Source organism: Prionailurus bengalensis, chromosome B3 (genome assembly GCF_016509475.1).
Source record: "Prionailurus bengalensis isolate Pbe53 chromosome B3, Fcat_Pben_1.1_paternal_pri, whole genome shotgun sequence".
Classification (NCBI taxonomy): Eukaryota; Metazoa; Chordata; class Mammalia; order Carnivora; family Felidae; genus Prionailurus; species Prionailurus bengalensis.
In genome coordinates, this window is record NC_057355.1 from 73,193,383 (window position 1) to 73,254,330 (window position 60,948).

At 41.1% G+C, this 60,948-nt stretch overlaps 1 long non-coding RNA gene and 4 gene segments (V, D, J or C); all 5 read left to right on the forward strand.

Annotated features, from left to right (window-relative positions):
• Positions 1 to 9,477: 9,477 nt before the first annotated feature.
• On the forward strand, positions 9,478 to 10,299 carry LOC122468857. The segment is given in 2 exon segments: positions 9,478 to 9,677; positions 9,793 to 10,299. Coding segments are annotated over 2 exon segments (402 nt in total).
• A 12,455-nt stretch (positions 10,300 to 22,754) lies between these two features.
• Positions 22,755 to 23,849, forward strand: LOC122468845. The segment is given in 2 exon segments: positions 22,755 to 23,010; positions 23,156 to 23,849. Coding segments are annotated over 2 exon segments (645 nt in total).
• Positions 23,850 to 37,047: 13,198 nt separating this feature from the next.
• Positions 37,048 to 38,747, forward strand: LOC122468846. The segment is given in 2 exon segments: positions 37,048 to 37,223; positions 37,384 to 38,747. Coding segments are annotated over 2 exon segments (642 nt in total).
• A 7,795-nt stretch (positions 38,748 to 46,542) lies between these two features.
• Positions 46,543 to 47,968, forward strand: LOC122468854. The segment is given in 2 exon segments: positions 46,543 to 46,854; positions 46,986 to 47,968. Coding segments are annotated over 2 exon segments (435 nt in total).
• Positions 47,969 to 56,131: 8,163 nt separating this feature from the next.
• Positions 56,132 to 57,842, forward strand: LOC122468868. Its single transcript, XR_006293334.1, has 2 exons — positions 56,132 to 56,498; positions 56,672 to 57,842. It is a non-coding gene; the product is annotated as an uncharacterized LOC122468868 (long non-coding RNA).
• The last annotated feature ends 3,106 nt before the right edge of the window (positions 57,843 to 60,948 follow it).

The following is a 60,948-nucleotide window of genomic DNA, read 5'->3' on the forward strand; positions in this document are numbered from 1 at the left end:
CCTTGCTGCTTTCAGAATTTTCTCTTTATCCTTGTGTTTTGCCAGTTTCACTAAGATATGTCGTGCAGAAGATCGATTCAAGTTACGTCTGAAGGGAGTTCTCTGTGCCTCTTGGATTTCAATGCCTTTTTCCTTCCCCAGTTCAGGAACGTTCTCAGCTATTATTTCTTCAAGTACACCTTCAGCACCTTTCCCTCTCTCTTTCTCCTCTGGGATACCAATTATGCATATTATATTTCTTTTTAGTGTATCACTTAGTTCTCTAATTTTCCCCTCATACTCCTGGATTTTTTTTATCCCTTTTTTCTCAGCTTCCTCTTTTTCCATAACTTTATCTTCTAGTTCACCTATTCTCTCCTCTGCCTCTTCAATCCAAGCTGTGGTGGTTTCCATTTTGTTATGCATTTCATTTAAAGCGTTTTTCAGCTCCTCGTGACTGTTCCTTAGTCCCTTGATCTCTGTAGCAAGAGATTCTCTGCTGTCCTGTATACTGTTTTCAAGCCCAGCGATTAATTTTATGACTATTATTCTAAATTCACTTTCTGTTATATTATTTAAGTCCTTTTTGATCAGCTCATTAGTTGTTGTTATTTCCTGGAGATTCTTCTGAGGGGAATTCTTCCACTTGGTCATTTTGGATAGTCCCTGGCGTGGTGAGGACCTGCAGGGCACTTCCCCTGTGCTGTGGTGTATAACTGGAGTTGGTGGGCGGGGCCGCAGTCAGGCCTGATATCTGCCCCCAGCCCACCGCTGGAGCCACAGTCAGACTGGTGTGTGCCTTCTCTTCCCCTCTCCTAGGGGCGGGATTCACTGTGGGGTGGCGTGGCCCGTCTGGGCTACTTGCACCCTGCCAGGCTTGTGATGCTGGGGATCTGGCGTATTAGCTGGGGTGGGTAGGCAAGGTGCACGGGGGCAGGAGGGGCAGGCTTAGATCGCTTCTCCTTAGGTGATCCACTTCAGGAGGGGCCCTGTGGCAGCGGGAGGGAGTCAGATCCGCTGCCGGAGGTTTGGCTCCGCAGAAGCGCAGAGTTGGGTGTTTGCGCGGAGTGAGCAGTTCCCTGGCAGGAACTGGTTCTCTTTGGGATTTCGGCTGGGGGATGGGCGGGGGAGATGGCGCTCGCGAGCGCCTTTGTTCCCCACCAAACTGAGCTCTGTCGTCCGGGGGCTCAGCAGCTCTCCCTCCCTTTGTCTTCCAGCCTTCCCGCTTTCCGAGCAGAGCTGTTAACTTATGACCTCCCAGACGCTAAGGCGCGCTTGCTGTCGGAACACAGTCCGTCAGGCCCCTCCGCTTTTGCAAGCCAGACTCGGGGACTCTGCTTGGCCGGCGAGCCACCCCTCCGCCCCGGCTCCCTCCCCCCAGTCTGTGGAGCGCGCACCGCCTCGCCGCCCTTCCTACCCTCTTCCGTGGGCCTCTCGTCTGCGTTTGGCTCCGGCGACTCTGTTCTGCTAATCCTCTGGCGGTTTTCTGGGTTATTCAGGCAGGTGTAGGTGGAATCTAAGTGATCAGCAGGACGCGCAGTGAGCCCAGCGTCCTCCTACGCCGCCATCTTCCTAGTCCTCTATCCTTTTACTTTCAATATGCCTATGTAATTTAAAATGAGTTAAAAAAATAAAATAAAATAAAATAAAATAAAATAAAATTAAATTAAATTAAATTAAATTAAATTAAAATTAAATAAAATAAAATGAGTTGCCTATAGACAGTTATAGTTGGGTCATGTTTTTTAATCCACTTCCTATTTTAACTGTCTTTTCATGGATAGAACAATCTGTGTATCATAACTGATGTATTTATACAATTTGCATTTAATGTCATTGATGTTTTGTGGCTTAATCTTCCAGTCTATTTATTTATTCTTTTGTTCTCACTGTTTTTTGTTTTCCTGTGTTTTTTCCTTTTAATCTCTTTGAGTCATTTGGCATTTTTCTAGAATTCAATTTTAATTTATCTATGGTGTTTCTGATGTATCTCCCTGTATAGCTTTTTAAAAGGATTGTCCTGGGTATTACACTGTCATATACATAACACAGTCTACTAGTGATGTCATGTCACCAACTTGAATGAAGTATAAAAACAGCACCTCCTTTTTACATCCACTTATCTTCCCATATTCATAATATAATTTTCTTTAATATTTCCCCTATATATGCTTAGAATATCATTAAACAGTGTTATAATTTTTCCCTGACCCATTAAACTTAATTTAGGAAACTCAAGAGAAAAAGGAAAGCTTTATGTATTTATCCTTCTTTTTTTTTTTTTTTTTTTAATTTTTTTTTCAACGTTTATTTATTTTTGGGACAGAGAGAGACAGAGCATGAACGGGGGAGGGGCAGAGAGAGAGGGAGACACAGTATCGGAAACAGGTTCCAGGCTCTGAGCCATCAGCCCAGAGCCCGACGCGGGGCTCGAACTCACGGACCGCGAGATCGTGACCTGGCTGAAGTCGGACGCTTAACCGACTGCGCCACCCAGGCGCCCCTATTTATCCTTCTTTTTGATTACTGTGTTCTTTCTTCCCTCCTGATGTTTTAAGATTCCCTCTTTCACCATTTTTGTAAATCTGTTCTGGATTTGACAGCTCTTCTCTTCTCTTGCAGCCATTCAGCCTTCTTGATACTTCTTGATACAGTGCCCCTCATTATTGCTAGGTGGGAGTTGCAGCTCCCATGGTCTCCACGGACGCTAGGCGGGGGTGGCCTTGTAACTACTGGGCAATAGTGAACTAGGCCTGAACTAAGTCGCTACTAGACCACTCCGGTGGGGAAGAGGAAAGGCTCTCCATTGTTCCCAGTGGTGGTGGAAGTCCAGGCTCCCCACAGAGCCGCCCTCACACTCAGGGAACATAGTAAAGCTCATTACCAGAAGGCAGGAGTTACAGTTCCCATTCTCTACTTGGCCTTCTCTGACACTACATCAGGAGAGATGCTAAAGGTGCCTCTGTGTTTGCAGGGCAGTAGTCTAGGCTCCCCACCTGGCGTTTGATTGTGTTAGTGTGCATGGGGCTGCAGTTTTTTTCTGGGATGTGTGTCGGGAATACAATGATTATTGCCTAACCATGCTCTGTCTAAACAAGACCGTTTTCTGATCCTTTGAGTAGAGAGAGCAGCAGGGTTTTTTGGAGGGTCTTTTCAAAGTAGTGTTCTCTATAATATTTAGACCTTTTCACCTGGAAGAGCCATGAAGTTCCCTTTAGGGTGTTGAAAATTTGGCAAGGTTTGCAACAGAATGATCGGCAGTGTGAAGATAAGGTGTGTGGCCCATATAGAAGATTTCTGTTTTGCCAACTAGGATTCATCCCTGCTTTTCTTTTTAGTAACTATACCTCATATTTGTTTTGAGGCACAGCTCCTCTTCCCTTCTTAGTACACATGATTTAGGTGAGGTTCTAATTTTGGGTCTAGTGATGGAGTCCAGGCTGATCAGTGGACTGAATCCCTCTTGACCCGGATTCTCAACCTGAGAGCCCATTGGAACAGCTTTGGGGCTTAAAAGAGCACTGATACCTGGGTCCATCTCAGGAAATTAAATCAGACCTCCTCGGGCCTGAAACACTGAAACATTGGGTTTCTTTCTTTCTTTCTTTCTTTCTTTCTTTCTTTCTTTCTTTCTTTCTTTCTTTCTTTCTTTCTTTCTTTCTTCCTTCCTTCCTTCCTTCCTTTTTCTCTCTTTTTCTTTCTTTCTTTCTTCTTTCTTTCTTCTTCTTTCTTTCTTTCTTTCTTTCTTTCTTTCTTTCTTTCTTTCTTTCTTTCTTTTCCATTGTCCCAGATTCTAATGTGCAACAATGTTGACAGCTAGATTCAGATACAGTTATTGGTGCAGGTGAAGGCTGTGGCTCAAGACTTGATAATTAGCATAATTCCATATATCTAACGGCCTGTGTGTGTGTGTGTGTGTGTGTAACACAAGCTGGAAAACTTTTTTTTAAAGCTTTTTTTTTTTTCATGTTTATTTAGGAAGAGAGAGAGAGCAGAGAAGGGACAGCAAGGAGGACAGAGGATCTAAAGCAGGCTCCATGCTGATAGCCGGGAGCTGATAAGGGGCTCGAACTCATGAACTGTGAGATCATAACCTGAGCCAGAAGTTGGACACTCAACAGACTGAGCCACCCAGGTGCCCCAAGCTGGGAAGCTTTTTAAAGTGAGAAGCATAATCTCAAGATAGGAGAGCCAAGTGAGCCCGAGCCGGAGAGACCGTGTTTCCTTGTTGTCAGCTTCCTCAACTCCAAATCCGGAAGGAGACAAAAAGAAAACCCAGTAAACTCACCGTGTTGTTCTTTCTCAGTTCTCAAAGTCCCTAGCTGTTCTGACTTTTCTCCACCTTTTGGTTTTGTTTTGTTTTATACGTAATGTCCATGGATTTTAATTGTATAGTACTTAGAGAAAAGTATAACTCTTCCATGTTCCCAATAGTGAAAGCGCATGCCTTTAATTTTTGGAACAAGTTTGTAACATTGTGTAATTGTCTGAGCTTGCTTTTCATGCAGGTCATATTTCTAAACCTATCGCATTATATATTTCTGCATTCAAACATAGATTTGAAACAAACAATAATAGTACAATGGTTGTGGAGAGAAACATAATATTGAGTTATTCTATTTTGTTATTTTATGAGACCATTGATAGTTTCTATTTGTGTTTAAAATATAAAACAGAGTGAACACTATAAGGGATAATATATTTTTTTAATGTTTATTTTTGAGAGACAGAGCGAGAGAGCACAAGCAGGGATGGGACAGAGAGAGAGGGAAAAGAGAACCCCAAGCAGGTTCTGCTCTGCCAGTACAGAGCCCAAGGAGGGGTTCGATCCCAGGAACCATGAGATCATGACCTGAACCAAAATCAAGAGTCGGATGCTTAACTGACTGAGCCACTGAGGTGCCCCAGAAGGGGTAATATTTTTAAGTGCCAATTTAAGTCATAAATAAATGATTTATTGAATTTGAATAATATTCTAAACACTGAAATATCTTCTTTATTAAGTTGTTCATTATTTACATTAAAAACTAAAGAATGCACCAAAAAAATGTCTTTTCCTAAATATACCATGATAATTATGAAACATTTTTGTGTATAGTGAAAAAGAGTCTTAAACTTTATTTGATCCAGATGTCAAATAAGCTAGCCATGCCACTAGTCATTAACCAGAACTTTTCCATCTCTGAAGCCCTACCTTCTCAGATGACAATCATCTGTTTTGATTGTCCTCATGAAGTTACTCTCACCAAATCTGTTCTTTAATAACATCTGTTCCTCCAGTTCCTTCATAGTCTTCTGTCTCATCTGCTATTTTCTCTTCCTTCTCATCTATTCTCCAGGACATATTTCTTCAACTGCTTTGTGCTGGTATTCTCATCTCACTCTGTCCACCTGTTATTCTATGACACTTGTATTAGTCATGGTTCTTCAGAGAAATGAAATTAATAGGAGATAGATAGATAGATAGATAGACTCATTATAGGAATTGGCTCACCCATTCGAGAGGCCAAGAAGTCCCAAAGTCTGCCATCTGCAAGCTGGAAGACCAAGAAAGCCGGTGGTATAATTTCCTCCATGTCCAAAGGCCCGAGAACCAAGATCTCCATGGTCTGACAGCAGAAAAAGATGGATGTTCCAGCTCATGAAGACAGAAAAGGGTAAGAGGGAGACAATTTGTTCTTTCTCCATCTTTCTGTTCCATTCAGACCCGCAGTGGACTAGACAATACCTGCCCACACTAGTGAGAGGAGATCTCTTTGGTCATTCCACTCAGTCAAATAATCTCACTCTATAATCTTATTTTTTTCTGCCACTGATTCCTTTTCATCATTTCAAATATTTAAGCTTTCTCATCTTAAAAAATAATTTAGGGGCGCCTGGGTGGCGCAGTCGGTTAAGCGTCCGACTTCAGCCAGGTCACGATCTCGCGGTCCGTGAGTTCGAGCCCCGCGTCAGGCTCTGGGCTGATGGCTCGGAGCCTGGAGCCTGTTTCCAATTCTGTGTCTCCCTCTCTCTCTGCCCCTCCCCCGTTCATGCTCTGTCTCTCTCTGTCCCAAAAATAAATAAAAACGTTGAAAAAAAATTAAAAAAAAATAATTTAACACTCTCCAAACCCATACGTGCCTCTCCTGCCTCCAATCCACGAATGTCTCCTGGAAATTCTCACAGACATGCAGAAAGAATGTTTTACCAGCTATCTGGGCATCCCTCAGGCCAGTTAAGTTGACACAAAATTAACCATCACAACACATCTGGTAAATTCCACTTCTGGACCAATCTTCCCTCTTAGTCATATTGCTTGACTGATGAGCATAACTGTTAAAAATCACATAGCTATACTGAAGATTGTCTCCATATAGTCACAGCTTTTAACATCAATTGTACATGAAACAGTGCATGAAAATATTTTGTGTCTATAATCTGTTATCATTCCATACTCTACAATATCTCCCTTGAAGCTCTACTCTGCCAAAACAGCATATCCACCACCTTTTGATTATCCATGGTAGGTGACCATAAAGATAATTGGTATAATTAAATGATATCATTGATATCATCTTCAACTTTCTGCATTCCAACTAAAACTTTGCTTTTATACATATAATTTACCTTACTTCCTGTAATGATGTAAAAGGTATCCCTCTTACTTTTAAACAGACAGTATCCTGTGCCCAAACTCTTCTCCCATATCATTCTGTCTCACTTCTCTGGCACCTAAGCCCACTGATTACCCAAACTCCATAATCTTATTTATTTTTTTTTTGCCACCGATTCCTTTCCATCAATTAAAATATTTAAGCTTTCTCATCTTAAAAAATAATTTAACACTCCCCCCCAAGCCCATACACGTCTCTCCTGCCACCAATTAACTTCTTGGCTCCCTGTTCCTTTACTGTAGCCTCAATCATAACTGCTTTCACTTTGTCTCCTCTCTTTCACTCCACACCTCCATGCATCTTGGCTTTTGTCCCAACCCTTTTTAAAATCTGTTTTCTCAGAAGTCATCAATGACCTCTTCATCTTTAAATCCAAAAGATATGTTTAAGTTGCATTAAAACACTAGGCCAATATTTCTCAAATTTTAATGTGCACATGAATCATTAAAATGAAGATTCTGGCTTAGGAAGTTTGGGTAGTGTCTGAGATCACGCAATCCAGAATAGCCCCCGGTGATGCCAATGCTGCTTAACCTACAGACCACGTTTAGAGCAGCCACTTTCTGCAGTCTTACCTACTCATTCACTCATTCCTTTTTTGAAATCTTTCTCTCTCTGACCCTCTGCACTCCCATTTAAAATTTGAAGATCTGGGGGCACCTGTGGCTCAGTTGGTTAAGTGTCTGACTTCATTCAGCTCATGTCATGATCTCACAGTTTGTGAGTTCGAGCCCTGCATCGGGCTCTGTGCTGGCAGCCTGGAGCCTGGAGCCTGCTTGGGATTCTGTGTCTCCCTCTCTCTCTCTGCCCCTCCCCCGCTTGCACTCTGTCTCTCTCTCTCTCTCTCTCTCTCTCTCTCAAAAGTAATAAACATTAAATAAACAAATAATAAATAACAGTAAAAAATAAATTCAAGATCTGGGAGATCTTTTGCAGTATCCTTTTATACTATTCTTTGATTATTCCACATCGTGAGCATTCCTCCTGCTGTAGGCCCTCTTTTCTTCTCAATATGTGCCCTCTCCTTTGGAAATTCCATCTGCCCCTATGGCCTCAATTCTCATTTCAGCAGCCTGACTACTCAGGCTAGACATAAGACTCTGCTAATGGTCCATTAACAAGTCTTTACTTCCTTAAAGACCTGATGGTCTACTGTTGGCAACTTTCTGGAGTTTAAAACTATATTGCACCTTCCTGGCTGGTTCCAATCCATTTTTATGGTTTTACTGACTACTGTTACCATATCTGTGCCCTCCATTCTATATAAACTTGATTCCTTACCTTTGTGGTGGATGCCTTTGCTTATGCTTTCCTTTGGTGCGAAATGGCTTTACCCAGTTGTATCTATTAAGGTTTTTCTTAACTTCTTGCTGATTGGTCCCAAATTTTTTACATTTATGGGGATAATGTATAACTGATAATACACCAGTAAAATGAAGACATTAACAACTGTGGTAGGCAAATTCTAAGATGGTACCTAAGATTTCTGACCTCTGGTGTACATACCCTATATAATCTCCTCCCCTTGAATGTGGGCAGGACCTACAATATGACGGATGTCACTTGTACGACCAAGTTATGTTAACGGCAAAGGTAAAGAGACTTTGCAGATGTAATTAAAGCCCTTAATCAGTTTGATTTTGAGTTCATCAAAAGACAGAATATCCTTTGGTGGGCTTGTTACAATCAGGTGTGCTTGACACAAGAGGGCTTAGGTTTTCCTGAGATCAGAGAGCTTCTCCTGCTAGGCTTGAAGAAGCAAGCTGCTATGAGTTCTACAACTACAAGAAAATGAATTCTGCCAACAACTACTTGAGCTTGGAAGAGGGCTCCCACACCTCAGACAAGACAGCAATCTTGGTTGACTTCTTGATTGTAGACTTGTGAGATCTTGCTTAACTGTACCCAGACTTCTGACCCACAGAATATGTGAGATAAAAAATGGGTGTTGTTCTAAGTCACAGAGCTCATGGTAGTTTGGTACATAGCAATAGAAAAGTAACACAGACTTAATAAACTGGTTAATAAGTATCATCAGTTCATAGTATTTAGGGTTTGTTACAGCATAAGAAAACTTGAAATGTAATGAAATCTTACAGTACACAGTGACTTAATAGATGTTTTACAAAATTTGACTATAGTCCTAAAAATTTATGTAGCATTATCATAATGCACTGTGAATTAAAATTTGTGTGTGTGTGTGATCAACCATGCTGAGAGTAAAGACTGAATTATCTTTATTTTTACTATATAGGAAATATTGCAAATTTATTGTCAAATGAAGAAACAACTAAAAAGTATGGAGTCAAAAGAAAAAGAAACAAAAAGTATTAAATAAATGTATGAGGGAAATACGCATTTTTCTAGATTTTGTGATATTTGTGGCCTTTGTTTAATAAAATTTGTAATTTGTTGTGATTTTCTTTCTCATTCTAAAAAATTATTTTGTGCCCCATTTTTTATTCAAAATTTTCTGTTCTTTTATAAAAACTCCCCATTTTATAAGTTTCAGGGCCTGCAAAACATAAATCCTCTGGACACAACCATAATGCTTTGAAATTCACCTATAGACAGACGGTCAGGAACAAGTCAGAAAGGTTCACAAAAAAATGTGAATGTCTCCTTAGCTCTGTTTCGCCCCTAGAGGGCACTGTTGCCTAAATTCAAAATGGCTTTTCTGTAAAAGATCAGAATAAGCTCCCAAAACCTTCTGTCCTTACACTTTAAAGAGGTGTTCTGTCGGCATTTTTTAGACAGTGACATATAAAGAATCTCAGACAACAGGGGCAGACAGTTTTGCCCGGACATCTCTTAGCATCTCTTAGCCTGGACTGTTAGTATCTCTTCCTAACAGTCCCGAAGAAAAAGGAATCTAAATCTATCATTCCTCCTCAACGTCAGAGCAATCTGGATTCAAGTCCCCTCAGTCATCAGATTTTATTTGTGTGTGAGGAACTTCCCAGAAAGAAAACTCTCTGGTTCTTCACTGCTTGGCCATGACCTTGGTGTTCATCTTGACGCTTGGGGTGCTTCTGTTCCTGAGTGAGTAACATTCCATTTAATTCCCTTGTCCACAAGTAAAACATTGTTCTGGTTTGATTCTGAATATAGACCTTTTGCTTTAGTGGAGTTCACTGACTCAGCACTAATGTTTCAGGAGGAACTGGAGCCCAGTCACTGACCCAACCTGACGGCCACATCACTGTCTCTGAAGGAGCCCGTCTGGAGATGAGTTGCAACTATTCCTCTAGTGGAACTACTTATCTCTTCTGGTATGTGCAGTACCCCAACCAAGGACTCCAGCTTCTCCTCAAGTACTTTTCAGGGCCATCAGATGCCCTAATTCAAGGCATCAAAGGTTTCGAGGCTGAATTTAAGAAGAGTGAAAAGGCCTTCCACCTGAGGAAACACTCAGCCCATTGGAACGACTCGGCCAAGTACTTCTGTGCTGTGAGTGACACAGCGCCTGGGACTACAGGGGGAGCTGAACACAAACCTTCTGAGACACTGTAACTTAAAGGACTCAGGGTCTCAGCCTGAGTTGTTTTCAGGAAGTTGACATGTTCTGTAAAAGAACATGTCCCCCTGCCTGTTTTTATATTATTTTTGTTTCCCTTCCCTTATGTCCATCTGTTTTGTCTCTTAAAGTCCTCATATGAGTGAAGTCATATGACATTTGTCTTTCTATGACTGACTAACTTCGCTTAGCATAATACCCTCCAGTTCCATCCATGTAGTTGCAAATGGCAAGATTTCATTCATTTGATTGCCAAGTAATACTCCATTGTATATATACACCACATCTTCTTTACCCATTCCTCCATCAATGGTCATTTGGGCTCTTTGTATACTTTGGCTATTGTCCATAGTGTGCTATAAACATGAGGGTGCATGTGTCCCTTCGAAACAGCACACCTGTATCCCATGGATAAATGCCTAGTAGTGCAGTTGCTGGGTCATAGGGTAGTTCTATTTTTAGTTTTTTTGAGGACCCTCCATCCTGTTTTCCATAGTGGCTGCACCAGCTTGCATTCCCAGATATTTTTCCTTTTTAAAAAAATGTTTATTTATTTTTGAGAGAGAGAGAGAGAGAGAGAGAGAACAAGCAGAGGAGGGGCAGAGAGAGAGGGAGACCAAGGATCCAAAGCAGGCTCCGTGCTATCAGTGGAGAACTGATTCAGGGCTCTAACTAATGAACTGTGATCACAACCTGAGCCAAAGTTGGATGCTTCACCGACTGAGCCACCCAGGCACCCCTAGATATTTTTCGTTTATTTATTTATTTTTACCATTTTGCAAAGGCGAGACTCCTGTTTTTTGAAGTGCAGCATTTTTATCCTCTAGAGTCAGGCTTCTAGAGGAAATGAAGCTATAGGATTTGATTTTCAACAAGCTGGAGGAAGTTACTTGCTCTCGTGTCATCTGAAATAGTGATGGGCTTAGATGGTCCGGGGTTGGCCATGTGAGTTGGCATAAGGCAAATCAGAGAATTACTCTACTGAAAACCCAGGATAACTGCTATGTCAAACTGCATTATTTCCAGATTATTTTACTAGTATCCTCAGAGGCTTCTTTACTTAAAGAACATCAGCGCTTTGACTAAAATATTTGAGAATGGACTTAATTAGAGCTGGCATTTTAAGGATATTGTCAGGTGACCTTTGAAAGACAATTCAAAATGAAGGGAAAAGGGCCTTTTTTATCCACTGGTCCTTGATAACATTCTCAGTCAAACACAGGTCATGATGAAGTTCATGTGAAATCTTGGACTTCTTTGTTCTATGAGTGACCAGCCTTTCTTGATCAGCACACCCAGGTTACTGCCTCCCTTTTTCTCTTCTCTAATTCAATTTCTCTCATACCTGTTGAATGGACAATAATAATAAGTGAATCCTTAATCATTTTCTTTTCCTACGCTTTTTCTCACAGTGCCATTGATAAAAATTTGCAATATTCTTGAACAATTCATCAGATATTCAGTGTCTGCAGATCACCTGACTTCAGTAAAAATGTGGAGGCCTTCGTTTTCCATTCCTTGAAACTGCAAATCCATCTGCAGAGGACTCTTGTTATTTATAGAGTCTGAGACAAGGGCACAAACTAAAGCTTTATTCATATGCTTTCAAAAAGTTATTTTCCTTTTAATCTACTAAAGCTAAAAGGCAATATATAAAAAAAGAATAATCAACAGTTTTAGTAACATGTGCTTAAAACTGAAATTTTATTTAAAAATTTTAAACTTAGGGGCACTTGGGTGGCTCAGTTGGTTACGCATCTGAGTTCTCTGACTTTGGCTCTGGTCACGAACTCACGGTTCCTGGGTTCGAGCCCCACATCAGGCTCTGTGCTGACAGCTCAGAGCCTGGAAACTGCTTCAGATTCTGTGTCTCCCCCTCTCTCTTTCTGCCCCTCTCCCCTTGTGTGCTCTCTCTCTCAAAAATAAATAAATAAATAATACAAAAAATGTTAAGCTTAATTATGGATTTTTTTTTATAAAAATAAAGTCATTCAATTTTAGTTTCAAAATCCATCTAGTTGTAAAGTAAATAACACCGGTTTTTAAGCAGGTTTAGTCTAGAATAAATACATATGGTTTTAAAGTAGTATTGTTAAGTCCTGCAAAGCGTTCCAACCATCATGAAAGACTGTTATGAATACCATGCCGATATCCTTTAGAACCATAGGTGAGTACATAGATAGCAAGAAAATGGATCCTTAGCATTTCAGGAAATAAATTTCATGATGCAAGAATCTATTGCATCCATAGCATCTGAAAGGAAAGATTGGGTTAGTGAATTGATTTTTCTTTCCTTTCCCTTAAATCTTCCCAAATTCCAAATCAAAGTCTGGAGTAGCACAGCCCACAAATTTTTCCAATATTCAAATGCAGTTTAAGAGGCAACCCTTAAGGTATGTGAATAAGGCTTTTCCTTGAGCCTAAAAGCTATTAGTAGTTACTTAAGGTTATAGACTGTGCCCAGATCCGAGTGACAGAGACACCCAAATTTTTAATACATTTATTTGTGTGTGTGTGTGTGTGTGTGTGTGTGTGTGTGAGATCAGTGGTCCCGTCCACATACTTGCTCATCTTCTCTGTTCTTGGTATTTAAAATAATGGGTCACTTGGGGTGCCTGGGCTGCTAAACCTGCTTAAAAACCAACTTTTGGTTTCAGCTCAGGTCATGATCTCACAGTTTCGTGAGTTCGAGCCCTGCATCGGGCTCTGCACTGGCAGTGTGGAGCCTGCTTGGGATTCTTTCTCTCTGCCCCTCCCCCACTCATTCTCTCTAAATAAATAAATAAATTTAAAAAAATTAAAATAATGGGTTGCATTTCAAAGATCATCCATCTCTGCTTTTGTTACTGTCCACTCTTGTCACCTGCATAGAAGGCATACGGTATCACATTTTCCACTAAACTGCCTCCTATAATAGAGGCTTAAAGTAATTGTTGCTGTCTCGGTGTTCAGGTAATATTAATGGCATGTTTTAATTGCTGCATTCTCTAGGACTTGATTACATTGGGAAAGATGTTTGTCTCCCCCACTATTACCATAAGCTCCCTGAATGAAGATCTAGTGTCTAATTCATTTTTTTATTTTCCCAGGTCTAAAACACTCTTAAATATATGAGCTAACCTGTATTGAATCACAGTGAAGGTCTCATTTTTTCATAAGTTCTTGGCTAAGGGCCGCCTGGGTGGCTCAGTTGGTTAAGCATCCGACTTCAGATCTGGTCATGATCTCATGGTCTGTGAGTTCAAGCCCACGTCAGGCTCTGTGCTAACAGCTCAGAGCCTGGAGCCTGGAGCCTGCTTCGGATTCTGTGTCTCCCTCTCTTTCTGCCCCTCCCCCACTTGCACTCTGTCTCTGTCTGTGTCTCTCAAAAATAAACACTAGAAAAATTAATAAAAACATAAGTTCATAGCTAAGAATTAGATTGTTTTCATACAATTACCAAAAATTATATTACATGAAAATATTTATTTTCATTAAAAGGCACTGGGGGGGCGGGGGACTCATAGTCCAATTCATGGTATTCTCTGTCCTGTGGACACTTCTATGGCTTCAAGTCAATCCACAGGTACAGCGCCAGACAAAAATAGCTGGGCTGAGCTATGTGTGCTCTTACTGCTGAGTAAAAGGTGTTTCTTTCTTAAGGTTCTGGTCCATCAGGAGGTACTATAGGCTTTTCTAAAATCAAGACTATCCTGAGCGACCTAGTTGTGAGAAGCTGTTGAAAGACTGGAGAAATTGTCTGAGTGTGAAAATGGGGGCTAGTAATAAACAGTAAAGACGGGAGAATAATTGGGTGTGAGGAAAAACTAAATCATTATCAGCATGTATGAAACATGCTTCTTACTGAATATTCCTTTCCATTAGTAGCTTTGCCTTATTCCCTGATTCAAGTACTAGACGTTTCTAGCTGTGATGCATATATCTGTATTTACATTGTTATAATCTTTATCTGTATCATTACCTTGATCTGCCTTTATCAGAAAAGACTTCTAGATCAAACAGAGTCACATAAAGAGAGATGGAAGGTGAAGAATTCCAGAGTTTTCTGGTTTGTTTCATTTTTACTGCCTAAGAATTTTCTGTATCAGGACAAATAGGAACTTTTGTTCACAGATCCAAAATCATTTCTAAATCGTGGTTAAGGAAACCACCTTTTCCTTAATATTTTTTGTTTCTTTCCTGTCACTAGAAAACCAAAAGGAGGGAAGACAGAGAAGCTAAGGGAAAAAAGAAAGAAGGAAGTAGGAAGTAGAAGGTGCAATGAGAGGGGAAGGTAGAAGGAAAAGAGGGAGAGAGAGAAATTAGAGAAAGGATTCACTAAACCGCAAGTGTGAACCACAGGAAACTTTACAGCCAAGAATTAGAAAAACAAAGTATTATGCAGCAAAGTTAATATGTAGAAATAATGTCCAAATTGGTCCTATCTTTTCCTCATAATTTACAGTCTTATTAGGTTCATTTCCCGTAACAATATTTACCACAAGTCTTGGTTATTCTAGGCCATAAATATTTCATACATTCCAATAATAGGAATTCGTTAAGTATATAATATATAACATTTATGTTCTTACTTGGCACGACTGGAATGGCTCTCATATAATTAATTCATGGGTGAGTAAATATCTTTTTGTCAGAATACTCGCCTGTTTTTCAGATTTTAGAATATGAAAATTCTTTCTATGATTCTCCTCCATTAGCTTAGAAGAAGCCTGGTTCCCTCCCCGGGGGCCTCTCCCTTTCCCTCTCCCACACTACGACTTCCAGGATTATCAGCAAGTGTCCCTGAAGTATCAGAATAATGCCCTCTGTCGCGCCCCCACGCAGCCCATTCTCAGTGAGGTTGAGGCCAGAGGGTGGGGCTTCCTGTCACAGAGCATATGGGCCCCAACAGTGTTTGTTGGGTGAGGCTGATTGGTTGCAGAAGCAGGAACACTTCCAGATCCAGTTGGTGATGCTCACGCCCCAGTGTTTAGTTTAGTCTATCTTATGGTGAAAATGTCCTGGTCAGCAGGGCAAAGCGTCCTGAAGAGGCCACTGGTCACTGTGCTGGGACTTTTGTGCACCCAGGTTTGCTGTGAGTTGAGACAGTCCCAGGTGGGAATCTGAAAGGATTTAGCAGCTGCAGTGTTGTTGAGGGAGGAGGGGGGGAGCTCACAAGACTGGCAGGCTTTCTGTCCTTCTCATAATCTATGAGACCATTTTCTAGGTTTTGCAGGTGTTGCAGTGACCATAGCCTGTGACCGTGTCTCTGTGTCTCATCAGGTGTGACAGGATTGATGGTGAAGCAGAGTCCCCCAGACCTGAGTCTCCAGGAGGGACTCAGCTGCACGCTGCAGTGCAATTTTTCCACCTCTGTGACCAGGGTGCAGTGGTTTCGCCAAAATCCTGGGGGCCACCTCATCCACCTGTTTTACATTCCTTCCGGGACAAAGCAGAATGGAAGATTACGCTCTACGACCGTGGTTGAGGATCGCCGCAGCTTGCTCTACATTTCCTCCCTCCGCACCACAGACTCAGCCACTTATTTCTGCGCCGGGGCGGAGTCACAGTGCTCCCCAGGCACCTGCAGCCTGTGCACAAACCCTCAGCAGGACTTGGCTCCTCCTCCAGCCGCAGTCAGATCCAGAAGCCCACCACACGGCGGTGGCACGGCTTAATATTCCTGACTATATCGCTGGAGTTCAAATCACAGGCACTTTTAGGTCCTACGGATTTGAGACTTTTTGGCCTTTATCTTCCCTTCTCAACCTGGGATCTCTTTTTCTGGACTTAAACCTCTGACTTGGAACATGAGTAGCTAATGAGAAGACCGACTTAAAATGAATAGTTAAGCCCCATATGCGGGATTCCAAGAGGGAAAAAAGTGAAAGGAATACAAAGAAAAAAAAATCACTCCAATAAAGATGTTATTAGAGAAGGATCCAGCTTAGCTGGGTGTCTCAAGAGTACAAACCTGCCTCAATCCAATGTGTCTTAATAGACAATTGCAAATGGCTGCATCCCATCCCGATGAGGGAGCAAAAGGCAAGCTGGGGGCAAAGCACAAGCTAACATCCTGCAACCCCTCCCCATCCCCAGGTGGGATGTGTGTGATATTCCTCAGGCACTCCTGGCTGCCCAAGAACAAAGGAAGGGGAAAAGCAAATGGTTAACTGATAGAGATCACAGCCATGCAAGACATGTTTCCATGTTTGCAACTGCGTTAATGATTTATAAGGAAAAAAAAGCAACCTTCAGAAACCTATAGACTCAATTTCCTGGAGCCCTAACATCACCCTTCCCTCCATAGGATAGAAAATCTTTATATAATCAGTCACACCTCACAACCCCCGGCAGCTCTTTCTGCCCACAGGTCCTGTCCCCATGCTATAATAAAAATACCTTTTATTTATTTATTTATTTATTTATTGGCACTGAAAATGTCTCAAGAGATCTTTCTTGCCCATTGGCTCCCGACCCCTACTTCAAACCACACCACTACTAGTCCGGCAAAGCAAACAAAAAAAATTTCTTTCTGAATGTTCATATATGAACTTGGTCACTGAACACAAAACAAATTTATCCTCTTATAGTTTTGGATGCCAGAAGTCTGAAATCATTTTCTCTGTCTAGTCAAGGTCTCAGCAGGGTGGAGCCCTTCTAGAGTCTCAAGAGAAAGAATCCATGTTCTAGCTTCTGGAGACCAGCTGGATTCCCTGGCTCATGACCCTTTCTTGAATGATTCCAGCCTCTCGCTTCTACCACTGATGGGGTTTTGAGGTGATTGTGGGGTTGGGAGCCGATGGCCAAGAAAGAATTCTTGAATACGTCTTTGGTGCAAAAAGGTGATTTTATTAAAGCACAGAGACAGGACCCATGGGCAGAAAGAGCTGCACTGGGGTTGTGAGGAGTGACTGATTATATACCTTCAGGTTGGGAGGGGGTTTGGGACAGTGTAAGTCTCTAAGGAATTTTGGAAGCAAGGTTTCCAGGACCTTGAGGGGCTAGCTGTTGTTAGGAAAACGCCATTTATTACTGTTTAGTTAAACCTCAGTTATGAGACTTCAAATGTATATCAGGGGCATAAGCTTGGAGTATAATTGCCAACATACACTTGAGGGTAAAAGATAAAGGAGATTTGCAAAGGAATTTTTGTGTGTTTAAAGAGATTCACAGGATCCTGGGGGGGGGGGGGTCAGGGTAATGTTAAGCCCATATTCCCTTTTGCCTCTAGCAAAGTGCCATCATCCAGGCAGCTGAGCTCCTAGAGGAAGGTCACTCTGTCAGTCTCAGGACTTGTCAGTGGGCTATAGGCAGTAAGGGAATTTAATTTTCATTTGCCTTTGTTTCCCACATAAACACTTAAACCTCCTTACATTTTGATGAGGGTGATATTAGGGCTCCAGGAAACGGAGTCTATAGGTTTCTGGAGATTAGGCCATGGATAAGATTGCCTTTTTCTTGCAGTTTACTAAGTTATCCATAAGCTGAAGGAGACTCCTGTCGTGTATGACTGTGATCTCTATCAGTCAACCATTTGCTTTCTTTCCTTTCCCCTGTTCTTGGGCAGCAAGGAGTGTCCAAGAAATATCACACGTATTCCTCGGACCAGGTGGCAGCAGGGGGTGGGGTGGGTGCTGTTAGCCTGTACTTTGCCCTCAGCTTGCCTTGTGCTCCCTCATCACCACTACATCTCCTTCCTCTTCTGGAGTCAAATCTCCTAATCATTCTCACAAAGACACTTGTAATTATATTTAGGGCCTATTCAGATACCCCAGGATGATTCATATCAAGATCCTTACATTAATCCAAAGTCCCTCTTGTCATATTCATTCATATATTCAAATACCAGGCATTAGGACCTAGATATGGTTGGAGGTAACCACATATTATAGCAACCCTGGGTATTCATTCCCCATCCCTTTTAGGGCTTCTTCTTCTTCTTGTTGTTTTCTTGTTTATTTGTTTGGTGACTCGACTCTTTCAATTAAACCAATTTTGTCCATGGTGTGTGGCCTCTGACATTGGTTTTAAGAGAACACAGTCTTGGGTACGTGCCCGGACATCCTGGTATAACAGTGTTTTTTAGCAAGATAACCTTGACAGACTTTTTCCCAGATCTGTGGTAAGCTCTCTGCCCCTGTTTGTATCACAGCTAGCCAAATAGCCTCAATTAAGTGCTGGCTGATTGTTCTTTTGTTTTCAACAATGCCCCAGTGGGCATACATTGCTCCAAGCCCCTTTGCAGAGGTAGTCTTTGAGATTTATCGTTGATGCTTATTCTGACCCCTGGAGGATGCTTCCTAGCTTTTTCCTGTTTTCTCTGTCAAATTCCTAGTTTATGATTTACCTTATTGCTGTTCTTGAGCTACTGGACTTCTATAATTTCTTATGACCAAAATCTCCACTGTTTTCAACAGTACCCTTAAACTTGAGCTTCCCAATGCTACGTTCCAGATAAAGTCTTCTCGAGGGGAGAGCTCTGTTCTTATAGCTGCTTCTCTCCCCGCGTATAACCTCTCTGTCACCACTCTGGACCTGTGAGAAAGGACCATGACCTGTGTTTCTCAGAGTGATGTTCCTGCTTTAGGAACAGTGTGCTGGGTGGGAGCAGCGGCCTCTGGTCCCGACTTACCTTTTCCAGCATGGAAGCACCACTCAATGAGGGAGCTGGGGTGAGTGCAACAGGGGCCCAGTATTCTCAGTTTGTCTTGCCTGGGGTAGAGCTTTGCTGCCCCGTGAGTGGGGTGAACCGTTGCTGTGGACTTTGTGGCTTCTCTTGCGGGCAACGCAGCTTCTGTAACAAAAAGCCGGGGGAGAGGAGAGGTGTTAGCAGTCAGCCTCTCTGAGGGAAGTACAGGGGAAGAAGGAGTCCTGTGTTCTTGGTTGTTTTGGGGTGATGGGGGTGAGGTTCAAGGCTGACAGCCAAGAAAGAATTCTTGAAGACATGTTTGGTGCCAAAAGGTGATTTTATCAAAGCACAGGGACAGGACCTGTGAGCAAAAAGAGCAGCCCTGGGGTTGTGAAGAGTGACTGGCTATATACATACTATGGAGGTTGGGGAGGTAAAGGCAAAAGTGAGGTCTCCAGAAGGACTTTCATATGCTAAAGAGGACTCCTAAGATACCTGAAGCCCTACTATTGTCAATCTCAGGTTGTTTTACCTCTAGGAAGGTATTAACTTTAGGATGGTAGGGGGTTCTTGGAGTAATGTTCTACTCTTCTTTTGCCTCAAGTATTTTTCAGTGGACCACAAGTTGTAAAGAAATTTAACTTTACCTTCCATTTCCTTCTTCTTGCCTTTGTTCCCTATGTGTTCCATCACTATGGAGGGGAGGGTAATGTTGGGGCTCCAGGAAACTGGGTCTACAGGTTTCTGGATTAGACTATTGATAAGATTGCCTTTTTCTTATAATTTACTAAAACGTTTGTAAACTGATGGGAACTCAGGTCCAGTGGTCTCAGTGAACCATTTGTTTTGTTTTCTTTCCTTTGTTCTTGGGCAGCCTGGAGTGCCAGGAATACCCTTGGGTGGGGGTGAGAGGTGGAATGCATGCCAGCTGTGCTTTGACCTCAACTTGCCTTATCCTCCCTCATCATTTGACATAATATCAGAACTTACAAAATCATCAACATTTATGGTTATGGGAAAATGAATTTCTCTTTGCAGCTCATTCTAGTCCGAATCCTGATGTTTTACTGCTTTGGACATCTGCTAAGTCACTGGTTCCAAAGTCAGATTTTTCAAAGAAGTTGTGGACTGCATAGTTATGGGTAATTGTGTCCACATAGCAATAAGATTCTTCACTGAATCATGAACATGCCATTGAAAAAAAAAAAAACTCAGTAAAAGATAAATTACCCAGTTTAAAAATGGGCAAAATATTTGAGCAGGCTTTTTATAAAAGAGGTAGGAATGACCAATAAGCACATTAAAAAGATGCTCCACATTGGGGATCAACAAAATATGCCCACAAACCAAATCCAGCCAGCTACATATTTTTGCAAATAAAGTTTTATTGGAACAGAGCAACGCTCATTTATTTATGTATTATCAGTGGCTTTTTTCATGCTACAATGGCAGAGTTGAGTAGTTGCAACAGAGACCAAATGGCCTGCAAAGCCAAAAATATTTATTCGACTCTGTATTGAAAAAGTCTGCCAAACTTTCTACATCCTTAGTCATCAGAGAAAGAAAGGGTAATACCACAATGAGATCACTACATAACCATTATGTCAGCTGAAAAAAAAAAAAAGATGACTATATAATACTTTGGCAAAGATGTAGAACAATTGTCTATATTAGAATTTATTTAAAGACGCGTTCTCTTCAATATAAAGGACTCTCCCCGATCTGATGTTGAGGTTATGGGAGGAAAGACAGCCCAAGCAATGACTCAGCCAGCGGGCCAATTTCTGCATCTGAAAAGACCATAGGGCACGTGACATTCCACCAAGAATGTTTCAGGAGCCCTGTTGTCTCTTGGTAGGTCCCTCTTTGCAACCAAGACCTCTAAATCCACCTGAGATACATCTCAGTAAAAAAGAGCACAAGTTTCATAGAACTCAACAGGGGCAAAATTTCATTCATCCGAAGACATCACTGGCTCAAGAAGACTCAGTCACTTACTTCCGTGCTCTAATTGACCCAGGGATTTCTGAACACAAACTGTTAAGAAATTGTGGAAAATCATTTAGTGTGACTTTTCTATATGACCACCAAGAGGCAGTGCTGCTTCAAAGAAGATTAACATTTGTCTCACCCACACAAATTCATCAACTAGCTAGAATTAATCCTTAAAAATTTAATCAACTGTTATCTCCTACTTTGCTTCAATTTGTATCTATTAATCATCTGCATGTATCTATGCATTTAACTATCTACCTATCCATCCATCTACCTAAATAGTATCGGTGTTTAGTCTAATAGTTTGAAAAATATGACTTTGAAAAGCAACACTTTTTCTAAAGCTTATTTATTTATTTTGAGAAAGAGAGTGCAGAGGGAGGGGGAGAGAGAGAGGAGAGAGAGAATCCCAAGCAGGCTCTTTGTTGTCAGAGCAGATCCCAATGTGGGGCTTGATCTCATTAACTGTGAGATCATGACCTGAGCCAAAATCAAGAATCAGATGCTTCACTGACTGAGTCACCTGCCCCCCCCCCCCCGCCCAAACAACACTTTTGAAAATAATATACCTTGTTCTTCAAGGTCAGGGCTACATTAGCTTCTTTAATATGAATTTATGTTGTTTTCACCCATGCACAGCCAACCTCCAATCACTGAGTTAATGTGTGCATAGAATTCTCTTATCCCATTATTTTTACTGGGAAATCTACTGATGATCTAAGTCCTAGTTCAAGCATATCCTCCATAAGAACCCTTCTCCATCTGGGTCTAGAAGCAGAGTTCATTACTTTTTCCATCACATCGATTAGATACACAGTTCTCTTTTGTAGACTTTATTTAGCTGAACTTGAGTATTGACTAGGTTGACTGAAGAGTGTAACTATGTTTCTTTCAGAATGAGACCCAAGTGTTACTCATTTAGTAAGCACTCACTTATATATTGAAGATACGCATTAATGAATGAATAAATGAAAACGGAAGAAACACATCAGAAATGCAACAAACGATAAGAAATCTCTTTAGAGTACTGGAGTAGAATGAGATTGGGGAATGAGGAATGGGGACTCTAATCATTGGCTCCTATTGAACTCTGATGTGTTTTCTTTTTATTAGATTTGAGATGATATCAAATACAGATACAACAAAATTTTCTCTGTGCTTCAGAAAAATTATGTCCTCCTTATTTCTTCTAATTTCTATTATTTGTAGTACCTATCACTCTTATTTTTAGGACTGCTTTTGGAACTTATCCTGAATTTCTGTCTCTATGCCCCGCCGTGTTAACGTCTAAAGCCAAACTGATTCTTCATATTTTCATATTTTACCCATTAAGACAAAATGTGAAGAAAAAGTTAAATGTTTGTTCAAACTCAGAATGAGCACTACTAAAAATGCTACGTTACTGGATGGTCAAGACTGCATATCTTCTGAAATCTGCAGAATCTTTCTACTCTTTTATGCCCATTTGGAGATCAAAGGTCCTGCAGAACAGATTATTCCAGTACTTTCCAATTTCTTTTCCCCAGGTATGTTCTTAGAAATATTTAATTTACCTGATTTATATTTTAGAAGAAATATAAAAGAAATCAAAATTGATTCAATTATTTTCTATAATTCTTTTAAGATCATATATAATATGGACACATTTAAAAGAGTGTAATAAAATTTAAGTTCCCTAAGGGGAAAGAGACCATATATTCTCTATGTTCTGCTCCATCACCCTAGCTTGTAATGTGATATTACACTTTTTGTGTGTTTTTAATAGACTTTAATTAGTATTTGTAATAAAAAAAAGAAATGCCCCACACATGCTAATCTTGTGGCTTCATAGGGGTCCATCCCTTCCTTTTCTTAAATGTAATCTTTATTGACATATAAACCTAGTGACCTAGTATATGATTTTTAACTAGGAGGTATGAGGAAAAGGAAGAGGGGTTTGGGGGAGGAGAGAAATTCTAAACTCATCCATGTGTTGGGGAAATTTTTGATTCCCAGAGAAGATATTTTCAGTGATTCTAAGTTAGGGCAAAATGAGGAAGTACTTCCTTTGACAAAAAATAGCTTTCAGTGAAAGCACTTGTGAAGGGGTGGGGCCTGTTGAAGGAATGAAAAGCAGGTGTGACCTTCAAGTTAGAGTTCTAGCAAGCTAGGAAGAACAGAGGACCAAATGAGTTGTCTCGGATCTTTGGTGTCGGGAGGAATGGACAAGATCCTGAGAACATCAATTTTAATTCTATGGCTTCAACTAGGCTGTGAGTTGCAGAGGAGAAAGGCCAGGATATGTCTTTAATCTGGGGGGATGAGGAAATTGGGACACAGGCAACCTCATGCACGTCGAAACTTTAAGAGGAAAATATAAATTCGGGGACCTAATGACTTTGTTATTTTTTTAAGCAGGGGTGAGTGGCCAAGAGAAGAGTGGCCAGGAGCAGGTGAAGCAGGGCCCTCCATCTCTGATAGTCCAGGAAGGAGCTTTTTCTACTCTGAACTGCACTTATGAGAACACAGCGTTTGACTACTTCGGATGGTACCGGCAATACCCTGGTCAAGGCCCTGCATTACTACTAGCCGTGTTCTCGGTTAAGCACACAAAGGAAGATGGGAGATTCACAGTTTTCGTCAGTGAAAGTGCCAAACAATTTTCACTGCACATCATGGCTTCCCAGCCGGGAGACTCAGCCACCTACTTCTGTGCAGCAAGTGCACAGTGCTCCCCAGGCACCTGCTGCCTGTACCCAAACCTGAAGCTGTGGCTCCAGCCAAGCCCTACTGTGCGGAGGAAGCATTCACACGCATGCGCAAAGTCTGATTGGCCACAAAAAATTCTCGATACATTCAAGAGGACTGGAATGATACAGAATTTATTTTCTGATCAAAGTAAAATGGATTCTGAAGGTCAACTGCAAAAAAAAAAAATGTCTCTGGAAACTCTCAAGTATTTGGAATTTAAGCCTTGAACTTTAAAATACAATAGCCTCCTCTTAACCACAGTTTCCCTTCCTGTGGTTTCAGTTGCCTGTGGTCAACCATAGTCTGGAGGCAGATGGGCCTCCTTCAGGCATATTGTCAACTAACAGTAGGTCACCATGCCTACTCCGTTCCCCTTGCTTCCTCTCATCATGTAGACATTTTATCATCTCACATCGTCATAAGAAAAGGGGAGTAGAGTACAAGAAGATATTTTGAGAGACCACATTCATATAGATTTTATTACAGCATATAAAAATAAAAATATACATGAGGTGTAGCTAAAATAGTACATAGAAGGAGATTTAATATTTTATTTTATTTTAATACCAGTGTAGTTAACATGCAGTGTTCTATTAGTTTCAGGTGTACAATAGAGTGATTCAACAATTCCATACATTACTCAGTGTTCATCATGGTAAGTGTACTTTTAATCCCCTTCACCTAGGACATTTAATATTTTAAATACTTACATTCGTAAGGAAGAAACGTTGAAAAACACTGCTGTAAGCTTTCAAAAAAAGAAGATAAAAATAAAGAACAAATTAAACCCACCATAAACTAAAAAAAAAAAAAAAAGAATTAGAAAGTCAAACTGATGAACTACAAAACAAACAATAGAGATAAAAAAAATTTAAAGTTTATTTTCTTAAGATGATTAATAAAGTTGATATGTCCCTAGCTAGAATTATCAAGGAAAAAAAAAAGAGAGAAGATACAAATTATACATGTAAGGAATGGAAAAGAAAACCACCCTCCAGATTCTACCCTACAAGGATAATGTAAGAATATCATTAACAGCTTTGTGCTGCTGAGCAAAACTATAGAAGTAGACCCACACAAGTGGGGACAACTGATTTTTTGACAAAGTTTCAAGGCAACTCAATGGAGGAAAGTTAGCCTTAGCAACACATGGTGTTGGGACAACTGGATGTTCCTAAGCAAATAATTGATCCTGACCGAAATCTCACACCTTTATACAAAAACTTGAGAAGAGTCTCAAAATGGATCATACACCCACGTGTAAAATGTAACACTATAATTCTTTTAAGAGAAAATATAAGAGAAAATCTTCATGACCTAGGGCTAGGTGAAGGGATTTTTGACAAGACACTGAAAGTACAATCCATTAGAAAAAATCAACAACCTAGATTTCACCAAAATTAAAAACATTTGTTCTATGAAAGTTAAGAGGATAAAAAAGACAAACCACAGATTGGCAGGAAATATTTGCAAAATACAGTTTCATCAAAGGACTGGTATTCAGAATATAAAGAACCTTCTGAACTCAATAGGAAGGAAACAAACAAAGGAAGGAAAGGAAGGAAACAAACGTTTTAATCTAATTAAAAATGGGCAAAAGATTCATGCAGACGCTTCACCAAAGAGAATTTGTGGTAGGGAAATAAGCATATAAATAAGCATATGAACAGATTTTCAGCATCATTAGTGACTAGGGACATGCAGATTAAAGCCACACAGAGATACCACACCACATCTATCAGAATGGCTAAAATAAAAAGTACTGACAATACCAAGTTCTGGCAAGGATGCAGAGAAATTGGATCACTCATACGTGGCTGGTGGGGAAGCGGTACAGTCCCTCTGGAAAACAGTTTGGTAGTTTCACATAAAGTTAAACATTCACTTACCTTACAATGCAGCAATCACACCCCTGGGTACATATTTTAGAGAAACGATAAGCTTATGTTCACACAAAAATCTGTACATGAATGTTTACGGCAACTATATTTGTGATGGCCAAAAACTGGAAACCACCCAAATCTTTTTCATTGGGTGAATGGATAAATATACTGTGGTACATTCATACAATGGAATGCCATGTAGTAATAAAAAAGAAAAGACTATTTAAAAAAATTTTTTTAATGTTTATTTATTTTTGAGAGAGAGAGACAGAGCATGAGCAGGGGAAGGGCAGAAAGAGAGGGAGACACAGAATCCGAAGCAGGCTCCAGGCTCTGAGCTGTCAGCACAGAGCCCAACACGGGGCTTGAACCCACAAACCGTGAGATCATGACCTGAGTCAAAGTTGGACTCTTAAACCAACTGAGCCACCCAGGCACCCTGGAACAGACTATTGATACATGCAACGACATCGAAGGATCTCAAGGGCATTATGCCAAGTGAAAAAAGTCCATCTCGAAAGGCTACATAATGTATGATTTCACTTACTAGATTATTATGATTCCATATATAACTTCTAATAAATTAAGCATAGAGTTATGTCATAAATGAATATGATTTTACTGCTGTTACATTTGGTATTCCAATACACGACTGGAGAGGTTACAGAAGCCAGAAACATATTTTGATATCATCTGTCTGAACAATATTTGCTGTTGTAAAGTTACCAGTTCTCATGGTTTGGTGGTAAGTAGGAAAGGAAAGGAGATAATGAGTTCCCCTTTGTCTCATGTAGGGAAGCCAAAGATCAGTGAGCATGTTTCACCTCAGAATCAGGTTGGAGGCAAGAGAAGAATCAAGATATGAATAAATATTTGCAGTCACAGCCATGATTCATAATAAATTTGTTTCAGATAAGCCTGTCAGATCTTATCACAGATTAATTTACTAAACTTAGAAATTTTGAGCAATAAATCTCTTTTTTATTTTTGTTCTTTAAATATTTTAATTTTATTTTTGAGAGAGAGAGAGAGAGAGAGAGAGAGAGAGAGAGAGAGAGACAGAATGTGAGTGGGGGGAGGGGCAAAGAAAGGAGGAGACACAGAATCTGAAGCAGGATCTAGGCTCTGAGCTGTCAGCACAGAGCTTGACATGGGGCTTGAACTCACGGACCTTGAGATCATGACCTGAGTTGAAGTCTGATGCTTAACAGACTGAGTCACCGAGGTGCCTCAGTAATAAATCTCCTTCTAATTATTGCTTTGGTATTAAGTTTTAGGCTTGTCCTTAACAAGATATAATCATTAAGTCATAAGGAAAGACAAAACAATGTTTAGGACAGGACAAAACTCCGAACTGGGTGTCATAGCACATTCAAACTTGATTTAGCCATGGGGCACCTGGGTGGCTCAGTGGGTTAAGCATCTGACTCTTGATTTCAGCTCAGGTCATGATCTTGTGGGTTCATGGATTTGAGCTCTGCATCGGGCTCTGCGCAGACAGTGCAGATCCTACTTGGGATTCTCTGTCTCCCTCTTTCTGCCCCTCCCTGCTCACTTGCCCTCTCTCTCAAAATAAATAAACTTAAAAAAACTAAAAAACAAATAAACAAAAATCTTGATCCAGCCAGAAACCACATTTCAGAGGCTGCTGCTCTATGCAGCCGAGGGACCTTACACCTCTACTGTCAGAAACCCGCAGGGCCATTTCAACAAGAGGGTCGTCTGGCCTTCATGCTGCTCTCCAGGCTGCTGTGCCCGCAGCACATGGTCTCCTTTGCTTAGTTACAAATAATCACAAACCAAGGCATCAGTTAACTGTCAGCACTCAGAAGCGAAATGGGACAGAGAGGTAGATGTCTCAACTAACTATAAACTCTCTTCGTTGCCCCACTCACTGATAAGTTACTTTGACCTTAGAATCAAGGAACTGGCAATGCTTTAGAGATCTGGTCTGTACCTTCTTTTCTAGTTGTTTGCCTTTTGGTCCTTTTAGATGAATTCATCCACTAAAACAATGAAACTGAAGAGAAGACTGACAGCTACATTCCACACGATCAGTTACAGTATACAAAACTTAGCCACCATGTGGTCTTGACATGTCCTAAGTGCGTGAAACCTATAGATATCACAACTTGTAGGAGTGGATTATAGCACTGCATCACAGAGCGATGTAGCATGCTTACCTTAACTTTATTTTACAAAACACACACACAGACCCACACAAACCACCTAGCCACAGATTTTATAAGTGAGACCAAAACCTCTGGACCAATGAGAGAAAATATGACCTCAGGACGATACTAGGACACATGATCTAATAAGTACAATTCTACTTATGGAGGCAATAGGATTGAATATCCTGATCCTTTTTAGAGTCTAATACATAAAGCTCAATGTCAGATTTCAAAAGAAAAATATTTTATTTCTGTTATAATTTCATAAAAACATAACTGAATGAATTCAGAAAGTCAGAATTTTCATCAGCCTGATTTTTTCATCATTTGATTTTGAAGGAACTTTATTCTAAAAGGTAAGCAGAATCCTAGAACTCAATAGGGAAGAAGAAAAAGAGATGTACTCATTGCTTTGAATAGGATAATGTTTCAATGAGAAAGTCAAAGATCTGTGAGGGTTTTTGTTATTGTTGTTGTTTTTTTAATCATTAGATTCTGGAAGGAGAAAAGAAAGTATAGGTTAAATTAACAACTAGTAAGTAGTTGGAGGGTCCACAGCCCATAATAAATTCCATTTCCAATGGGCCCCCCAAATTCCTCCTCTGAGAATTATCAATGTATGTCAACTGGTTCAATCTTCATTTCCCTTCAGCTCAAAACTTTCATGCTAATAAGCTTCTTCTATGCCCCCTTTCAGGTACTACCTAACTTAGCTATCAGGGAAAAACCAGTAGACAAAGTAAAGGCTTGGGGTGAGCCAGACTCTTATCTGTGCATGGACCATGTGGTCAATGAACATCAGAAACCCTATTTCCTGTTTGGGGGAGTAGCCTCAGACTCCAGGAACTATGTGTCTGTGCTGCGAAGCACTCAGACACTGCTCTCTGCGTAAGGCAGAGCTAAACACCTCTGTCCCGGGAATGTAGGCTGCATGCTGCTCTCCAGCCTGCTGAGGGTATTCATGGCCTCTATCTACTCTGACGGGGAAGTTTCCAGAAAAGGGTAAGAATGTTAAGAATGAAAGGGCTGCACGAAGGCAGGTGGTCCTTAATGGGCATTTGAGGAAAAAAGAAAGATTCGAGACAAGCAAGCATATTATGATTTCAGTTTGGTTTCTCTTTGGGTCCTACATTAGTCTAATTCTTAACAATATTTTACTCACCACATCAGCTCTGTTTTCGGATGTTTCCCTCACGATCCAGTGTGGCCCAGGAAGTTACTCATGTCCAGCTGGCCACATCCATGTAACAGGTTCAGCAGCCCAGTTACCCTTGATCTGTCTGTATGAAACAATGCAGAGCACATGATATATTTTTTGGTACATGCGGCCTCCCAGTGGAGAGATCACTCTCCTTATTCATCAGAGTTCTTTTGGCAAGAACACAAAGAATGGTTGCTATTCTACAAACTTCCAGAAATCAGCTAAATCCATCAACTTCACCATTTCAACCTTATAGCTGGAGGATTCAGCAAAGTATTTCTGTGCTCTCCAGGAACACTGTTTGAAGTGATCATAAAGCTGAATAAAAATCCCACAGCTCAATAAGAGACAGCCCCCCTGCTGCAGGAGCCAAGTTGAAATGCACACCTGCAACGTCCCAGACAAGAAATGGTAGTGACTGTGGTTGCTTAATCTGAGGTGCGGATCAGAAAGTTTAACTCTAAGTTAAGCCTTTTTCTATGTCATTTGGAAGCAGGTGTTAAGAGTAACTCTCTTCTAATACATTCTCAGTTTGAATTTTTGACCTAAAATCCATCATAAAGAACATGCACAAAGTCACCTGAAGTTGAAAAAACGTGCCCCATGATGATTTTAAAGTGTCAGTGTCAGTTAAAGATGCTCACACCGCAAATCTGGGTCTAGTTATCTGGAATCACCATGAAACTCATCTCCTTAGTCCTTTCTTTTTAGGCTCTGTGTCAGTACAGGTACAATCAGAGACAATTCTACGCCACATGAGTGGCGTAGAATCAGAGATTAATGATAAGGATCTGACCTCATGCAATTGCCTTAGCTGGTGGAGAAGTCTATGTAAAGCTGTTGTCTTTGCACCTAGTACTGAGCCTGGGTTTGCTGTAAATCAGTTGTGGTGATATTTGTGAAGGAAATGTAGATGTAAACAAAGGCATGGACAAACTGTGACTTATAAGAACATACCAGAACTCATGAGGACAACTGGAACCCACAAAGACAAACTAAAAAGTTCCTCTCTCTCACCTCCTTCAATCTCATAGTGTTGGGTGACCTTCAGGAGGAGTAGGTATTATTTGCCATCACCCTACATGGAGACTTGGCCCAAGACAAAGGGAAGCTGAGGGAAGAGCTGTGGTAGGAGGTGAAGGAGTCAAGAACCAACAGTAAGATGAGCCAGTAGATCGGCCGCAGCCTGTGTGAGTTACCACAGCAAAACCTTCAGAACATCAAAAAATATGGCTGCCGCATCACAACTACCTTCCAAATCTTGCACAAATGTCTTTTGTGGAAAACCTTAACCCAGAACAATACCAGGAAGCAAACTCTGGGAAACATATTTTCAGATAGTTAAGTTGAGACAGTACAAAGCTACCACAGGACCCTCCTTTTCACCTTGGCATCCGTATGTACCTCTGTCAATAACACTTCACTTTTAAGTAAAAACAGTAGCAAAATGATGCTCCCTGCTAACATGATGCCATTGTTCCTCACTCAACTAGAACCAAGATAACCTTCTCCCACAAAAAAGATATAAAGTATATTTGTCCATTTTGGGGTGATGTTTCCTCTTCTAGCCGAGTCACTCTCCCATTGATATCCCGTAGTTTCACTACTGATACAATGAGGTATAAGATAAATTTATAGTAGTGCATACTACTACATGTAGGCAAATGGGAAACAGGAGTAAAACATGGTTAATATACGAATATATGCATATCAAAACAAAAAACAAATTTTTGTAACTACGGTAGCCTTTGTTTCTGTACACTGTCACGTGATTACAGCTGGTTATTTGTCACTACTTTTTCCGTCACTCATTCCATAACCTTTTTGCTCATAGCAAGCATCTCCTCTCACTGTTCTGTTTAACTTTCTATGAAACAAGCTCCTTATTCAGCAGCAATGTTATGTAATTCCGTAAAGTTCCGTAAAGAATTCTATAAGTCCACCACCGTGGCTTTGGCAGAAGCACACTGCAGGCACTGAACGCAAATCCATATTCGGAATGTTTATTTAAGTGAAAAAAAATCTTGCCTGTACTCAGGGACACTTGATAACACTGCGTTCTGTGAAACATGGTTAAGAATGATACCTGTGGCTGGTGCCTGGGTGGCTCAGTTGGTTAAGCATCAGACTCTTGACCTCGGCTTGGGTCATGATCTCATGGTCTGTGAGTTCCAGCCCCTGCATCGGGCTCTGGGCTGACAGTTCAGAGCCTGCTTAGGATTCTCTCTCTCCCTCTCTCTCTCTGCCCCTCCCCTGCTTGTCTATCTGTCTCAAAATAAATAAAAATAAACTTCCAAAAAAAAAAAAAAGAATGATACCTGATTTTTCATTAGAAGCAATAGAAAATTGTCAAGAGAAGACATGTTTTAAGTCCTTAAAGAAAACAAACCTTTTAAGCTAGACTCCTATGAACATGAAAACATATTTTGGGGTTTCTTTATTTTTAAATTGAAGCATAGTGGTCATATAATATTATATTAGTGTCAGGTGTACTCTCTAGTTATTTGACAATTACATACATTATGAGACACTCACCATGGCTAAGTGTAGTCACTATCTTTCATCATACGAAGTTATTATAATATTATTTACTATATTCCTTATGCTGTACTTTTCTTCCCTGTGACCTATTTATTTTATAACTGTAAGTTTGTAACTTTGAATCCTGTCTTTGTTAAAAATCACTGGTAAGAAGGTGGAAAATCAATGCACGGACTGGTAAACGATATTTGTGATGCATATTTCTGAAAAAGGATTCAGATGCAAACTATATAAAAAGCACATGTAATTCAATAAGAACACAACAAATAAAAATGACAAAAACTTGAAGAGTCACTATAGAAATATATCAAATAGCTGATAAACATACAAAAAAGCTCTTAATATTATTATTCATTAGGGAAATGAAAATATAACCCCACCTGAGTATTTCATCTGCCCCGAGTATATGAACGTAGCTAGGAGGAAATGACCCTAATAGAATAGGAGAAAATAATGATTATGTCTGGGGAAATACAGGACTGAGTGAATTTCAGAGAAACTTCCATCACTGAATCCATGTGGAGAGAAACAAAAGCAGTAACAGGTCACAGACCTGGACATTGAAGGAAAGGCAGGCTTTACTAGGAAAAAAGAAACTTGGTGTTTATTGAGCTTATTATATGTTAGGCACTGCAGTATGCATTTGGATTCATTATCTAATTAAACACTGCAAACCCTATGAGACAGGTTTCATTATTCCCATTTTATAACTTTTGTTTTAAAAATGTTTATTTTTTAAGTAGAGTTGACATACACATTCCCATTTTTTGTATTTGGGAAATGAGACATAACTTTCCTAACTTTAAAAGCATCTCTAACTTATATCGTCAGCCAGGGTGTAACACTTTACAGGGCTCCAACAGAGTAAGGTTTGGAATACGGAGAAGCAATTGGCCCCAGAAGAGGGTGGCTGGATACCTTGGCAATGGTAACGTTACTGGTTTCAACTGGAACTCAAAAAGAACTAGAAAAGAAGATGGTGAAGCCAAGTACTAATTGCCCCAGGGTCCATACATGAAGAAATCGTCCACTAACCAGTTAACAGCACTGAATGCTTTAACAAATCTCTTACACAGCAGTGTTCTGGGAGCAATAAGGGGTTACAGGGAAAGAAGAGGCATTGTTCCTGAAACACTCACAACATGTTTCAATATCAAGATACTTGCTGCTTGCCTTTGTCCTCTCTGCCTATAAAACTGCACTCTCCCCAAAATATCTGCACGGTGTACCTCTGCACTTCCTTTATGTCTTTATTCAAATGTCATCACTTTGTGAATCTTTTCTCTCTATTTTTCTACCCTGAGCATCAGGCTCCAGCGTACTCCAAGTTATCAAAAATGAGAGCAGTTCTTTATTGAAGCACTGCCACCTGGTGTTCTGCTAAAATATTTTGTGACATTGGCCTTGCTCTGCCCTCCAGTGAGGACAGCAAGGTTAAATTGTGGCAAAGACTCGTCCCAGCAGGAGCTACCGTTGCTGAACCAAAGTCAGTGAACTTGCCATTGCTGTTATCATGTGAGAGAAGATTTGGGAGGGCTGGCTGGTTTTTAACCTTTTGGCCAGCCAGATGTGAAAGTGATTGACTTCCAAATTATACCTATAATATGTGGGATGATTCGAGCTGGAGAATAACAAGATACCGGGGAAATAAAGCTTGGCACTGTTGCCCAAGATGGGAAGTTTTTCTCTGTTAAGTGACATTGTGTTTACTCCTCTGTCCTTTATTGTAGTATAGAAATATCCTGAGAAGTGGGAGCAAGGATCAATGATGTAAAAAAAAATAATAATTGTGTCATAGAGAACACTGCTTGGTTTACTCTTTTCATGTTATCCTATGCCACCCAATCCCCCAATATGACAACATAATGCACTGACTTCCCATTGACAGAATCAAACATGATAGACCCTGGATACTTATGATAATACGTGAAATATGCTATGTAAATTGCAAAATTTACCTCAGAAAATATTGAGCTTTCTCTTGTGAATAAACTCCACTGCAATTTCAGATTGCGTCTCCCAAGCCCTCGGTGTTTTATACATTACATGCATCTCGTTGAGTGCCTGAGGTAAGGAAGTTATTGCACTAGGTGACTGGCATGTGTGTTCTCATTTAATTCTTATTGGAACACTTCAAGGTTGGTTGCAGGATCCTTTCAGGAGACAGTGTAGCAAAATGCTTGAGACCACTTTGCTTTGGGACCAACATGCTTGGATTTCCAGATCTACCATTCATCAGTTAAGATCTTAGGTAAATGAGTTAATAATTTTTATGTGTCAGTTTCCTCATCCCTATAGTGTGAGTACTGATGAGAAGTAAATGAGATGATGCCTGCCAATGCTTAGTCCATTGCCCAATAGAAGGATACTGACCATTTACAGAAAAAAATTGAGCATAAGAGAGGTAAAAATACCTTGCCTACTGTCACAGAGCAAGTGACAGAATGGAGCCTTCCCTCCATATCCTATTTACACCAGATGCTTTTCCTCATGCCAAAAATAACACTCTATTTCAGTATAGTATTGTATTGTCTTTAAAAAAATTTTTTTAATGTTTATTTTATTTTTTGGAGAGAAAAAGAAACAGAGTGCGAGTGGGGGAGAGGCAGAGAGCGGGAGACACGGGATCCAAAGCAGGCTGCAGGCTCCAGGCTCCAGGCTCCAGGCTCCGGGCTCTCAGCACCGGGCTCAACGCGGGCTTGAACTCGCAAGACTGCGAGATCGTGACCTGAGCCAAAGTTGGACGCTTAACCAACTGAGCCACCCAGGTGCCCCTGTATTGTCTTTATAGAGCTTATCACTGTTTAAAATTATCTTATTTTTTAAAAATCTCTTTAATTTTTTTCTTCTCCTCTATCTTCTTCACTACTGCATCTTCCTTGCCTGAACAATGCCTAGTACAGAGGAGGTTATCATCAATACATACTTGTTGAATGAATGTACAACAGATAAAATTACCCCTTGAGCCAAGGTGAAGTTTAAGGGCACCAACCCCTGCACCACTGAAAATCTGTGTTTTTAAATTCTGGCTCGCCAAAAAACTGCTAACAGCCTTCTGTTGACCAGAAACCTTACTGGTAACAGTTGATGAACATATACTTATATTAACATATAATTATACATTTGTTATATGTATTATATATTGTATTCTTACAAAAGTATGGCAGAGGAAAGACAATGTTATGAAGGAAATCATAAGGAAGAAACAATACATTTACAGTACTGAACTGTATTTACCAATACTCTACCTAAGTTTATGTTACCTGTTTACAAGATAAGTTGTCTGCCAGTACCTGTATCAATATTGTCTTACATGATACAAAACACTGCAGGGGCTGAATGCATTACTAACATTAGACATCAAAAATGAAAAGATAATGTGAGAAAGAAATTCCTATTTATTTACAGGTATAACAATTCATGCATTGGTGATGAAGAAGCAGCGATATGATTGCTTTATGGTAGTTTAGGGAACTGGCATGATCGCTTCACGATCACAGCGGATAAGCCTATGTGTATACCATAGTGTAATGATTATGATTCATAACCATTAGTATATAGCCTAGCCTCCACACCAGCGAATGAATTGTTATAAAGATTTTAGGGTATAGAGTATTACAGTCATATTTATAATACAGCTTTGGAAACATAGTTACATTTTTAAAAAACTGTTTACTTGATACAGTTTCTTCAATAACGAGAAAGAGAGGCATACTTTACGGTAACGTGATTCTTTGAAAGCAAAGTGATAAAACGGTAAGAAAATGAACATAGTTTTAAAAAAGGAAAACTGACACGTTAGTTTTAAATTAAATATCATTCCCCTTCTGCCTATGTAAGGGTAGGCTGTGAATGGGGTCATGTACGGTGGGTGTTTGTGTGTGTAAGTTTTGATACATTTTAACTTTTAGAATACATTGGTGTATATTTTATAGTCGTAAATGATAAAATGGTATCTATCTATATATATTTTGTGCGTTAGTGACATACCTAACTTTTTCTTATTTTTTTCCCATATTACTAGGCTATCTAGCTTATCTCCAAGTTTTCCGAATTGTCGCAAATCTCCCTTGCAATTTCCGGCACATTTATTGAAAAATAAACATATAAAAGTGGATCTGCATGGCTCAAACCTGTGTTGTCCAAAGGTCCACTTTATGTCTAGAGTCCTCGCAATTCCAATACTAATGTAAAGGATTAAGAGGGACTAATCTGTGTGTTATTTATCCAGAATTGTCAAGATTTCTACCCTGCAAGTCACTTAAGGTATGATTTTTTTAATGTTTATTTATTTGAGAGACAGAGAGAGAGAGAGAGAAAGCACTCAAGTGGGCAGAAAAGGTGGGGCAGAGGATCTGAAGTGGGCTCCACGCTGACAGCAGAGAGCTCCATGTGGGGCTTGAACCCCCAAACCACGAGATCATGACCTGAGCCAAAGTCAGACTCTTAACCAACTGACTGAGCCACCCAGGTGCCCCAAGGTATGATTTAACTTATGTAAGGTATCTAGCGGTCAGTTGGCTTGGCCTCTGTTTCAGGCAAAGTAGGTGGCTAAAAATTGCAGATTCTGCCCTATTAGTTACAGGAATGCTCCCTCTGTCAGAGGCATGCCTTTCTTCTTGAGGACCCTGCCCCTCCAATGTGTGAATGAACTCATCAGTGGATCAGTATTTTCAGCAGATACACATTTTCCATCAAGCGGGCTTTCTGAGCGGTGAGGACAGGCTCTCACTATCACTGAGGCATCTGAATGCCGTGATCTGAAGAAAAAAGGAGCTTGACTCGGAGTGGCTGTTGTTTTTCTTACAGCCCATCCCTAGCCCTAGCCCTTACACTTCTGAACCAGGAGATATTTCTAGGATTTCTGTCATGAACCACAGCCACATCTCTTTTCTTAGAAAGGAGAACTATAAATTAGCCATTGAGATGCGTTTGCAACCTACTCACTTTTCAGAATATGATTTGAGTCTGTGGAAAACACTCTTTAATATTAGCCACTAAACCATGCTGTTTCCTTACTTATTTTAGTTGTTCACAGGAAGGGGTTTGAAACCAATTTATACCACCAATTTCCCAGAAGTAGATATATATTCTGAATAATCTTAATTCCTGCAATCTTGCACTATTACTTTTTTTCTGGGCACCTCTTCTTTCTCCAACTACATTTTGAGCTCACAGAAAACAGAGAAGGTTGCTTTTGTAATTTTCAGAGCTCAGAGGGAAATCCTAGGCACAAAAATTACTGTTTAAGCAAATGCATGTATGTTAAGTCAAACTAACATTATATCTCAGACTCTTGACTTCAGCTCAGGTCATGATCCCAGGGAGGTGGGATCGAGCTCCGCTGAGCAAGCAGCTTGCTTGGGATTCTCTCTCTCTCTCTCTCTCTCTCTCTCTCTCTCTCTCTCTCTCTTTCTCCCTCCCTCTGCCCCCTACCCCACTTGTGCTCTCTAAAATAAAACAAAACAAAACAAAATAAAATAAATGCATTTTTTTGAAGATTCATGGAAAGATTTCCAGCCAAAGTGCTTTCCCTATCCCAGATTCTATGGCACCTGTAACCCTCTCTGAAGCAGAAAAATGTCAGTCCATGATTAAGCAGCCAACGTCTCATAGGTTGCCCACTCTCTTTGTGTGGGATTTCCCCAATGCTTGTGGAGTTGGCATCAAAAAAAAAAAAACCCAAACAAACAAAAACAGTGTTTGATCTCTCCTTTTGAACCACAGGAAACTGAATCTAGGGCAGAGTTGGTTGGTGTGTTTCCAGGACATTTAGATGAGCTTGTCTGTGATTGGCTGTGCAACCAGAGGCGACATTCTGTTTTCTGAAACAGATCTAGGCTGCAGAGCGTTCCTCTGCGGAGATCCTTGGGTAGGATCAATGGAGAAGAGTCCTTTGGTAGCCTCGTTGCTAATCTTGTGGCTTCATCTTGGCCGTAAGTCTTTGGGTTGCCAGAGAGATTCTGGACAGTCGTGGGTGGTGATGGAGAAGGGGGAGAGGGTGGTCAGACACCTCTAGCTGTTACTTGGGAACGTGCAAAGAAAATGGAAACTGTAGAGACCAATTTCTCTGTCTGACCCTGTCTTTCTCAACAGGAGTGTGCAGCGAATTGGATGTGAACCAGTATCCTCTGTCGCTTCATGTTCACGAAGGAGAAAACACCAATTTCACCTGCCATTTTCCTACCAGCAGTTTTTATGGTTTACAGTGGTACAGATGGGAACCTGCAAAAAGCCCCAAGTTCCTGTTTACAATGGCTGTAAATGGGGATGAAAAGGAGGAAGGACGAGTAAAAGTCACTCTTGATACTAAGAAGGGTTCTAGCTCCTTGTACATCAAAGGATCCCAGCCGGAAGATGCTGCCACATACCTCTGTGCCTTGACAGACACAGTGCTCTCCAGGCACCTGCAGCCCATACCCAAACCCGTGGCTGGTGCCGCTCTGGTCTCAGCGTTGACAAGTGCCATGTGCAGGGTGGAAAAGGCAAATTCATTGAGTTACAGTGTTTTCAATAATCAGAGGAAAGTGCAGACCCAGATAAACAAACCTTCCAGTCACTGTAGCTCCCTCAATTAACTGGACTATTACTAAGCCCCACTGACCTCGACTCCCACCGATATATTAGCTGTGTCACTGAGTCGGGTCCCTTGCTTCCTCTTTTGGCGAGACCGATTCCAGGTGCACTAGATGGTTACTCCAACCTATGTAAAGTAATCTGGTTAAACTAGGATAATATTTACTCCTCACTGTTGCTACATCCTAAGCACTAGTCATTCGGTCATGTCTGTTCACATGCATGAGTGGAACATGTGAATGTGCCCTCTTCTCACTCTTGGCAAAGAGATCTGCATGTGTCCTACCCGGAACAGGCAATGCCAATTTTGGTTTTGGTTCAGTTCAACTTGCCCCCTACGTGAACATCTGGATTTCATCTCTTCTCATATATGGATATTTGCATTTTTAAAGATCACTTGGGAGGCCTGAAAGGAGCACGGATAAGGGAAGCTCACTCTAATGCTTGATCTATCCCCTAGTTTGTACTGGGATTGCGATATTGAATAAGTAACTGAACTCGATGAGGATCTAAGTTTCTTTCTTTGTCATTTCCAGGCATATGAGGTGGGTAGAGCATCTGGGGCTGTGCTCATTTTGCAGACTTCCAAACAATCCAGTAGTTTAATACCCCGTTGGTGCTCTAGAGGCCTCTAATTCTGGAGCCTTTTGGGGTTTGGTTAGCATGAATTAACTCCTTTCTGGGCCTTTTCATCTCATAGCTTGTCAGCTTTCTCCCGACATCTACATTAATGACTGCTCATCCAGCTTCTGTCCAGCTTCTTAAATTACGCTGCCAGTGCTCTCTTTGTCTCTTTCTTTTTGTAGATTTTTGGGTTTTGAAATCTCACTCCTGTCATCATCACATGTAAAAAAAAACAACAACTGCATATTCTGAAAACAGTATTGGATTGCATACTGATCCCTCAGATTGGACCCTTATTTAAGAGGCACACATATGGAAAGATTGTTTTTCCAAAAATCATTCACAAGGTAGTCATAAATCTATCTGATGGTCAGACTGGGGGAACAGTTGAGTCCGTCATGTTATTGGAATGTGTGTAGAATGGGAGGTGTGTAGCACACGACTGAGTGAGGAGAACGTACAGTCCATTGCCCAGTAGCGTTGTTGGAGGAAAACAACACAAGAGAAGGCCATTCACTGTTCTAGCCACTGGTCAGCTTCCCAAATTGGATCTCCATTATTACTGTCATAAAGATCAATGGTAGAAATTTCTGATATTTTCAGTAATAATCCTGTGGTTTTAGCTAACTCTGAATTGGTAGAAACAAAAGGCACAGAAGACAGTCAAGGACAATGTTTGGTTCGTTTGCGCATTACCGCAACACAATGCCTCACAGACTTTTTCATGTAACAGGACATAGAGAAATCGGTTGCATTTGCACAGCGCTTCTGGACAGAATGCCACTTGACACTGGTCCATGACTCCAGCTTCTCTGGGCCCCTTGCTTGCCTTTGGATGCGAGGGGATAAAGTTCTTTCCACACATGTGGCCAATTCCTGGATACAGTGGCACATAATTTGGAAAATCTACTGTTAAAAGCACGGGGGGAATGTAAATCTGGAATGCAGACTCCTTACCAAAAAAATATCTATACCTTTACAAAAGTGTAACCAAGGAAATATGAACCACAATTCTCAGTCTCTGAGTGCTAAAATTGATCTGACATTGAAAATGGTCTGTCAAATTTTGATTATTCACAGAGATACAGGCATGCTCTTGTAAATAGCTCCACGGTGTGGGGGCGTCTTTTGTTTGTGTTTTAGAGTTTAGTAAATGGAATGAGAAGAACAAGTGAAGTATAAAAATCACATTGAACAAGATAGTCTTACATCTTCCTGTTTATTGTAGGGCCCCAGCGTGAGCAATCAGCCACCTGCTCCTGTGCTGTGGAGGCCCAGGGCTCACATCACACCCAAGCATTGTCACCATGCCTTCTGTGCCAGAGCGGGAGCGCTGGGGTCATATTTGAAATGAAGTTCGGTGAAATAGGCAGATGTTCCAGGTGGAACTGTTAGAAACCATCAGAAATCAGATAGAGGAAAACCACATTTTAATTCTTGCCAATTTCTCCCAAGTCCTCAACAAGACTCTTCAAAGGACTTCAGTGACATAGCAGTTTGCTGCAGAATAAACCACCCCAAAACTTTTAAGCAGCTTTTAAACAGCTACCGTTTTACTATCTCATGATACTTCTGCTCCATGTGGCGTCCAGGGGCTCCACTGGACTGGCACACCCCCAAACTGCTCGCTTAAACGTCTGGAGCCTTAGCGAGAATGCCTGGAAGGCTGGCCTCAGCTGGAACACTGGGATGGCAAGGCTCGTCTCTCATTTGCTGTGTTCTCAGAGACTGTTCTTCCCCACGTGACCTCTGGAGTGGTCTTTCCAGAAGGGAAGCTGTATATTATATCTTATGTGGTGGATCAGGGTTTTCAAAATCACAAAAGTGGCGGGGTGCCTGGGTGGCTTAGTCAGTTAAGCATCCGACTTCGGCTCAGGTCATGATCTCGTGATTCTTGGGTTCGAGCCCAGGCATTGGGCTCTGTGCTGACAACTCAGAACCTGGAGCCTGCTTCGGATTCTGTGGTTCCCTCTATCTCTGCCCCTTCCCTGCTTGTGCTCTGTCTCTCTCTCAAAAATAACTAAACTTTAAAAAAAAAATCACAAAGGTGGAAACTGCCAAGCGAACTTAACATTTAGTCCTAGAACTGCCACGATGTTTCTTCTGTGGCATTCTGTTTGTTAAAGTGAGTCACAAAGCCAGCTCAGATTCATTATGTAAGGGGAGCATGGAATTCAGGAAGAACAGACAGTGTGTGGGGGGGGGCATCTAACCAACAAGCAAATGGAATAAACACATTCCTTGGATGATTTTATGGCCTCTTAATTGTCTGTTGCCTCTAGTCTCTACTCCTTTGGATCTAACTTCTACATAGCTACTAGAATTATTATAAAATATATATATTTGATCAGATCACTTCTTGCTAATCTTTGGGTAATGAGGAACCATTAGAAGTTGTAAAGATAAATTCTATATTAAAAGATATGAGTCCATTTACGTTTCCCCCCTAAGTTATCTTCTTTTTTTTTTAAGCTTATTTATTTTGAGAGAGAGAGAGAGCACGCACCTGTGAGCACACAAATGAGTGGGGGCAGGGCGGGGAGAAGGAGAGAGAGAATCCCAAGCAGGCTCCATGCTGTCACCTGAGTCAAAATCAAGAGTTGGACGCTTAACCGACTGAGCCACCCAGGTGCCCCTCTTAAGTTATCTTCTATGTTCACCACCCACCCCTTTTCATTACATGCCACAGATGCGTATCTACTATTTAACAATTCTAACCACTTGTGCACACACTGAACTCTTTCTTAAATCTGTGCCCTTGCAGATACACCCCCTTTGCCCGGAATATACCTTCCCCATTGTAAAATGTCTACTCATCCAACTCGTCCAGTTCAGACAGCATTGTTTACCTCTTATCTGAAATCTCATAGGATAACACATAGCATTTTAGTATAAATATTCTTGAATCTGTACTCCCTCGTGATTATTTTAACAAAAATATTTGCTACTTTGAGCTGTCTTATATTTATATTCAGTGCAAGCATTTCCTACTGGGAGGGGAGAGATTCCTTCTACTCCTCAAACCAATTCCTTCTTCTCTTCATTTAGCAATTTCTACGTCACGCCATGGGGCCCAGAGACAGTTTACAACAGAGAGTACGGTGTGTGTTGGAGAAGAGCAGATTTCTCCCGTGCCAGACGTTCTCGCTCCAGGTTAGGCTTCCGTGTGCACTGCAGCCCTGCCCTTGTTCTGCCCAGAAGTGACACAATGATTCAAGTTTCCACAGGTGCCCCTTCCAGACTCCTTGCTCTTTTGACATGGGAAGGAGACTTCATTATCACAGCACTGGTTTTGCCTTCATTTGGGGGCCCCAAACCAACATTCCTGGGAAGGAAAGAGTGTGTGTATGTCCAAAACGTTTATCTTAACTCATGGGATTTTCATTTTCTAGCTCATCCTGAAACTGCTAAAACAGAACATGTTCTGTTTCCATATTATGCTTTAATTCAAATTCAGATCCACTTTTAACTCTAAATTGAAGTGTTGAGATTTCTGCTATTAAAACATTTACATGGCAATACTTCAAAGACATTAGAGCTCCTATAGTGGATTAAACCATGAATCTCCCAAAGAGAAGTCCACTTCTTAATCCTCGGGAACTGTGAATGTGACCTTACCCGACAAAGAGCCTTTGCAAAAGTAATTAAATTAAGAATAGCAATATAATATCATCCTGGATTATCCAGGCGGGTCATAAATCCAATGACAAATGTCTTTTTGAGAGACACACAGAGGAGAAGACCCTGTGAGGCACTCTGGCTAGAGGTAGAGTTTGGAGAGATGCAGCCACAAGCCAAGGGATGCCTGGAGGCATCAGGAGCTGGAAGAGGCAGGGAAGGATCCAACCCCTGAGCACTCAAAGGGAGCATTGCTCTGCTGACACCTTGATTACATACTTCTGGCCTCCAGCACTGTTAGAAAATAAGTTTTTGTTATTCTGAGCCACCACGTTTGTGGTAGTCTGTTATGGTAGACCTAGAAAACGAATGTGGTTTCTCCCTAAAGTAACATGTGTACGCAGCTACAACCAACCCTTGACTGTCTGCATTCCCAAAGGGTATATGCAAGCACACACATTTATTTATCATTTAACAAATATTTGAGTACCCACTGTTTGCCAGGTATTAGAATAGTTTGTGGGAACATGGTGATGAACAAAGACAAACATTAATTAAGTGACTACCACACATCAGGGACTTTACTTGTGATACGGTAGTGACCAAAACAGACAAAATTCCTTGTTTTCAGAGACCCCACATTCAAAAGAGGCACTGTCCAACAGAACTTTCTGAGGTAGCAGAAATACCTATATTCACACTGTCCACTAGCCACTAGCCCTACGTGGCTATCGAGAACTTGAAGCGTAGATAATATAACTGACAAACTAAATTTTATTTTATTTTTACTTCTTTAAAGTTTTTATGGATTTATTTTGAGGGATGGAGGGGTAGAAGAGAGAGAGAGAGAGAGAGAGAGAGAGAGAGAGAGAGAGAGAATCCCAAGCAGGCTCTGAGCCCGACGCGGGGCTCAAAGTCACAAAGTATGAGATTGTGACCTGAGCCGAAATCAAGAGTCAGACACTTATCTGACTGAGCCACCCTGACACACTAAATTTTAAATTTTATTTAATTTTAATTACTTTAAGAAGCCTCATGTGGCTAGTAGCTACCATATAGGTCAGCGCAATTGTTAAGGATGATATATAGTACACACGCTCAAGGTAGATGAATATGAGGCAGCTCAGACAATTAACAGATCATTATCACACAGGGCAATAAGTACTGTGGTAAGTGAGATTGAAAATCTTTGGAGCCGTGGGGAGCTATTCTACCCAAGTGTTTTAAGGAAGCCTTTTTAGAGAAATTCATATGTGATAGATAAGACCTCTTCTTTCAAATTATGTTGATTTTTTAAAAAATCACTGATATGTGAACAAGTAACACATTGGGACAGTAGAGATGACCTCTAAACTGGTAATTAACAACCAGGGTAATCTGTATGATGACAGAGCAATAGGTACTTTTTATCTTCTACTTTGAGATCATGGGTGACCTAACAATAAATTATGAGCCTTTTCCCACATTTATTTAAATATCTGTGACCTAGTATGTTCCATTTGTTCATGCACAGACAAACGCTACTTTTTTCTGGATGAAACTGGGAATGCCAAATGGAAGTTTTATTACCTGTTGACTTCCTAGTTTTGAATCACAGAACCCATTTTTTTTTTTAAAGACAAAGTATTCCTCCCTGAACAGTATCAGCAACAGTAAACTTTTTTCCCCAAGTCTTGACAAATATAGGCACCATTTGAATTAGAAAACAGTGTAGGGGGCCTGGGTGGCTCAGTGGGTTAAGCATCTGACTGCCACTCATCTCAGGGGTTCCTGAGTTCAAGTCCCGCATTGGGTGAACTAGAGCCTGGCTTCCGGTAAAAACCCAAGGCTGCGTCTCTCTCTCTCTCTCTCTCTCTCTCTCTCTCTCTCTCTTTGTCTCTCCTCCCCTTCGCTCATGTGTACCCTCTCTCTCTCAAAAAACAAACAAGTGTATAAGGAATCGGTTATAAAATCGGCACATTTTGAGTCTGGCCCCCAGGAGGCAGCATTTGCAATCATAGACCCTCTTCTGAAGGTGATTGAGAAAAATAGTCTGATTGGCTACCTGAAATTGCAGTCACTTCTTTCCCCTTTCTTTCCAAAAGGCAGTGTAGTGGTACACTACATTTCTTTGGGTCTGGGAGACTCTTGTAACAAGGGAAACACATTTAGGAGCAACCAGATTCAGTCATTCTTTCTCAAGAGGAAGAAGAGGGAGATGTTACTTACAGTACCAGTGTTGATCTTGTGGATGCAAATATCACGTGAGTTTGAGATTTCCTTGATTGCTTCCAGAGAGCCCAGCATAGTGGAATACCATCTGCAGGAATGAGATTTTTCTGATTGAGAGCAAAAAAATTGGAGAGGGGGAGCTAAAAAATAAGAAAGTTAGAGGCACTTGGGGAGGGAGACAGGGAAAGAAGGAGAAAATTAGACAAGAGTGTAACTCAGAGAATAGAGATCTAATCAGATTTTCTCTGATGCTTCCCACTGGTTTTTTGTTTGTTTGTTTGTTTGTTTGTTTGTTTTTAACAGAAGTGAATGGACAAGAGATAAAGCAAATTCCTCAATTCCTGCTTCTACAAGAAGGAGAGAACTTCACCATTTACTGCAATTCCTCAAGGACTTTAAACGGCTTACATTGGTATAAGCAGAGGCCTGGGGGCAGTCCCATCCTCTTGATCACCTTAGTTAAGAGTGGAGATGTGAAGCAGGAAAGACTGACAGCTTGGTTTGGAGACACTAGAAAGAACAGTTTGCTGCACATGGTGGCCACCCAGACTGCAGATTCAGGAGTCTATTTCTGCACAGGGGCACAGTGCTCTCAGAGCACCTGCGACCTGTCCCCAAACCTTGCTGTGGAGCTCCAGGAACAACCCTTCCTTATCTCTCTTTAGGGCAGGAGTCAGAGAAAGCTGAAGGCACCATGTCTGTGTAAAGTTAAATGTTAAATAATTTTAAAAGAATCTCCAGACTCAGATGGCTTAATTGTGAGAATTCTATTAAAAATTTAAAGAATTGGCATGAATTTTAAACAAGTTCTTCCAGAAAATAGAGAGTAATTGCTAACTCCTTTTATGAACCTAGTATTACTCCAGTACCAAAGTCAGACAAAGGACATACAGAAAACTGCAGAGAAATTTCCCTCATGAATGACTATAGGCACAAAATTTAACAGAATATTGGCGAGTAGATTCATCAATATACAAAAAGAATAATACCAAACGCGAGTGGATTTTTCCCAGGGATGCAAGACTGCTCTGCTTCAATGTTTGGAACTTAACTGATGCAATCTACCATCCTAACAGGCTAAAGAAGAAAATCACATGATCGTGTTAATCTATGCAGAAAATAATTTTGCCAAAATTCAACATTCACGCTTGCTAAAAGTTGTGACAAACATAGGAGTAGTGAAATCAAATCATTATTGACGGTGGGGCTTTCAAAGTCTTCAGCATTGCTCTGTTGAATGTCCCTTTGTTCTTAAAAGTCCTTTTCCCTTCTCTTTCTGGACACCAGTCATTTCTGACTTGTCACTTACTTCTCCAGGCTACTCTTTGAGGTTTCGTTGGTACGATTTCCACTGCCCTCTCTTTGGTGTTGGGTTCCTTGGGAATTTCCCTTAGTTTCTATTCTTTTCTCTGAGTATTGCTTTTCTCGGAGTATTGCTCTGAGTGTCTTGGTGAAATTATATCTACTATTTAAAGGGAGTACTATATCATAAATAATATAGTGGGTGAGGAGCTGGGCTTGGTGTGTAACAGAATTAGACTCCAATTCTTATGTTGTCCTCGGACAAAGTATTTAACTTCATAAAGATTTAATTTCCTGTCAGTAAGTTAGGATAATGTCTACTCTAAGGGACATTAGTAGTAAATTATCAGTGGTTAATAACACGGATTCTTGAATCATTCTAATGGGACAAATTCCAGTTGTCCCTTACTGTGACCTTGGAGAAATTACAAACTTCCTTCCACATTTCAGTTTTCTCATTTATAAAATGAGGATGGTAATACTATTTACTTCATTTGGCCAAATAATAGTACTTACTTCTTTTCTTTTTTTTTTAACGTTTATTTATTTTTGAGACAGAGAGAGACAGAGCATGAACGGGGGAGGGTCAGAGAGAGGGAGACAAAGAATCCGAAACAGGCTCCAGGCTCTGAGCTGTCAGCACAGAGCCCGACGCGGGGTTGGAACTCACGGACCGCGAGATCATGACCTGAGCCGAAGTCGGCCGCTAAACCGACTGAGCCACCCAGGCCCCCCAGTACTTACTTCTTAAGATGAAAACAGACTCTTAGTAAGCAGCCCCTTAAACATACTCTAATCAGATTATAATGCTAAGAAATTCATTCAAGCCTAAATAGGAGCAGGAAAAAGGCACAAAAACCTTGACACAATTTGTTACCATATTTGACCCCCAGAGGGTGATATTGTGTAAACTCTTCTAAAAAAAAAAAAAAAATTCTACCTCACTTCTGTGAGCTTCTTTACCTTACAACTCACAAAGGCACACATTCTGAGTAGGCTACACACCAGGAGCAGTCATTGTCAAGGAAGCGTCTCTTACCAACTATCTCTAGAACTTAGCCTTTGAACGGGGATTTCTGGAAACTCAAATTTTCCTTGTTACAAAGACTCAGCGCAATCCGGCAGGCTTCTTCCTGCTCCTCAGGGGAAATCTTCCAGAACACAGCCGTCCGCTTCCTCACCACCTAGCTATGTGCTCAGTGTCCATCCTGCTGTTTGGAATGCTCTTCACAGTGAGTAAGTAACACTGTATTTTACGCTCCTGCCTCCATGTCAGAAACACTGTTCTGACTGGAATCTGCAGGGAGACACTGTCTCATTTTAAGTACGTCTGTCCTGGTCTCACTGACTCAGCATTGATGTTTCAGGAGGAACGGGAGCCCAGTCAGTGACTCAGCCTGATGCCCAGGTGTTGGTCTCTGAAGGAGCCCGTCTGGAGCTGAAGTGCAACTATTCCTCCAGTGGAACGACTTATGTCTTCTGGTACATGCAGTACCCCAACCAAGGACTCCAGCTTCTCCTCGAGTACATATCAGGGGACACCCTGGTTAAAGGCCTCAACGGTTTCGAGGCTGAATTTAGGAGGAATGAAAACTCCTTCCACCTGAGGAAATCCCCAGCCTTTGGCAGCGACGCGGCCGAGTACTTCTGTGCTGTGAGCGACACGGTGCCTGGGACTGCAGGGGGACCTGAACACAAACTTCCTGAGACACCGCAGTTTTCAGAGACTCAAGGACACAGTCTGACTTGTTTTTAGCAAGGTCTGTCATTTGATGGAAGTGAGCAAATGGAGGAAGAGACCTCTGGGGGGTGTTTGGCTGCTGGCTCCTGAGGATAAATAGGAACTTCACCGTGTATCTTCTTTTACTACTGGGTCATGTAGACAAGTCCTGGAACAGAGACACTTGTATGGATATTCTCCTGCCATTTGGGGATATTGCATTCTAGAGGGTCCGGATTCCACTTTAATGTGACCAATACCGACCTTCTAATCTTTCACTTTCTGAACTCACCTCCAACATGCTCCCCACACCATCTTTTGCTTTTTTTTACTTTCTAACAGCTCCATTCTTTCAGTCTCTGGTCATAACTCAAGAGTTATTTTTGATTCTTATTTTTTCTCTCACTGTTGACATCTAATCCACCAAAAACTCCAGGTGGCCCTATCTTTAAAATTGATCCATAATCTGACCACTGCTACCATCTTCACTATACCTCCCTGGTCAAGCCCCCCCTCATCTCTCAGATGAATTACTCTGAGAGTCTTCTAAGGGTCCCTTGGCTTGTCCTTCTACACTTCCTCCTTCTTCTTCCTTCTTTCTTCTTCTTCTTCTTCTTCTTCTTCTTCTTCTTCTTCTTCTATTTTTTTTTTTAAGAGCTGGGTCAGCCAATCAGCTTTTAAAAAAAATGTTTATTTATTTATTTTTGGGAGAGAGAGCGCTAGAGAGGGGGCCGGGGAGGGGCAGAGAGAGAGGAAGACAGAATCCCAAGCAGGTTCTGCACTCTCAGTGCAGAGTGTGTTGCGGGGCTCAAACTCACGAACCTCGAGATCGTGACTGAGCCAAAATCAAGAAGCAGGTGCTTAACTGAACCACCCAGGCACCCCTACAGTTCCTTGTTAATACAGCAGTGTCTTCCTCACTTTGGGCTGCTGTATCAAGTACCGTTGACCAGGTGGCTTACAAACAACAGAAATTTATTTCCCACAGTCTTCAACGCTGGAAGTCTGAGATCAGAGTGCCGGCATGGTTGGGTTCTGGTGAGTATTCCTTCCCAGACTGCAGACTGCCACCTTCTCGGTGCATCTTCATGTGGCAGAGAGCAGAGAAGAGCAAGCTCTGTCAGGACTCCTGTAAGGTCACGAATCCCATTCAGGGCTCCACTCTCATGACCTCACCTATTCCTAATTACCTCTCCAGAGCTCCACCTCCTACAATCATCACATTAGGGGGTGGAGTTTCAACAAATGAATTTTGGAGGGCACACATTCAGTCCATGACATGAAGCCCATGTGATTCTTTAAAACATAGGTCAGGGGTGCCCGGGTGGCTCGGTTAAGCATCAGACTACGGCTCAGGTCATGATCTTGCACTCCGTGAGTTCGAACCCCGTGTCTGGCTTTGCACTGACAGCTCGGAGCCTGGAGTCTGCTTCGGATTCTGTGTCTCCCTCTCTCTCTGCCCCTCCCTGACTCACACTCTGTTTTTCTCTCTCAAAAATAAAGAACATTAAAAAACATCTAAAAAATAAAAAAAAAAAAACACAAGAGCAACACAGGTCAGATCATGTCACATAAATGCTTTCAGTAGTTTCCCATTTTTCTCAAAGTCCTTACAATGGCCTATAGACTCTACATGATCTTCTCCTGTTACCTTTTTAAAATGCTAAGGGGGAAAAATTAGTTTTCAATCCTGAAAACCACAGCCAATGAAAATTCCCTACTGAGATTATGGTAAAATAAAGACTTTCTCCAGTGAAGGAAAACAGAATTTACTCCTAAGTGGACCTACCTTAAAAGAAATCCTGAAGAAAGTTCTTCAGACTGAAAAGAAATGATACCAGAGGAAAATCTGGAACTTTAAGAATGAACTAAGAACAATGGAAATAGTAAAAGTCTGGTCATATGTAAGAAATGAATTTTCTTTTCTTATTTAAGACATGTATAGCTACTGAAATCAAATCATTATAACGTTGATGGTGGGGCTTTCAAAGTCTCGGGGAGTCTGGGTGACCCAGTCGGTTGAGCATCCGACTTCAGCTCACGTCATGATCTCACGGTTTGTGAGTTCGAGCCACGCATCAGGCTCTGTGCTGAAGGCTCAGAGCCTGAAGCCTGCTTCGGATTCTGTGTCTCCCTCTCTCTCTGCCCCTCCCCCACTCATGCTCTGTCTCTGTCTCAGAAATAAATAAACATTAAAAAAATTTTTTTTAAGAGTCTGAAATGGAAGACATCCAACAGCTATAAAATGAAGGGGGGGGGGTAAAATAACCTATACAAGTGTAACATTTCTATATTTTGCTTAAAGCACTGAAATAACTCTACACAGACTGGGAAAGGTGAGGCAGTAGGCACGCTACATACAGTCCTTAGAAAGCATACTACATAACATACTACAAAAAGAAAGAGCAAATAGATGATAGAATACTGAGAAACAAAATCAGAGTATGCAAACAGAACATGAACAATAAAATGATGGACCTAAATCTAATCACATCAATAATTATGTTAAATACAAATAGTTTAAATACACAAATTTAAAGAAATTTAAAGACAGACATTGCCAGCGTGGATTTTTTTTGACTCACCTGTGTACTGTCTCATGAAACCCATGTTAAATATAATGACATAGATTAAAAATAAAAGTATGGGAGAAGACATCCAGGCAAACACTAATATGGAAAGGCTATATTAATGTCAGACAATTTAAACTTCAGAAAAAGAAATATTACAGAAATAAAGAGGTATATTCCATACGTATAAAAGTTCAGCTTACTAAGAAGACATAACAGTGTTAACATATATGCATATAACTTCAGAATGCTGAAAGCTAAAACTATTAGAACTGAAAGAAAAAAAATAGACAAATCTACAATTACACTTGGAGACCTTTACCCTTTGTGCTCAATAAGTAACAGAATCCATCGTCAGAAATCAGCAAGATTATAGTAGACTTTCTGATCAGCAAGATCAGAAATCAGCAAGAATATAGTATCACCTTATTGATACATATTTACAGAACACTTTGCTAAGCGATGACAGAAAACACATGAAGCATGCTTAGAATAAAGAACTTTATTCTTTCATCTTTTAAAGAATTACCAGTTATGATGATCTGCCACAAAACAAATGCTGTATACACACGATGGACTACACTAGAACACTGTAAGGTAACCCACATATGTGGGGGGGGGTTGTGTGTATATATATATATATATATACACACACACACACACAACATATATATATATAAACACACACATACATAAATATAATTTGCCATTATTTTGCTGTATTCATTTATATTTTATTTCTCCTTGCATGTTTCTCCTTCCTGCTCACTTGTGTTTGAGCAAGTGGTATATCTGTGCTTCGACATGTAAGTGATGATGTCTGGCAAGCAAGCTATATTTGCTGACAGAATCTTCTGGCTTGTTTGGAAAATCCTAAATGTATTCAAGAATGTATAGGGTTTATGGAAAGTGGTAGAGACTGATGAGAGGGTTTGTGGTAGGAAATAAGAAGGAAAAAGTGGCCAGGAGAGAAGAGCAGGGTCTGCAGGTCCCAGAGCAATAGGGGGGTGGGGGGTGGGGGGTGGGATGGTCAGGTCATTGTTTCTTGACAATTCTCTTAGAATTAGTGAGATCCAGAGTGGGAAGGCTATTTGGTGACTTTAGGAAGAGTTCTCAGCCTTGAGACAGATTCTCGGGTTCCTGTAAACCTGAAAGGAGAAGACTTCTACTTGGAATACCCACCTAACAGAAACAGTCTATTGTATATTGGATAGTATTTAAAAAAAAAATTTTTTTTAAGTAAGCCCCACGCTCAGCTCAGAGCCCAACATGGGGCTTGAACTCACGACCCTGCAAGTAAGACCTGAGCTCAGATCAAGAGTTAGATGCTTATCTGACTGAGCCACCCAGGCACCCCTGGATAATATTTTTAATATTTATGAATCCTCCCTGAAAGGGCCATGTTTCCACTCACAGATCGGAGGGACGTTGTTTACAGTTTGTGTAAATAATTCTTGGCAAAGAGTGGAGCTGGTCTCTGTCTGCATAACCACACACATAATTCTATTTCTTGAAGTCTAAGATCTCAACAGTTCTGAACTTCAAGCACCTTAGGTTCAGATGCTTGGCCAGGACGGGTGGAGAAGCTTAGATCTTATAGCTTCCCCTTGGAAGTGGGCACCGAAGCTGTCAAAGACTTTCCCAACAGGCTAAGGGATATAGTAGAGTCACCCTTGTTTGGGGTTATCCAGGGTTCTCTGCAAGAATGGTAGAAAAAGTGTGTAAATTCTATAGCAAGATTAAATTTATATGTCTTATGCTGCCTTGCCAATCAGCAAGAAGAGTTCTTGATCCCTGCATGTCAAAGTGGGGAGAAACACTAAAGTTGCTATTCCTGTTCCTGTGCACGCTTTAACGGGGATAAACAGAACCCCAGGAAGGATTGCCAAGATCTTGTTTGTAACAAATTTAAATTGGAGTGAAAAAGAAGAGAGAAACCAAGAGTTACCCTTACCACTAAGGAGATTCGGGGCTTCAGGAACATTTCAGTTTCACCAATTAACCTCTGTGTTTTGTATTCTTTGGGCACCTGCAGCTGGTCCCCAGTCCTGCTGCTGGGGTTGTGACACCTAGCATCAAGGCAGCAAAGTTGTCCTCGACAGGCGTTTTGGAAAAGCAACCCCAGTGAATCAAATATTTTTAGTAGTCTGAAAAAACTATCTCAAAATGCAAATATATACATTTGATAATATACCTATGCCTTAATATGGGCTTTGCCAACTTCTCTTCCTCTGCATCAGCTGAGGAAGTCAGTAACTTGGTCCATCCTCTTATTTTTTGACGTTATATAATGTGACACTCTAGGCCACTCAGGCCTACACTGAAGTATAACAATGGCTTTTCATAGAGTTCTATCTCCCCAATGTTAGTTATATTAACTTATTTCCCACCCTTGCATAACTGGGGCCTGCAATGTGAGTACTTTTTTTGTTCTAGTTTCTTCCATATCTTCCATGGACATTTCCTTCTTTGTCCTATCTCACCGTTCCCTTTTCTGCCTCTCTCGGTGCCCTAAAAGGAGCTGGCAAGAGAAAACTGACTTTTGGCTCTTGTCTATCCATCCCTATTCTGTGATCTTAGACAGGCTTCTTCCTCTATTCTGAAAGGACAATTTCACCTACTCGGCCTCTCACAGGGCCGTTCTAAAACACATTCTAGAATAAAGATGTCCATTTATCAAATAAGAAACTAATAAAGACTAACATAAATGATGGGCTGAGCCTCATTGTGCCGCTGAAGTAAAATGTACACTGGCTGTTTTGTAAGTGGATCGAATACTAAGTTGCAAACTGGCCAGGGGTTTGAATTGCTCACAACGGACAGTTACTCGTATGAAACAGAGTTAGAGAGAGTTGGGTTTTTAAATTTTTTTTAATGTTTTATTATTGTATCTTTGAGAGAGAGACCGAGCATGAATGGGGGAGGGGCAGAGAGAGGGAGACACAGAATCAGAAGCAGGCTCCAGGCTCTGAGCTGTCAGTACAGAACCCGATGTGGGGCTTGAACTCATGAGCTCTGAGATCATGACCTAAGCCGAAGTCAGACGCTCAACTGACTAGGCTACCTGGACGCCCCTAGGGGGAGCTGTTTTGATGACTTAACTAGGAACACAGGCCAGTTAATTAATTTATAGCACCTGTGAGCATCCAAAGGCACTAAACCCTAGATTACAAAATTAAGCTCTAGCTCTTTGCACAGTAGCCATCTTCCAAAGAATTGTATAAAGCTACTAGTTGACTTGAATAAATTGAGTACAATATGAGATATTTTTCTTGGAAAGAGAAGATGCAATCTCAGCTGTGGATAGAACAGGTTTCCCTCGGCAGAGATTTAGGAGATAAAAACACAAGATACCTCCGGCATCCATGTTGCAGACCTAAGTTAAGGGAATAAAGATATCTCAGGGGTTGAGTTGAGGAAGAAAGGCAAGGAAATGAATATCCACAGCTGCAGTAAGAGAAAATATGTATTTGAATATTCATAATGCTCAAGGTAGTTTCAATAGATAAGTATATGTATTTCTTCTTGAATCCACCACCTCACTTGGATGCATATTTATTCTCAATGATCTAGGATGGTTACCATACCACTTTTGCATCAGACTTGTTCAAACTTTGATGAGGTGGGGATCTTGTTAAACTACAGATTATGACTCGGTAAGACCTGTAAATCTGCATTTCTAACAAACTCCCACGTGCTGCTGCTGGTCTGCTGATCTCCATCCCCCCCCCCCCCCCCCCCCGCTTGGCAAGGTTTACACCGCCCGAGAGGCAGTATTCTAAGCTGGTCAGGTTTGTGCATTCATCAGCTGCACTGCCTAGATTTGAAGCCGGACTCTGCTCTATGATCCTGGGGAGCTTAATTAACTTCTGTACCTCCATTTGCTCCTCAGGAAAAATAAGAATAATGTTAGCTACCTCCCAGAGTTGATAGGATGAAATGAGTTGATTTATGTAAAGTGTTTAGAGAAGTCGATAACTGCTAGTTGTATGCATAGTTTATCAAGTTTACCAAATCAAAAATACCTACGTTTTGGCCCAACTAGATACTTTGTATACCGGTTTATTAAAAAGGGAAAAGGTGACTAATTGGATCTTGTGTGCTTGTCCTACCTCTTCACACAACCCTTGTCACAGGCCAGGACATTCACACGGGATGGGTGATTTCCCTTAGGATGATTGTGGCTAACGATGGTGATGTGCTCCTGGATGTTTCTGGATAAGGACCCCGCTAGACCTTTTTGCTCAGTCCTGTTGAGGAGGAATTGGAGGAGTAGAGATGAGCTTCAGGGAATCATAAAAATAGGTTGATTGAAACACCGTCTGATTTATGTACATAATCTCAGTGTATCCGCAAGACATACCCATAAAATAAGTAGTGTAAGCCCTGCTCTACTGAATAGGAAGCTATTACATGAGTGAGTGAAGTAAATTGATGTGACCTCACTGGTAATTGGCAGTGATGCCTTACTAATCTAAATATGTCTGACTCCAGCACCAAATCATTTAGTCAGAAATTATCCCTCCTCCACCAAAATACATATTTTTAAAGTCGGCTTTATGCCCAGCTTGAAATTGATTTTGGCTCTCAAGATAAATAAATAAACTTAAAAAAAAAACCCGTCGTCTCTTGAGTATTGGCATTTCGAGTAATGCGCAGCTGATGTTGAGGCTCAGTAACAATTATACACTGAGAGAAATCATTGTGTTGTTTGAGCATAACTGGTTTTTATTTTCTTTTTAATGTATGATTACAAATGGATCCCTTTATAGAATGGGCACACTGAGGAAAGAAACATTTCCCCAACAACTGGCGAAAGTTGATGGTGATCCCATTTGACTTCAGAATCTGAAGAGCTAAATAGTAACTTAATTCTGTCAGATATTGTGAATAGTGTAGCTCATGACAAAAGGGTGATATAGTACCTAAAACTCAGTAGTACGTTATGGAGCATAAGATGGCAGAGAAGGCCCAAAAACATTCACCTGGAAAGCCATCATACTGAACCAAATCTCATTATACTTGGATGTAGTCACATGGCCAACACTGATTATCTTTACTAATGGCTATGAACAGTAGCCAAAGCAATCATGAGGCCATTTACCCAAGATTTTATGATATTTGAATACACAATACACCCACATCACAATATCTGTATACTTGAAGCACTATATTAATGCACACACACACACACACACACACACTCTCACACATTGATTCAATAATTTGTTAGCCATGTATTGACATTTTTCTGCCTAGTAATTGCTAGGGCCACAAGAGTGAAAATGGTGCAATCTTTCTGTCAAGGAACTTGTAGGTGAATCCAACACGTGCAATCACAACACAACATGTTGAAGACTTTGAGAGTCATGAATCAGAGACCTAATGGCAGAGTAATGCGATAGATATCAGGAAAGTATTCTTAATTAAAGAATATCAACAGGGTTATTCATCTTAATTTGGTCAAAATAGGTTCATGTCTGGGTGCTTACCCATGCCATATGACCCAGAAAATATACCACAGTTTCACACACAAACACAACACACATATCACACCTACAAATGCAGTTTACAGACACAGTCCTGCTCAACATGCTTGCTGAGGATACCAGAAGTTATAAGATAGTATTTCCTTTATCTTCTGTTATTCTGTCTCAAAATGATAAATTTTTATTTTTTTATTATTTTTTAATGATTTTTTAAATGTTATTTACTTATTTTGAGAGAGAGAGAGAGAGAGAGAGAGAGAGAGAGAGAGAGAGAGAAAGCACAAGCAGGGGAGAGGCAGAGAGAGAGGGAGAGAGAGGGAGAGAGAATCCTGAGCAGGCTTCCTGCCCCTCCTGGCACACAGAGCCAGACATGGGGCTCAAACTCATGAACCGAGAGACCATGACCTGAGGTGAAACTAAGAGTCAGATGCTTAACCGACTGAAACACCCAGGTACGCCTCAAAATGAAAAATGTTTTTAAAATTTTTTAATGCTTATTTATTTTGAGAGAGAAACAGGGGCGGGGCAGAAAGAGAGGGAGACACAGAATCCTAAACAGGCTCCAGGTCTGAGCTGTCAGCAGAGAGCCTGACACAGAGCTGGAACTCATGAACAGTGAGATCATGACCTGAGCTAAAGTTGGATGTTTAACCTACTGAGCCATCCAGGCACCCCAAAATGATCAATTTTTAAAAGGATGTATTTTCTATTTCTGAGAAAGGTCATTAGTCTCTACTTATATCTTGGTATTTGTGCATACCAAATGAAACTAGGAGAAATAAAAGCATTACTGAAAGTAAATCACTTTCCTATCTCTCCACAGGAGGGTACTGTCTCAAAAGGCTAAATCCTTCAAAGCAGAGTGTGAGGCTGGAAGAAGGGGAGGGTAGAGAGTGAATGATTCAATTGGCTGCCACACAGAGACCTCTGCCTTTTTACCCAGATCCAAGTGGGTGGGAAGTGTTACTCTAGTTCAAAAAAGCCTCTTTCAGGAGAGTATCTTTCAAGGGCAGCTAAAGTCAGTGACCAGGGCCATCCTGTGACAGGAAGAAAAGATGCCCCTGAAATTCTCAGTGCTGATCCTTTGGATTCAACTGGCATGTGAGTTTGAGAAGTTTCCAATTACCTTAACTGGAAATCCAAGGGAAAATTAAAAGAAAAAAGGGAGAGGGTGAGGGAAGGAGCAGGTGGGGAAGAGGGAGGAAAAGTCATGTCAGGCTGAGAAAGAGTCCCCAGTTCCCTTCCCCAGTGCCCACTGCTTTGGTTTTCAACAGGGCAGAGCACCCAGCAACTGGAGCAGAGTCCTCGTTTTATAAGCGTCCAGGAGGGAGAAAACTTTACTGCGTATTGCAACTCCACAAGCACGTTTACCAGCTTTCAGTGGTACAGACAGAAGCCTGGGGAAGGTCCAGTCCATTTGATGACATTATCTAGGAGAGGAGAAATAAAGAAGCAGAAGAGTCTAGTAGCTCAGTTTGGTGAAGCAAGAAAAGACAGCTCCCTGTTCATCATTGCCGCCCAGGCTGAAGATGCTGCCATCTACACCTGTGCAGGGGCACAGTGCTCCCATGGCACCTGGACGCCTGTACCCAAGCCCTACTGCAGGCTCTGTCACACTGCTGCTGAGTCCCCCACCCCCCTACCCGGCCCTTCCTCCCACATTTCCTGACATGAACAGTGGTAACAATCTCAGGCTCTCATGGAACCATCTCCACTACCTTTCCAGATATTTCCCACATACACTAAAGAACAAGATTCCTCTGTCGTGGGATCACCTTCTAGAAATGCATCTCACTATCTGAACCAGTAAAAATATGGGTCTACAGCTCCCTGGGGTGGGCAGTGGGGAGAAAAGAAGGGAGTCGATAGAGAAGAAAAATGAAGATAATGGTCAGAGTGCATCGTAGTTCCAATGAATCATTCTGTTTTCCTAAAGACCACAGCCAGGAATGGTTAGTCCAAGGGGGCAGAAATGAATGATTTTGCAGCTTTATTCTAGTAGAGTTGATGAAACTGGAGTGAAAGTCAGAAGTATAGTGAAAAAAAAAATAATTAGAAGAAAGTTGGTACTTTTTTAGCAGAAAAAAAAATGCCTACTGTGTACTCCAGTAACATCCCAACTGTGATTCCAAAGCCACCTCTCCATTTGGTGGTTCTGAACTACTTACACATTAGCTACAATTGCCTGTATTTACACAGGATTTGCTTGGTGATTATTAGACTTTGAGTGGTAGATATCAATAACTTCAAGTTTTCAAGGCTGAAGAAGATAGGATTTTTTTTGGTTTCCAAAATAAATTTTATTTGAGTGAAGTTCACACAATGTTACATTACTTTCAGGTGCACAACATAGTGTTTCTACAAGTTTATACATTATGCTGTGCTCATGGCAAGTATAACCACCATCTGTTACTATGCAATGCCATTAAAATATCATTGACCATATTCTCTATGCTATGCCTTTTATTCCCATAAAATATGCTGTGCCATACTCATCCCATAAGTAGAGGCTTGTACCTCCCACCTCTTTTCCCCCAGTTTGCCTCCCCCATCCCCTCCCCTCTGGAAACCACCAGTTTATTCCAAAGAAGCTAGTTGACAGTTCCTTCCACCTGGTAAGTCTTCCACTAGCCTACTTTTATACTTGACAAATTCCTATTGGTCTTTAAAGCAAGATGAGGGGCACATAGGTGGCTCAGGCAGTTAAGTGTCCGACTCTTGATTTCAGCTCGGGTCATGATCTCACAGTTCGTGGGTTTGAGCCCCACATCAGGTTCTGCGCTGACAGAGTGGAGCCTGCTTGGGATTCTCTCTCTCTCTCTCTCTCTCTCTCTCTCTCTCTCTCTGTCCCTCCCCCACCCTTGTTCTCTCTCTCTCTCTCTCTCTCCCTCTCTCTCTCTCTCTCTCACTCTCTCTCTCTCTTTCCCAAAAATAAACAAACTTAAAAAAAAGCAAGATGATATGCAAAGCACATGGGTTTTGGAGTCACAAAAATCAAATTGCAAATCTTGTGTGCAATTTTCTAGCTCTGTATCCTTAGGCAATTATTTATCTTCATCTAAGCTTCCTTGTTAACACATGTTAATAAGAACACCCAGGGGGGCCTGGGTGGCTCAGTCAGTTGAGAGTCTGACTCTTGATTCTGGCTCAGATCATGATCTCATGGTCTGTGGGATCGAGCCCCATGTCAGGCAGAGCTTGCCCTCCCCCCACCCCACACTCTCTCTCAGAATAAATAAATACACTTGAAAAAAAGAAAAAAAAGAACACCTATTGTGCTGAGTTATTATGAATTAAATGAGATAAAATATACAAAGTTATATGAAATCCCATGTGCAACATATGTACTCAACAAATACCCTATAATGATATGATTATTAATGCCTCTAAGGAAATGTTATCGCTACTGTGAAATTTGTACTGACTCCTCAAGAAGGAAAGATGTCATCTCTGCCTAATATTCTGGATCCCCACCTTAGTGGTCAGGAAAGCAGACATGGCAAGTTGCCAACTTAATCCACATTCTCTTCTGCCTCCTTACTTACAGAACTGTTGATAACCCATTTGGGCAACTATCTCCCCACCTTAAAAAACAAAAAACAAACAAACAAAACCCGTGCTACATTTCACATCGTTTTTTACAACGAAGGGTTGCATATAGCACAGTTCTGACCAATGAGACATAATCAGAAAACTGCTAGGAGTTTCTATGATGTTTTTGCTCTCCTGGTACAGTACTACATTTTCCAGTCCCCTTCCCCAACTCTTCTTCAGGCAACACAGAAGTTGTAACTTATCGTCAAGGAAAGCCCAGGCCTGGGTCTCCTCCCCAATCCCACATTCATCTTTTAGAGGCCAAGTCAAATCCCTCCTTCAGATTTATTTGTGCATGAGAACTCTTTTAAAAATTTTTTTAATGTTTATTTACTTTTGAACGAGACAGAGACAGAGCATGAACAGGGGAAGAGCAGAGAGAGGGAGACAGAATCCTGAAGCAGGCTCCAGGCTCTGAGCTGTCAGTACAGAGCTGGACGTGGGGCTCAAACTCGTGAACCACAAGATCATGGCCTGAGCCAAAGTCAGATGCCCAACCCACTGAGCCACTCAGGCACCCCTGTGCATGAAAACTCTTCATAAACCATGATTTGATTGAATTTTTTGTTACCTGCAGCTAAACACAACCCTAACCGTAATAGGATTGACATAAAACGACGTTGTGATTTTCAGAGTTCTTGGGTAAGTGAGGAAAAAGATTTGAAGCAAGTGCTGTGTTTATACAAGGAAGGCACCTGCATTCATACTGATTATACGTACTTCTTAAAGTATTAATGTTCACATAATTTTTATTAAGAACGAAACCTTCATCTTCCATGCCAAGAGGCCTCATTTAAAAATTTCCATCAATTTCTTACACTCGTGGGAGACTGGAATTCACTTTCTCATCCAAAGTCTTTTCACTATAGACAATATCCATTTCCATGCGAATAACTAATAACTGCAGTTTTATATTTTCTCACTCTTAAATTCCAAAGGCTATTTTGCTGTTGCTTTTAATTCCATGCTGTTCCAGTAACCTATTCCAAAGGCTTTCCCTGAAAGTTTTATCATAGGGAACTCCTTCATTTTGAAGATTGTACGTAGAAATTAAAGCCAAAAAAATAAATTTGAGGGGCGCCTGGGTGGCTCGGTCGGTTAAGCGTCCGACTTCGGCTCAGGTCATGATCTCACGGTCCATGAGTTCGAGCCCCACGTCGGGCTTTGCGCTGACAGCTCAGAGCCTGGAGCCTGTTTCAGATTCTGTGTCTCCCTCTCTCTCTGCCCCTCCCCTGTTCATGCTCTCTGTCTCAAAAATAAATAAACATTAAAAAAAATAAAAAAAAATTCTAATTCTCTGTGGTATAAAGAGGGAAGGGCACTCTCCCAGTCCCTTTTCTTAGAGTACTTACTTTAGAAAACTTGTAATTATGAATCCTTTCTCTGTCCCTTTGAGGTGTGTAAATCTTTTAAAAAGCTGACCAAGCCTCTTGCCAGTTTTACAACCCAGGGATGTTTCTCTCAAGCAGGTGGAAGCCAGCTTATTGAGATGTAATCATGAGGAAGGATGGCACTCCTGCCTCCCAGTTACTGTGGGAGGAGATGAGCCCAAACTCCACAGACGCCTTGCTCTAAGTTGCAAACTCACCTTCTGTCCTAAAGATATGAGAAGTTTCTCTTTCAGATAAAGGCAATTAGCAAACACAGGTGGCTACCCCAATTCCCAGGTAAATTGAGGGCAAATTATGACAAAGGTCGCTGTCAAGTTCTCTTACCTGAGGACTAATTTCTGTTCATGTTGAGAAAACACTTGTAATGGGTTGTATCTGCCCAGCTGGCTATATAAAGGGGTAAAATTTTTGCCTGTGTTTTAAGTATTTTTTAATTTTTTTAATGTTTACTTATTTTTGAGACAGAGACCGAACATGAGCAGGGGAGGGGCAGAGAGAGGGAGAGAGCGAGAGGGAGACACAGAATTCAAAGTGGGCTCCATCCAGGCTCTGAGCTGTCAGCCCAG